Source organism: Spinacia oleracea, chromosome 3 (genome assembly GCF_020520425.1).
Source record: "Spinacia oleracea cultivar Varoflay chromosome 3, BTI_SOV_V1, whole genome shotgun sequence".
Lineage (NCBI taxonomy): Eukaryota > Viridiplantae > Streptophyta > Magnoliopsida > Caryophyllales > Amaranthaceae > Spinacia > Spinacia oleracea.
The window spans coordinates 43,015,314-43,087,402 of record NC_079489.1 but is presented as its reverse complement, the minus strand read 5'-3'; the positions used below and the strand labels follow the sequence as shown (position 1 = coordinate 43,087,402).

At 40.3% G+C, this 72,089-nt stretch overlaps 1 protein-coding gene and 1 non-coding gene across 2 annotated transcripts; both read left to right on the top strand.

Annotated features, from left to right (window-relative positions):
• Positions 1–26,190: 26,190 nt before the first annotated feature.
• Positions 26,191–26,297, top strand: LOC130471078 (small nucleolar RNA R71). Its single transcript, XR_008931762.1, has one exon. It is a non-coding gene; the product is annotated as a small nucleolar RNA R71 (small nucleolar RNA).
• Positions 26,298–52,277: 25,980 nt separating this feature from the next.
• Positions 52,278–59,383, top strand: LOC110787640 (uncharacterized). The gene is made up of 7 exons (XM_021992268.2): positions 52,278–52,528; positions 55,256–56,986; positions 57,120–57,198; positions 57,550–57,959; positions 58,681–58,779; positions 58,881–58,981; positions 59,069–59,383. The coding sequence occupies exons 2-7, from the start codon at positions 55,277–55,279 to the stop codon at positions 59,172–59,174; spliced, it is 2,505 nt and encodes an 834-aa protein (XP_021847960.2). The 5' UTR covers positions 52,278–52,528; positions 55,256–55,276; the 3' UTR covers positions 59,175–59,383.
• Positions 59,384–72,089: the final 12,706 nt, after the last annotated feature.

Here is a 72,089-nt window from a genome sequence, read left to right as displayed (position 1 = left end):
TGTCTCCTCCATCACCGAACCTCAGGTCCGCAAGTTCATATGGCAGAACATCATCACAAGGTTCGGCATACCAAGACTGATGGTCTTCGACCACGGGAAACAGTTCGACAACACCCCGTTGCAAAAGTGGTGCAAACAGTTCGGCATACACCTAGCGTACTCGGCAGTCTGTCACCCACAAAGCAACGGGCAAGCCGAAGCTGCTAACAAACTCATCCTCAATGCACTCAAGAAAAGAGTCGAGGATGACAAAAACAAATGGTTAGAAGAGCTACCCGGAACGCTATGGTCCCTTCGGACCACTAAGAAAGAAGCTACCGGGCAAACACCGTTCCACCTTGTATACGGATCCGAAGCTGTAATTCCTGTGGAAATCGGAACAGAAAGCCTGAGGATCCAGGCATACAACAGGTATGATGGGCTCCAAGGAGAAAGCAACAACCAACTTCTATCCGAAGCTCTCGATCTACTGGACGAAGCTCGGAACGATGCAAGGACACTCAACGCAGCCTATTTGCAGAGGGTCAACAAGCATTACAACCGAAGAGTCAACGCCAGACCCCTAAAAGTCGGTGATCTAGTACTCAGAAACGCCGCCTCGGTTCAGAAAGGACGGATCCATGGCAAACTCTCAGCCACTTGGGAAGGACCATACATCATCCATTCCGAAAAAAGGCCAGGCACGTATATGCTGAAACAGTTAGATGGAACAATTTTGAAGAACCATTGGAATACCGATGTTCTCAAGAAATATTTTGTATGATCTCTGTCTGTAAACCAGGTAAGTTGTTTAATGAGAAGAGGAAAGCCATTGGCACCATGAGTTTCATTAAACTTATCTCTATATTTATTGTCCCTTTATATATACATGCAGCCTCGGATTTGATCAATCCGAGACTAAAAACAGGATTGACTTTGCCCATTCCTTGATAAAATGCAAGAAATGACCAAATCATACACTTCAGGGAATCGTCCAGAATCCTCGGATTCGCGGTACCCTAATAAAATTTGTTCGCAACAAACAGTCGCTCGAATCAAGTTATAAAACTCCGGCTCAGATCCACGGATCGCCGAAGGCATAACTAAAGAGGCAGACTAGCGATCTCTTGCCCAGGTCTCCGAACCACAAGAGATCGGAAGAACAATCCAAACCTCTGAGCAGATCGACGGTTTTGAAGAGTCTGGAAACTAAAGAGTCTCTTAGCAGATCTACGGATTTGAAGAACTCGCAAAACTAAAGAGTCTCTTAGCAGATCTACGGATTTGAAGAACTCGCAAAACTAAAGAGTCTCTTAGCAGATCTACGGATTTGAAGAACTCGCAAAACTAAAGAGTCTCTTAGCAGATCTACGGATTTGAAGAACTCGCAAAACTAAAGAGTCTCTTAGCAGATCTACGGATTTGAAGAACTCACAAAGTCAAAGAGTCTCTTAGCAGATCTACGGATTTGAAGAACTCGCAAAAGTTAAAAAGTCTCTTAACAGATCTACGGATTTAAAGAGCTCGCAAGATCAAAAGGTTTTTAGCAAGTCTACAGAAAGAGGAGCTCGAGAAATCTACGGATTTAAAGACCTAAAATTGCGAAAGAACAAGTTGAAAAGAAGCAGCCAAGTAACAAACATTCATTTTTTATTCAATATTTGGGGAGAGTACAAATACATTGAAAACCTCAAAAATTGAAAACAAAATGAAACAGTTAAAATCGGCAGCCATCAACAGACAATACCGGCCTACCGAAGTACTAAAGAAAACAAAAAGAAATGAGTACAACGCAGCGCCGAGGCAAAAGGGGGAAAGGCAAGCACATGTTCGGAAGTCCTCAACTGGAACCGACCGACTCTGAAGAAGACGACTGCCCGAATCCCTAACTCTTGGGAGTCTCAGGAGCATCCCCCAGAGGAGCATCCTTCGAAGAACCCCCAGCAGTAGTATCACCTTCGGAAGCCGCCTTCTGGGCCCGAGCCTCTGCAAGAGCAGCTTGGCGTTCAGCTTCAGCTTCGTCTCGATCGGCCTGGCACTCCACCAAGTGATCCTGGGCCCTCATCCAGAGCGGAACCTTCTCATTCCAAGGGAAATGAGGCATATGCTTCGCGAACATCCGCCGAGCACCCAGGATGCCATTCCAGTATTGCTCCCTACACTGATCAGCAGTGTAGAGGTCAACTCTCTCTTGCTCCAACTTCCGAATGGCAGCATCCTTCTCTCGGATCTTCAGCTGGAGAACGGGCACCTTGTCAGCTTGATTCTGAACAATCTCCCGGTGCTTGATAAACTGCTGAAGCCTCGCCTCCGCTTCCTGGCTCTGCTTAATGGCCGCCTCAAATTTAGACGTCATCTCCTTGAGAAGACTGTCTTTTTCTTCAAGTTCGCTCGCAAACTTGGCAGCCATTTCTCTCCTCTCCCTGTCGAAGGAAGCTATCTTTTCAGCATCCTCTTCAACCTGGAAAGTGAGCTTCCCAACTTCGGCCCCGATCTGTTCCGCCGCTTCCCTAGCCTCACGACTGTACTGAAGGTACAGTTGCTTGATCTCCACCATCTCGGCCATGAGCTGCCCAGCCATCTGGTCCAAGACAGGGATATCACGAGCATAAGCCTCCTGATACCTCCTCAGTTGCCTCTCCTCAACCGAGCTACACTCGGAAGCGAACGAGGACCAGAAAACAGCCTGGGAAAGAAGAAAAGACGAGAAAAGATGAGGAAAGAAGAAAACAACAAACCAAAAACGGAACTCAAAACAAAATTTCCAACACTTACCTCATTCAGATAATATTGGGCCATCATAGCTGGGTTCCTCTCCTCAGCTCCAGGAACCCTCCACTGCGGGTTGGCCCGAAGAAGATTCTCCCATGCAGCTTCGGGACCCACCAAAGATCCCACGTGAGCCATGGGGTTCTCCCCCAAAACCGGAGCTCTAGCATAGCGAGCCATCGCCTCCCTTACCTCCTCGGGGATCCGTTTCAGCGGAACATCCGAGCAAGGGTCAGCGTGGATCAGTCTATCCAGGGCCGAGGTCGAAGTAGAGCCCAAGGTCGAGTGGCGCCTCTTCCTCGTCAGACCCTGCTTGGTTTGCTCCTCCTCAGCAGAAGGGACCTCCTTCTCAGCTTCGGGAACCTCTATGTGAGCTTCGGTGAGATCCACCATCTCCTTATCTGGACTTTTCTCCCTTTCGAGAGAAACGTCAGCAGATTCTTCCTTCTGCTCGGCCACAATAGGGACATCCGAGCCAGGAACAAGGTCGGCTTCAATTGCCTCCATCACCTTGGTTATATCCTGGATCTCGATCCCTAAAGCAGCAGGCGGCTTCAGCGGAGAGGGGATGGTATCTTCCTCAGCCAACGGTTGGTCCACGGGAGGCGGTTCCGCAACCACCACACTCTTCAACTTCTGCCCTGGCAAGGGCATGAAGTGAAGGAGATTTTTGGGAGGAGGCATGACTTCCGAAACCACTTCCTACAGGGCAAACGCTCAAAGGTCAGTTTCAGAAAAAGAGAGAACGGACCACAAAAAGCTCTAAGTCAGAACAAATACCTTCTCCGAAGACTGAGAAGCTTTCGCCTTCTTCGGATGCGCAGAAGTCCTCAAAAGAGTGCTGCCCTTCCTTTTGCGCTGATCCTAAACAGAGGAAACCAAGGGTCAATAAATGTAAAAGAAGACAAAGGAAGGAATAAAGAAAAATCGCGAAGTACCCGGTTCCTAGATAAAGAGATATCTATCCGAGCCGGAGATGAAACCGAAGGAACGGCACGCGGCACAGCGTCAGTCCCAGGACCCTAAAAAGATGGTCCAGGACCAAGACGTTAGCCGACGGCCAACCAGAAAGAAAGACAAACAAAAGACTTCGAGATATAGAAACACTCACCGGATCCGAGGTTGTCCTCAAATCAGGGAGCACGACTTTCACTGGAACAGCTTCGGGAGAAGAGGCAGAATCCCACGGATCAGCTCGAACTTCAGATATCCGAGCGACACCCGACGGAGACAGCACGTAATCCTTCAAGCGAGGATTACGAGGATTCTCCTTCCCGAACTTATAATCAGGGGCCGAGTCGTGAATGGTCTTCAGATCCAAAGAAATACCCAAGACCACAGGATCAACGCAGCTAAAGCCGTACTCTGCAGAAACAAAGCACAAAACAAAGTCAATAAAACGAGACAAAAAGGAGGAGGACAAACTTACTAAAGCACGGTCCCAGCCGAAAGACACCTACCCCTGTCAAAAATCCTGCTGAGACCGGCAACAGCAAGAATGTCCTCCCGCAAGATATAGTTGAGGTTCGGGAGCCAGTTGGACGGCAATTTGTAGTTGTCCTCCCGAGCCAAAAACCACTGGAGGAGATCCACGTAGTGGTGATGGTTCCGATCCGGAGCAGCCACGCTTCGCATATCAGGATCAGGAGTCACAAACCACTTCGGAGGGCGGTAAAAATGTGGATGCTTCGGATCTGTCGGCACACGAACGAACAACCACTCCGTCTTCCAATTATGATCAGAGCTGAGGTAAGGGTAGGCCGTAATGTAGTTCGGCTCCCCCTTCCTTCGGGATCTTTTGTTGATGATGGTCCACCAACCATACCCATCCCCCTTGGAAGCGTGGTTGAAAGACAGATCGTGCAGATCCCGAAACACGGCAACAGAACATGGAAAGTTAATAAAATCGCACACCCATCTAAATCCGATGATGTGCCTCATAGATTTGGGGGTAAGTTGGGCCAAACTGATGTTGTACGACACCAGGAGCTCGGAAACGAAGGGATCCAAAGGAAAGCGGAGACCGTTCTCCAAATGATGAGTATACACAGAGATGAACCCCCTCGGCGGATGAGTCACCCGAGGACGCTCCTGGTCGGGAAGCTCGCACCAGTACCCCAAGGCGTGCTGGATTCCGTATAACTCTTCGGCCCTCCGATGGTAATGCCCCAGCTTCGCCTCCACCAACCAGTCACCACTGACCGATTTTTCCAAGGGACCATCGATCTTAGTGGTCTCATGCAGAATCGGGGCATACTTGCCCTGCGGATCAGCTTCAGTCCAATGAACTGGAAACTCAGGGTAAGAGCGGCGCACACCCGAAGAGCCAGCTTTCTTACCAGAAGTTGCGCGTTCAGACACGCTAGACCCGCCAACAACATCATCTTTTGAAGCATCCCAACCAGTCGAACGCCTCTCCACTGGCCTCTCCGAAGGCCGACCCCTCGAAGTTTTCGGTAACCTTCCCGAAGGCACGTTCTCCCTCTCACTAGAGGAGCCAACGACGAACTTGCTCTTGCCCCTATTCTTTGCCATGGCCGCGAATTCTCGGTCTAGGGTTGAGATTGAGGGGTAGAAGGAAAAACGAAGAAAAAAGGAGAATTCAGAAACAAATTACCTTTTTCCGAAGCGGAATTCGCCGATAAAACGAACAACACAAGTTCCCGAAGTCTAAAGTTGGCCGAATTTCGTAGATCTGAAGAAACAAATTGCACTGCGATCGCCGGAATTTAGAGAGAGAATGGGTTTGAAAGAAGGAGTAAAAAGTTCGAAAAGAGCAACGCACCCCGTATTTATAGAAAAGAAAAGGGGCGCATCAACTTCCTCAACCCACGATCGCCACGACACAATACAACTCCCAACACTTGTCATCAATGCAAATCATCCCTTTTCAAAAAAGAGAGGGAACTTTCGGACTTCTGACAGCTGGAAACCAACCCATTTAATTCTAAATGGACCGGGTCTGGGGGGCATGTTGTTTGGGCTCCCAATTGACTCTCAATTGGGCCACTAAGTCCAAAGCCCAATGGCTCTAAACAACAACATCGAACCTACCAGTGGCTATTCAGCCATCCATTAAGGCCCAAGGCCCAATAGCAATAAATGACCTATGGGCATTTATTATGCAAACACTATAAATAGGCCGCCAAGGCTCACACCTCAAGGTACGTCCAATTTACCGCCTTAAGACTACTCTTCTAGAGAACTTCTCTCTAGAATCCGAGCATCATTCTTACTTAGGCATCGGAGGGGCTTTCCTCGGAAACACCCCCGAGGCTAGTGACTTTGCTCTTGTGCAGGTGAATTCGGACTCCACTCATTCAAACAAGCAAGATCTTCAACACATACAAAAGGGCCTTCATTCGAAGCCCATTGTTTCCATCTTTACAACACCGGAACACCACGTGACTACGCTATTTTTTATATGTTTGTGAAAATTCATATGTGGAAAACATTTAGGGACAGTGGGAGTGTAGACCTATATATGAATTTTGGAGGGAGTTCATATGTTCATTCATTGCATATGCACATTATGTTGCACAAATTTATTTTTACACTATTCACACAGGCTCTTTTGACTTTATTTTGTGATTTATACTTATGAAAAAAACATAGTCATGTTATTATATCCATCTCAACAAATATTTTTTAAATAGCAAATGTTCATATTTTTTGTCTAATCATAATTGGATATATTAGGGCATGTTCTGTATCATTTTCGGTTTTGTTTTGAGTTTTTACAAAAGTGAAAATTGATTTCAGGTTTGGTTTATATTTTTTAAATCTGTTATAAAACACAATTTTATATGGAAAATTGCCAAATAACACTTTTTATAGCTCAATTTTGCGAGAAAGAACCTTATATAAATTTTTGGGTGAAGTCAGACCATAAACTAATTTTTTTTGCGAAAGACTACCAAAAACCATTTTTCGGGATCGACATTTTTTTTTCTTTTTTTTCCGGCTATTGACCATCATCTGCCATGCACATTGTAGACGCCTAGATTTGGTCTCCGGCTAGAAGCGATAAGTTCGATGATGAAACAAAACGACCACTTGTCAAACGCATTCCTAAACAATGAGTGTTCTAAGACTGACTGACTCATTTACCCAAACCCTAAGTTTCTATTTATAGTAACTGCTATTTATAGTAGTTGCCTTCTAAGTGCCTGCTAAGAATAGTAAGCCGTCCGAGATAGATTTGCGTCAACGAAATTTTAATTGCATTCCAATTAAAATTCTAGGACTTATAGGATTTTTAGTTGCATTCCAATTAAAATCCTAAGAAAGGATTGAAAAGCATTAAGGAATTCTGATCGCATTCTGATTAAATTCCTAGAATCCTAAAAATATAGAAAAAGGATTAAATAGAGTTTTAATTGAATAAAATTATAAAACAATGATTAAAAGAGTTTAATACGGCATAAAAACCGAATTAAAATCAGAAATGCCGAGGAAAACGCATGAAAATTGATTTGTGCGCAAGAAGTGTCTTGCGCACAGGGCCCAACGCAGCTAATCACTCGCGCCAAAGCTCATGTGCAACAATATTCTCACGGAACAATCCTAATTTGATTCAAACTCAACTGCTGAACGAATCTGGCGCTGACACTTGAGCGTGAGACATTTCTCACGCCCAGGTTCCATGCGCGAAAGATCTTTTTACGCCTAATTGCTTTTCAGCGCATATCAAATTCTAAAAACTCTCATCTCAAAATACGCTTATTTCCTATAAATAGGGCCTCAAAACGGCCGAGTAAAGGGAACCAATTCATGATCTCATGCTACGCACAAGCTCTAAGCCTAAGCTAAAGGTCCTTGTACCTCCTTATAATCACTCTATACGTCAGTAGTTCCGCCGTCTTAACTCTTCTTAAGCGGAACTCTATTCGTATAAGCGCCCGAATTAAGCTTGGATCCCGCCCAAGAGTCAAGTCAAGTCAAGAAACGTTCGTTGAATAAAAGGAAAGCGAGTAAAGCTAAGTGGTTAGTTCTTGAGAACCGCAATATAGCCAAAACTATATTGTAACGTGCCTAGATCTGTTTAATAAGATAATCTTCGGACAATACGGATTATTGTGAGGTACCTTAATGTAGTCTAAACGCATGTCATGTCTTCGTTACATTGGACTAGTAAGGACCGCTTCATGGGCTAATATTGGGCACTCCCCGTATTACTAAATGTCCCCCGAACCCTCAATCTCTACTCCGCTGGATGTATGTTGAGCGATCTCCACACCCGGGATCACAAGGGAACCTAAGGCCGTTGTGGTCAAATACGTGTGCCTGGGATCTCACAAGCTTTTACGCACGTATCACAATAACCATGTTTTGTTAGTTTTGTAAAAGTAAATGGCGACTCCATAAACTAGTAAAAAGAGACTAATTGCGTGCAGTTAGTCCGATTTTACTTAATATTGCTTGCCATACATCCACGAGGGAAGGAGTAAGGAAAGATCTGAAACCCGTCTTTTTCGACCCCCCCCCCCCCCCACAGTGGCGACTATGCTGGGGAATTTATTGAAATACGCAAGTAGTAAGGGGACCTATAGCCCAAGGGAAACCTGATTTTTCGGACTACAAGCTCTTATTGTCCAGAATGTCAGAGAGTAATAGTTCAGCTCATGCATTTGTATGAGAACCGCCCATGACTGCATATTATAGGCTTTTCAATGCCTCTAAGGTATCTGTAGGGGAATACAGTTAAATACATACAACATGTGCGGAACAATCCTCAAAGCCAGGAAACATGTATAAAGCACAGATTAAGCAAACTTACATTCGAAGCATGTTTTCCCGAGTTTATGATTCATGAACACGAACAAAGAACTCCAATTGTCGTTCCTCTACTTGGTTCACCGACACCTTCAAATCCGTCTTGATATTCGTAGCTTAGACAATGCTCAAGAGTGTTTTTGTTTTTGGGAAGAACAGTTTAGAGCAGAGGAAAAAACTGAACGTACGTAATTTCAGAATTAGGTTAGGGTTGGAAAAACTAAGTTTGAGTGTGGAATATAACCCTTAGGTTATATTGTGTAATCGGCCAAGGCATAAGGCCTTAACTAGCCACACTTTCCCACAGTCACCGAAGCCCAAACAGCAGCCGAGCATCGCAGCCGTGGGCTTGGGCCTCGCTGCTTTGCTCGCTGCATCGCTGCACTCTGTGCGTGCACACGCAGAGTCCTTGCGGGCTGGCTGCTTGCTGCACGCGAGCTGCTGGCTCGTTGGGCCTTGCGCGCATGCGCGCTTGGCTCGACGGGCCGGTAGCTTCGTTGCGGCTCGTATTCGCGACCAACTCCTTACGGCTATTATTTATCGTATCTTAGACAACGAATCACCGTTGTACGATACGATTATTCGTTTCGCCCAGCTTACGAATATTCGCGATACGATATACGATTCCGATCCAACGTCATATCGTATATTTATATTTTTCCGAACTAATTCCCGAAAATCTATTAAATGAATTTCCGGTTCATTTAATCCGGTGATCTGTTACATGCCATTGGTGTGACCTTATAGGTTCAGTCAAGAGTAAGCTGTGAGCCTAATATAGATTAGAACTCACTGATCGAAAGCATTACTCCAGCTAGCTGTTCCGATCACTTGATCTCACTGAATTAATTGTTCGTAATTAAACTGAACCTTGGTATTAGACTAATGCACCTTGGTTGAAGGACACATTTCCTTCAGTCTCCCACTTTTCATTCAGACAAGTGTGCATTCACATTCCTTTTGTCGCTTAGTGTTACTTGCTGAACATAAGGTAAGATCCAAGCCATCCTTATTAGGTCCAGAAGTGTTTCTCGGATTACTGAGTTCAAATGTTAAACTTTTATAGAGGGTTAAGCCTTAACCATTCTGAGCACGGCCATGCATTTTCACAATATCTAAATCTCCGAGAGGCCTTGTTACATAACAACACCATATCCTATCAAAGATAGGAGGACAATCCATTCTTGCAATCTATGACCACTCACTTTGATTCATAGTACGCCCAATAACTGCTTTTATAGCCTCCTTTTACGGTGCGACGTTTTGCGAGCATTAGAGCGAACTAATTCTCAACGAGCAATCATAATTACTCATGTTCTGAGGAATGGTTCAAATCACCATTAATGAGAACTGCTTATGACATGACTTTAATCTCTTAAAGTGTTCTCATGGTCAATCCGATACAAGAACCAATAAGTATCTATGCAAAAGATTCTGACATCCAGTCAATCTAGTTCAAGAAACCGAACTACAAATCTACTTGCAATCTAATCTTCATTAGTCATTGGTCTTCCACCTTTCAATGACCTGGATTAGGGATCCTTTGTGATTTCGATATTCAATTTCACTTATGGGTGTTTCTTTGTCAAAGAATCCATCTTGACATCCCATTTGAATGTTTTGAATCACTTGGACTTTTCATTTAATACTAAACAAAATTAAATGAATATGAAATAAATAATTTCATAAGTATAATATGGTTAAACCAATTGTTTTAAACAAAGATCTAACAGATGTTCTAAAACAAAACTTAGAAAATCAAAGCCATTATCCAACATGCTTGATTCCCATGGCTGCTACATGTGTGTTGTGCTTCACTTGTGGCAACGGTTTAGTCAATGGATCCACGACGTTGTCGTCAGTTCCAACCTTGCAAATCTCGATTTCTTCCTTTCAACGATTTCTCGAAGTATGTGAAATCGTCGTAGTACGTGCTTGGACTTCTGGTGGCTCCTAGGCTCCTTTCCTGGGCAATGGCTCCGCTATTGTCGCAATACAAAGCCATTGGTCCTTTAATGGAGGGGACAACCCCAAGTTCTTTGATGAACTTCCGAATCCAAACAGATTCCTTTGCTGCTTCTGAGGCAGAAATGTACAAGGCTTCAGTTGTAGAATCCGCAATAGTGCTTTTCTTATCACTTTTCCAGCTTACTGCTCCGCCATTGAGGCAGAACACAAAACCAGATTATGATCCGAAATCATCTCTGTCGGTTTGAAAGCTTGCTTCCGTATAGCCTCTAACAATTAACTCATCTACACCACCATAGAACAGAAACTGAACCTTAGTCCTTTTCAGGTACTTTAGGATATTCTTGGCAGCAGTCCAATGCGCCTCACCTGGTTCTGACTGGTACCTGCTCGTTGCACTGAGTGCGAACGAAACATCTGGCCTTGTACAAATCATAGCATACATGATGGACCCAATAGCCGAAGCGTATGGAATTCCACTCATGTTTCTATGCTCATCAGATGTCTTGGGACACTGAGTCTTGCTTAGATATGTGCCATGTGTCATGGGTAGATGGCCTCTCTTGGCTTCCATCATATTGAACCTAGCTAGCACTTTGTTAATGTAAGTGCTCTGGCTTATTCCAATCATCCTCTTAGATTTATCCCTATAGATCTTGATGCCTAATATGTATTGTGCCTCTCCTAAGTCCTTCATCGAGAAACACTTTCCAAGCCAAGTCTTTACAGACTCCATCATAGGAATGTCGTTTCCAATAAGTAGTATGTCATCTACATACAAGACTAGGAATGAAATTTTACTCCCACTGACCTTCTTGTATACACAAGATTCGTCATGATTCTTGATGAAGCCAAACTTATTAACTGCTTCATCAAATCGTTTATTCCAGCTCCTTGATGCCTGCTTTAATCCATAAATGGATTTCTTAAGCTTGCATACCTTTCCTTGATTCTTTTGATCGACAAAACCCTCCGGCCGTGTCATAAACACAGTCTCTTCAAGAACACCATTCAAGAAGGAAGTTTTGACATCCATTTGCCATATTTCATAGTCATGAAACGCGGCAATCGCAAGGATTATCCGAATAGACTTAAGCATAGCGACTGGAGAAAAGGTTTCATCGTAGTCAACGCCGTGAACTTGCCTGTAACCTTTTGCTACCAATCTAGCCTTGTATATGTATACAATTCCATGTTTGTCTTTCTTCAATTTGAAGACCCATTTGCATCCGATAGGTGTAAACCTATCCGGCAAATCTACCAAATCCCAGACTTGATTTTCAGACATGGAGTCTATTTTGGATTTCATGGCCTCTAACCATTTAGTGGAGCTTGGGCTCGTAATAGCTTGCTTGTAAGTCATAGGTTCATCACTATCTAATATGAGAACATCTAAGTTTTCAATCAAAAGGACGCCTGTCCATTTGTCCGGCTAAACCTTAGTTCTATGTGACCTACGAGGGGCAACACCGTCTTGAGGAACTACTCACACTGGCTCTTCTAAAGGCCTTGGAGGTTCTTCACCTTGAACTGCTTCTAAAGAGTTCTTGGTTCGTTGTTCGTCTCGAATCTCTTCGAGGTCTATTATTCTCCCACTTGTCAATTTGGAAATATGACTTCTTTCCAAAAAGACACCGTCACGAGCAACGAATACTTTGTTCTCTGACTTGTTGTAGAAGTAATACCCCTTTGTTCTTTTGGATACCCAATGAAGAAAAATTTGTCAGATTTTGGTTCGATCTTGTCCGAAATTAATCGCTGGACATATGCTTCGCAACCCCAAATCTTTAGAAAAGACAACTTTGGAAGTTTCCCAGCCCATAATTCGTATGGAGTCTTTTCAACAGCTTTTGACGGGGCACGATTCAGTGTGAGTACTGCTGTTTGCAACGCATGTCCCCAAAATTTTAAAGGAAGTTCGGCTTGACCCATCATTGACCTGACCATATCGAGTAAGGTCCGGTTTCTCCGTTCCGATACTCCATTCCATTTAGGTGTCCCCGGAGCAGTCAATTCAGAAAGAATACCGCATTCTTTTAGATGGTCATCAAACTCGTGGCTAAGATATTCACCTCCTCGATCTGATCTTAGAGCTTTGATTTTCTTGCCATGTTGATTCTCTACTTCATTTTGAAATTCTCGGAATTTCTCAAACGATTCAAACTTGTGTTTCATTAAGTAAATATAGACATATCTACTGAAATCGTTCGTAAACGTTATGAAATATCTGAAATCACCTCTAGCTTTCTTACTCATAGGCCCACATACGTCCGTATGTATTAGCCCTAGTAGTTCGCTTGCTCTTTCTCCCACCTTTGAGAAATGTCGCTTTGTCATTTTGCCAAGTAAACAAGATCGATTCGCATTGATCAATCTTCTCTAAGTCGAATGATTCTAGAATTACCTTTCTTTGAAGTCTTTCCATGCGTTTTGTGTTTAAATGGCCTCATCGACAATGCCACAGATATGTGAGATCGGAATCACCAGTTTTAGCCTTTTTGGTATTTATGTTATAAATGTGTTTGCTCGTATCTAGCACATATAGACCATTTTCTTATCGTGCTGAACCATAAAACATTCCATTCAAAGAAAAAGAACAACTATTGTCTTTAAATTGAAAATTAAAACCTTTAGAATCCAAACTTGAAACGGCAATAATGTTTCTGGTGATACTAGGAACATAGTAACAATTTTCTAGTTCCAAAACAAAACCACTAGGCAAAGAAATAAAATAAGATCCTACGGCTAATGCAGCAATCCGTGTTCCATTCCCCACGCGTAGATCCATCTCGCCTTTATCAAGCTTTCTACTTCTCCTTAGTCCCTGCGAATTGGAACATAAGTGTGAGCCACAACCAGTATCTAATACCCAAGAAGTATAATTAGCAAGATTACAATGTATAACATACATACCTGAAGGAGAAGCGACGTTTCCGTCCTTCTTCTCTTCCTTTAGTTTAGGGAAATTTCGTTTTTAATGACCAATTTCATTACAATTGAAGCATTGCGATGTAGATGGAGAACAATCCCTCTTCATTTTCCTCTTGGAGGGCGCCACTTGCCCTCCTGGAGTAGATGGAGATGCACCCTTGCTTTGGATCTTCCCCGGAACCTTTTTCTTGATCTTCTTACTCTTTACTTTTAGTGACGCTTGCTTATCACTTACAAAGTCCAATTCATATTGATCAAGGAAATAGATTAGCTCACTAACAGTGTTTTCCCTTTTCTTGGAGAAATAGAGTAGCTTGAATTTCTTATAACCAGGGTGAAGAGAATTCAAAAGTATTCCCGCAGCTACAGAATCTGGGAATGGCTCACCAAGTAGCTCAAGGCGGTTGGGAAGCCCAACCATTTTCTTTGTATGAGCCTTAATTGGTGTTCCATCTGTCATTTTAAGATCAATGACCCTTTCCCTTGCCTTTTTCTATTGCTTATAGGGCAGGGTTAGTTACTCCTGATAGTTTTTAAGTACTCCTATCATTTTTTATGATGTCAATAAAATGTCAAACTGTGAATATTGCATCCCTGCTGCTGCACCAAATATAGTGTGTGCTAGGAAGGATGATCAAACATTGCCTTCAGTCCCTATTACTCCTATTGAGGAAGAAGATCCACCAGATTCCTCGTCTGATTCTATTCCTTTTTCCAGTCCTATAACAAAAGGCTATTAGCTTAAATGGCAGAGCAATGTAAATTATGTACATGGTGTGGGCTCAAATCCCGCATAACTTATACATATATGCTTGCAAGTTGTGAACTAGGTTAATTATGAGGTTACACATAAGTGAAAAGTTAGGAATATCAACATATAAGTTAGCCCTGATGTAGTAAAATTTAAGAAAAAAAATTTATACCAGGATACCTAACTTTTACTACATGAAACTTAACTTAATGCAAAAAGCCTAACTTTAATTTTTCACTCAATAAGAGTAACTTTAACTTCCGAGGTTACGCTTATGTGAAGAGTTAGGAATATCAACATAAAATCTAGCTCTGGTTTAGTAAAAGACTAAAAGTAAAGAAAAGTTTTATATTAATTAGTTTACTTAACTTTTACTGCATGAAGCCTAACTTTTAAAGCAAAAAGGCTAACTTTAACTTTTTTACCCAAAAAGACTTACTTTAAGTTACGAGGTTTCACTTAAATAAAAAGTTAGGAATATCAACATTAAAGTTAAGAATTTCAATGTAAAAGTTATCTCTGGTGTAGTAAAAGTTCTGGAAATCTTATAGCAGTTTACCTAACTTTTACTACATGAAGCTGACTTTTAATGCAAAAAACTAACTTTTACTGTTTTTACTCAAAAAGGCTAACTATAACTTATGGGGTTTCACTTAAGTGAAAAATTAGGTATATCAATATATTCCGTAAAAGTAAAGAATATCAATGTAAAAGTTGCTCTGGTGTAGTAAAAGTTAAAAAAAGTCTTATATCAGTTTACCTAACTTTTACTACATAAACGCTGACTTTTAATGAAAAAAGCTAACTTTTTATTTTCTTGTTTTTTACTCAAAAAAGCTAACTTTAACTTCTTGAGTTTCACTTAAGAAAAAAATTAGGAATATCAATATACTTAGTGAAAGTTAAGAATATCAATGTAAAAGTTAGCTTTGGTGTAGTAAAAGTTAAGGAAAAGTCTCATGGCATTTTATCTAAATTTTACTATTTGAAGGCTAACTTTAACTTCTGAAGTTTCATAATAAAACTAGTAGCCTATGTAGGATTTGAACCTACATCTCTGTGCAAGTTGCATGGTGCTCGACCAGTTGAGCTAATATATAGGCTTACAAGAAAACATATTTTTAGTTGGACACACATGATTGACAATTCAAAGCACCAAGCAATGATAACAATCAATCTACCTAGTTGTTGTTGCTGTTTGTTTGAATTTGGCATCTACTTCAGTTAGTTGTTAAATTTTCTTAAGATATAACCGAATCATATTTTTGGTAACCGAATGAAGTCAGACTTTAGTGAAAATGTGTGAAGATTGTGGCGGTTCTTGTATATGCTCAGAGTGCAAAGGAGAGGGATTTGTTGTAACACCCTAATAATTCCTTGCTTTTATAAAACCATTTTCCAACTTAAAATAAAGGAATTACTAAAGTATTACCGCCATCGTGATAACGGTTAAGGCTATTACCAGAATTACGCAGCGGAATTTAATGTCAACTAACTTTTCAAAAACACAATTAATAAATTATTGAGGCCTCCTACAAGTTGGAACCATAACAGCCCAAAAACCAAAGTAATAAAATTCAACGAAACCCAAACATAATTAAAGTATAGTTAAAAATAGTTTTAAAGTACGAAAGCATGCAACTCTCTCAATCATCCCAAGCCACATGATTTCGATCGTACTTCGATCTACCAACCTGCTATATTATTCTACTCCCCAACAATGCAAGTGCAAATGATGGATCATCATAGGGTCATTAAGGCGAAGGGCATGACCAAAAGACACAAAGCACGTAGTCAGCAAATTCTGAGTACTTACAAGGCTAGAGTGAAATAAAACTATTGACATGCATCACTCGCTATAGTACTAATCAACATGCAAAAGCCATTCAATAATCAACACGTAAATCATGAATACAAGACTCGACTCTTGACTCGACTCCTGACTCACAATTTAATTAGAATAAGCTTCAAACGGGCCAAAAGAATATTCCATAAAGGAAGGGTGTTGGGAGCCCACCAAACACCATAATAAATCATAAATAACAGACCATACCGAGTGTCGGGCCATACCGACAGAATTCCAGCGCATAAATTAAATGAAACAACGTCTTGTAACATTAGTAGGAGATTAAGCTTTCCGGAAAGTCTCCCCCCATCGTTCATACTCAAGGTATATACGTTCCAAGAGTTTTGAAGCTTGTTCTGGTTGCACTTTACGATTATTAATATTTTATTATGGTGAACTCGAGACTCGAACACACACGTACATACATACAATTAATAAACGACAACCAAAACAATTCATTTTAATTCATTTAGGACTTGTGATCAATAAATCAAGACGTATTGAAATGACTACCAAGTTCCTTCTCACAAAGTGAGATTCCACATCATGCCTATTAACGTGAGGGTTGTGCCCTTGCACGACGAATCCTAATTCATTTCATATAAAATATTCCCAACTGAACCCTACATGTGTGGTGGCTTACGTAAGCGAACCCTTCACATGTGGTAAAGTAAATAGTACAACGTGGTACGAATAATTGGCTCAAAAGTATGCTAGACATCCCGTACAATAGCATAACAATAAATAATTCATCCCTTGCATGTGAAACAAACCATACATGCATAAATATTGAACACCATGATTGACAATGAAATCCATACTCGCAATAGTCCCAACATGCTTGTTCAATCAACGAATCAATAATTCCAATAATAAATATCCACATGATCGTTCACCAAACCAAATATGAATTCACCAAGTTCACATAATATAATTCACATCAATAACAATAATGTAATGTCCCTAGCTTGACAATTAATGTGGCCGCCCTAGACTTGTACGTACCTTGAATACCTAAGCTTAGGGGCCACTTTGCAAAACGAGCACTTACTTAGAAATCACCTCCTATCATCAAAATAATGAAACTTTAATTATTTCCATGTTCGTTAAAATTCCAGAAACTTTATAAAATATTAAACCTTGTTCAAACTTTAGAATTCAATCGTTCTTTAATAAAATAATCGTCTCAATTTGCAAAACTAATCCCTAGTATGAAAACATACTTTTTCCGCCCTTAAAATCAATAAAAACCAACACTTTAAGCCTTTATATAAATCTGAAAATATAATTGATTATCATAATTAAATTCATAACCTAATTATGCTAATCAATTGACCCATTAAGTCTAGGTTAAAACCCTATCTTGAATTTCTTAATAAAACCAATTTAACATCATAAAAATCAAACCTTTATTAAATAAACCAATCTGAAAATTCATGCTTGAATAATTAAAATACGCCTCATGAATCAAAACATATAAATCCTCAAAGTACAGTGTTCACAACCAATTCCCAGCATTTTAATTATTCAAAACAATAATAATAATATAATTTAAAATACGGAATTGAAATAAAATAGGTAAGGAAGAAGAGAATTATACCAATCCGGCCTATAGCACGGAACAATCACGAAAATTGTGATTGGGCGAAAGAATTGAACGAACGGAACAAAAACACACACACACACTCGACGTGTGTGCGCGCGGTAGAGGGGAGACGAGCAAGGCACAACAACGCTGGGCGCGCGAGACGAGTGGCGAGGGCACAGCAGCGCTGGGCGTTGTGCAGGAGGGAGAGACAAGTGAGCGAGGGACGTGCGCGCTGGGCACGTGGTGTGCGCGTTGGGCGCGGGGTGTGCGCGCTGGGCGAGAGGGGCAGCAGCGCACAGCAAGGCGAGGGCACGAGGGCACGCGAGTGCTCGTACTGTGTAGGCTGCGAGCCGGACAAGAGAGAGAGGAGAGGAAGAGTGTGGGGGAAGCAAGAGAGGAAAGGCTTAGTGAAAAATAAGGGGTTCATTAATGAGGATAGTCCTATTTATAGGCTCTCATATCCCTAGTGGGCTAGGCTTGAAAATTTGACATTGGGCTTAACATTTAAATGATTGGGCTAGCCTTAGGCTTAGAATTAAATCCTTTTGATTGGACTCGATTAATAAAACGAGTTGGACTTTTCATTTAAAACCCAAACCTTTAAAATTACTTGCGACCCATTAAATTTCCCGACTCGAAAATTAAATTCGTTTCGTAATTAATTAAAATAATAAATATTCTAATTAATTAAAATACATTTAAATAATATTTAAATGCGAAATAAATTCTAAAAATCGTTAAATGCTTTATAAATATAATAAAATATATTTATAAATATTATAAAAATACGAGATATTACAGTCTACCCTCCTTAAAAGAAGTTTCGTCCCGAAACTTGGGTTCGAAAATCAAAATTCAAACTCAAAACTTGAGACTTTATGAGACTTTAATGCGTTCACTTGCAAAAAATTTAAGTTGCTGTACACTTTACATGATTAAACGGGACAATAATAAGTGCAAATTCAATAGAAAGCACTAAATTGAGCATAAATTAGGGAAAACAAGGTAAAAAACGCGAAATTCTACCGCACTCTACCCCCCTTAAAAGACACGAGTTACGACTCCGTAACTCAACTAACCTCGGGAAAAAGCTCTGGATATTTCTTTCTCATTTCGTCCTCCGCTTCCCAAGTTGCTTCCTCAGATTCTTGATTAGACCACAACACTTTGACAATTTTCACATCCTTAGTACGTGTACTACGCACCTTACTATCCAGGATTTTGACAGGTCTTTCCTCGAAAGTTAAACTTTGGTCTAATTCTATGGTCTCCGGTTGCAACACATGCGACTTATCCGGAACATATTTCCTTAACTGAGATATGTGGAACACATTATGCACTCTATGCAAGTCCATAGGCAAGGCTAGTCTATAGGCTACCTTTCCAATTCGTTCTGAGATTTCATATGGGCCTATGTACTTAGGGCTTAACTTCCCTTTGTTTCCAAATCTCATGACACCTTTCATTGGTAACACTTTGAGTAACACCTTATCACATATGTTGAACTCTTCATCCCTACATTTCAAGTCTGCATAACTCTTTTGGCGATCCCGCGCCGCTTGAATTATCGATTGGATGGTTCGGATTTGGTTCATGGTTCCTCTATCATTTGAGGTCCCAATACTACGGTTTCACTAATGTCATTCCAACAAAGTGGACTTCTACACTTTCGTCCATATAGGGCCTCAAACGGTGCCATTCCTATACTAGCATGATAGCTATTGTTGTATGAAAACTCAATCAAATCCTGGCTATCTTCCCAACTTCCTTGGAAATCGATGACTTATGCTCGAAGCATGTCATCAAGGGTTTGGATGGTTCTCTCATTTTGTCCATCTGTGGCTGGGTGGAAGGCTGTACTAATTTTCAATGTTGTACCAAAGCTCTTCTGCACACTTTTCCAAAAATTCGAAAGAAACCTTGAATCCCTATCTGATATGATATCCTTAGGAACTCCATGTAACCTCACAACATTCTTAATTTAAGCTTTAGCAAGTTGTTCCATTTTCCAGGTTTCCTTCATTGGTATGAACACTGCTGACTTGGTCAACCTATCTACCACAACCCAAATTGTATCATTTCCGGTTTTCGACTTGGCAAACAAGTGACAAAGTCCATAGAAATACAGTCCCATTTCCAGCTTGGAATCTCTAAAGGCTGGACCTTTCCTTGAGGTCTCCTGTGTTCTATCTTAACTTTCTGACAAGTCAGGCATCTAGCCACAAATTCAGCCACTTCGTTCTTCATTCTTGGCCACCAATAGATCTTTTTCAAATCCTTATACAACTTGTCACCACCTGGGTGTACAGAATATGGCGTATTGTGCCCTTCTCTCATCAATTTCTCCTTCAATTCTCCACACTTTTGAGGCATACACCACCTGCCTTTGTACCTCAAACTTCCATCATCATGGATTCTAAAATCTAATTCCTTCCCTTGCGAAATCTTTTCCTTGATTCGCTCCAACTTTACATCACCAGCCCGATTCTCCCTAATCTCATCAAATATTGACGACTGGATGGTTAAGGCATTCATCATTCCCTCGAGACTTTCACCACTCACTATTTCAAGGTTCAAACGATGCATGTCCTTACACAGCTCGTTAGCAACTACTAACGCATTAACACCATGACTTGATTTCCTACTCAAGGCATCCGCAACTACATTGGCTTTTCCTTCATGGTATTGAATATCCAAATCATAGTCCTTGATTAACTCCAACCACCTTTGTTGGCGCATATTCAGATCCTTCTGTGTGAAAATGTACTTTAAACTCTTATGATCCTTGAATATCCTACATTTCACACCATACAGATACTGTCTCCATATCTTCAATGCAAGCACTATGGCAGCTAGCTCTAAATCATGGGTAGGGTAATTGGATTCATATGGCTTCAACTGCCTCGACGCATACGCAATAACCTTTCCGTTCTGCATTAGTACACACCCTAAACCATTCTTAGAGGCATCACTATACACATCATAGGTACCACTCTCATCTGGCAAGGTTAACACCAGCGCGGTTGTCAATCGCGTCTTCAAGGCTTGGAACGCCTCCTCACACTGGTCATTCCATTCAAACTTTGCTTCCGTCTTCATCAAGGTTGTCATTGGCTTGGCTATCCTAGAGAAGTCTTGCACAAAGCATCTATAGTAGCCAGCTAATCCCAGAAAACTTCGAATGTCAGTCACACTCTTGGGTGTAGGCCATTCACTAACAGCTTTGGTATTAGCAGGGTCCACTGCCACTCCTTCTTTAGACACAAAATGTCCCAAAAATGCAACCCTTTCCAAACAAAATTCACACTTTGAGAACTTGGCATACAACTGGTATCTCTCAGGGTACTCAACACAGATCTCAAGTGTTCAGCGTGATCCTCTTCACTCTTCGAATAGACTAGGATGTCATCTATGAAAACCACTACAAACTTGTCCAAATAGGCATGTAACACACGGTTCATCAAGTCCATAAATATTGCAGGTGCATTGGTTAACCCAAAAGGCATAACGGTGAACTCATAATGTCCGTATCTAGTCCTGAATGCGGTCTTTGGTATATCGTGATCAGCGATTCTCAATTGATGATAACCTGAGCGCAAATCGGTCTTTGAAAAGATTCCTGCTGCTTTCAGTTGGTCAAATAAATAACAAAGCAATTAGCATAATGGAAAACATGATTAAAGCAACAAAATAAATTAAGGTAGGAAATAATACCGAATTGAAGAACAAATAAAATAATAAAGCTTAGATCTTTACTTGAAATTAAAAACTAAGTATTTGAATAATTGGAGAGAAAACTAGAAATAAACTAAGTATTGAAAACTAGAATAATAGATGTCACTAAAAATATAAGGGGCTAGTATTTATAGTTTGCCCAAAATAGAGCCCAAAATCGGAAATAAAAACTCGCGAAATACGCTTGAGGTTGGCGTCGCCCGATCAGGCGATGTGCTCGATAGTCGGCCCGATCGGGCGGTTGCAAAATGCCCGGAACAGCGCCCAGAATGACCGCCCGATCCGGATCGGGCGAAGCCCGCCCAATCGGGCGCGTGTTGAAACTGCACGATCCTCTATCTTCAAAACGTCATATCTCCTTCGTTATTCGTCGAAATTAGGCGAGTGACCACTTGTTGGAAAGATATTGACGTCTAGAATCCAACCCAATTGGAAGTACTTCATTTAGAGTTGTAGAACTTGAGTTATGCTTAAAATAGTGGACTATAGTCATTTTTCTACTTCCTTCGTTATTCGCTTTGCTTCAAAACTCTTCAAACTTAATGTTTGTGCTCTCGAAAGTACATAATATCTTGTATTGATTCAAATGAGTAGAAAATGCACAAAAATATTCTAATTCCTACAATAATGAACCTGAAACTACAAACACACTACAAGGAGCACATTAGTACTAAAAATCGCTCCGAAGAGCTCATTTGAGATCAAAAAGTACTAAGGGACGGGGGTAAAAACTCTATATAAAACACACATATAAAACTCCCCCAAGCTAGATCTTTGCTTGTCCCTAAACAAAGAAATCATCGATGAATACAAGAATCAACTTCACCCCAAACATATTTCAAAACAATGGATACAATTCAAGGCAAAATTCAACGAGCATGCATCAATGTCAACCAATCAAATCTATCCAACCACGAATCCTCCCTTACAATCGTCACGCAAAGCGAACCACAAGTGCACAATGGAATTCAAGACTAGTGCTCACACACTCGTCACTCATTTATGTGGCGGGTAAAAGATGTACCCGTTCGCTCTCCTCCCAACATATATGTGAACAATGCCCTCCCCACTCACAACACTCGTGTGTCTTAAAAGAACATGCACTCAACCAAATAGTCGACTCGAAATGTGTCATGTCATAACTTGCATTGATAAACAGCTACTTTCATATTAGTACGACTCTATGCACAAAGGTCGGAAGGTCTTCAAAGCTTGTAATGTTAGGCTTAGGTAAGGGTGCGGTAAATTTGGGTATAATGTGAGCTTTAAAGCCTTGGCTTTGGGGAGCATAAATCCTAAAAACAACCGTGATAAATCAACATAATGACCATAATCTCCCACTCAACACATGACAAAACAACAAATAGCCAACACCATACTTTCTTGCCTTTTTTCACAATTGTAACCAATCACTCATAAGGATATGAATTTGCAGAACTTGATTGAAACAACACTTTGAACTTTTTATGAGAGTAATAGATTTTTCTCTTTCTTTCCTTTTTCAATCTCTCTTCTTTTTTTCTTTCTTTTTTAGCAACCTTCACATTTGTTTTGTTCTTTCATCTCTTTTCATTTTCAACTCATTTTCAACAACAAACATGATAAGAGGAACTCTATTTTCAATACCCACTTTGTGCTCAAAATGTAGCACACTACAACTCCCTCACCTCACTACTATTAGCTCCCCCAAGCTAGGCTTGGGACTAGTAACCAATGGGATTTTTCATGGGCTTGTAATATGGCTAGTCACCGAATAAAAGGGCACAAGCAACAACATGGGTAGAAAAGGAGGGGACAAATGTATCTAATTTCATCTGAAGGCTACCTAAATAGAAAAATGCCTTCGTCCTCCACAATGTGCATGTATATGAGTCATAAAACACTACTAATAGTTGCAAATTAATACTCAAAATCAATGACACACCAGGAAGCTATCACACATCCTAACCAAATCAACTAGTCAAGCACCAAGTCCATAAATAGTTAGTCGGAGTTGACTCATGTTAAGGCATCAAAGCAATCGAATATCAAATCATGGCTAACACATCTACATTGCCCATCATCAAATACCAAGAATCAAAACAATTTTCGTTCAAGGGGCACAGGGAAGCATGATATTGTATTCATCGGAACGTATTTTTGTATTTTTTTTTCTTTTTTCAAAGCAATAAACTACTCTAGAAAACATTAAACACACCAAAATAAACACACAAAAATAAGTAAATGCAAAAATAAAAGGAAAAACAGATCGCCCGATCGGGCGAATTTCGAACCTTTTCGTTGAATCTGTGCGCGCCCGATCTAGCGCTCCTCGCCCGATCCGGATCGGGCGAAATGCAATGCCCTTTTTATTGACTTTTCTCAGCCCAGAACCCTTCCTTGACTATTCCACGACGTCATCATCAACCGCCCGATCGGGCGGATTTTTGCCCGATTGGGCATTTCACTCGCCTTTTGTGTCGATCGGGCCACTTTCGCCCGGTCGGGCGATTTCCCAAATTTTTCTTTGTATCGACACGCGCCCGATCGGGCGCTCTTCGCCCGATCCGGGTCGGGCGAAATGCAAGCTGCTCCGTTTGGCTTTGATTCAACTTTTTCGAGCTTGGGGCCTTAGACCTGCATAACATTAAACACCAAAACCGTAAAATACACTCATCTCGCCTCTCCAATACCAAGGACTACACTGAATCACACACTTGATCAAAAATTATACTAAAACACACAAAACGAAAGCATAAAGTACACTAAGGAAAGAAATAAATGGATAGTTAAGTACTCATCCCCTATTAAATTGGTGTAATGTCCCCATTACACAATCTCAGTTTATGCACATACAACGAAAGGAAGGGGATGAGAGCCACGACAACTCATCGAATGGGGGCACCAAAGATGGTGCCATCTGGTGTCAAATCAATTGCCTTGGATGAGCTATGTGGCGCGGGGGGTGACAGACCACGACCCCGATCATGAATGCGATGCCCACCGTTCACCGAACTTTCGGCCTTTCGGGTCTCAGCATCATCAAATCGTGCTTCCCTTCGAACCCATGCCGAAGAGTTCATACTCCGATTACCTCCACCTGCAAAACAATTTGAAACATGCTCTTTTTCCTAAGGATTGTTGGAGTTAGTATGAGTCAATTTAGTATTAAAATAATCATTAGAAACATTGACTCCAAAACATGACTCCTCTACCATAGGGCTCTTAGCAACATGGGTTAAATTGAAAGTGACCTTGTCATCCCCCACATTTAAGGTCAGCTTGCCATTCTTGACATCTATGATTGCCCCCGCAGTGTGTAGGAAAGGTCGACCTAAAATAATAGGGATCTGCCTGTCCTCTTCCATGTCCAACACAACAAAATCAACAGGGATAAAAAATTTACCTACTCTAACAGGCACATCTTCTAGAACACCTAGGGGGTATTTTACAGATCGATCGGCCATTTGCAGAGTTATGTTGGTAACTTTTAAATCACCCATGTTCAATTTAGTACAGACAGACAAGGGCATGACACTAACACTGGCACCTAAATCACATAAGGCTTTGTCAATAAAAAGGTTGCCAATATTACACGGGATAGAGAAACTCCCGGGGTCCTTCAACTTGGGTGGAGACTTATTTTGTAGTAAGACACTGCACTCTTCAGTAAATGCAACAGTCTCCACCTCACTAAATTCTCTCTTCCTAGTCAAGATGTCTTTCATGTATTTAGCATATGCAGGTACTTGAGTAATTAATTTAGTGAAAGGGACCGTTACCTGCAGATTCTTTACCACTTCTAAGAACTTACCAAACTGCTTGTCTAGCTTGTTCTTTAGCTGACGATGGGGGAAGGGAAGTTTGATAGGTGGAACTTGTATCTCAACTTTTTTCTCAACCCTTGTGTCAGCTTCATTCTCTTTGACCACCTTCTCACTTTCTCTTGGCACAACACCACTTACAGATACTTCAACCCCTTCCTCTATAGTCATAGGTGGCCCATCATACTCATATCCATTCCGCAAAGTGACAACATTTACAGACTCTCTGGTCACAGGCTGTGAAGGGAGTTGACCCTTGGGTCTCTCTGCGAGAGTAGTAGCCATTTGTGCCAACTGTTTATCCATGATCTTGTTATGAGCAGTGAGGGCATCAATTTTGGCATCCTTTTCGCTCAGAGACTTCTGCAATTCTAACATCATATTCCGCATCTCAACAAGCATGGGATCAGGCTGTGTGGGTTGAGGTTGTGGAGGAAAGCCAGGTGGTCCACTAGGCTGCGGGTTGTAGTTACTTCGCGGTTGGTAGGGCTGCTGTGGTGGTGGTTGGTAAGGTTGTTGTGGTGGTGGAGGGTGTTGAATCTGGTGGGGGTTCTAAACATTAGTACTCCTATATGATAATAGGGGGTTCTTTTTATACCCCTCATTGTATGAGTTGGAGTACGGATTGTTCTGCTTGTAGGCCTGGAATGCATTGCATTGTTCAATAGAGCTCCTACATTCCGGTGCATAATGACCTTGCATCCCACAACTATTACAGACATTGGCCAACTGAGCACTCATTGCGGCGACACTAGCTTGTTGGGTGGCTTGGGAAGATGCGTTTTGCATATTATCCAGCTTGTGATGTAGGGCAGTTAGCTGAGCAGTAAGCTGTTCAATAGAGTTCATCTCATGCTTAACACCACGATCGGCAAAACCTCTAGGATTCCCATATTGGGCACTATCGATGGCTATCTCCTCAATCACCTCTAAAGCTCTAGGCACCTCCAGTTGCATAAATCTCCCACTGGAAGCTGAATCCAAAAGACACCTAGACTCATTACCCAGACCATTATAGAACTGCTGAACCAGGAACCAGTCCTCCAAACCATGGTGTGGGCACTCTCTTTGCAAGTCCTTGAATCTTTCCCAAACCTCGAAAAAACTCTCATCTGCTTGTTGAGAGATACCTAATATCTGTCCCCTTAGACGAGCTGTCTTCTCAGGTGGGAAATATTTAACATAGAATGCAAGGGCCAAAGAATTCCAATCGGTGATTTTCATAGTTGCGCGGTTGAGACTATTAATCCATAGCTTTGCCTTCCCACTCAATGAAAATGGAAAGAGTATCTCTATAGTCTGCTCCGGTGTTAAATTCTTCTGCTTAATGGTGGCACAATACTGAATGAAAGACTGAATATGGAGATTAGGATCTTCACCCTTTTCCCCACCGAATTGGCGTCTCTCGATCATGTTTATCAGCTGGGGTTCGATCTTGAAATTCTCGACCGCAATGGAAGGCATGATTGCCTTGGGGAGCATAGACAGACTTGGTTTAGAGTAGTCTGTAAGCCTTGGCACAAGTGGGGGTGGCGGTGGTGGTGCTTGGTCACCCATCTCTGAATCTGTATGGAATAGATTGCTAATCAGATAGTCGGATTCAGAGTCAGAATAGTCTCTCAACTGTTTAACGAATCTACGCCGTCTACGAAAGGTCCGTTCAGGTTCAGGATCGAACGAAGTCAGATCGCTGGTATGGACAGTCCTGGGCATAAACAAGCAAAAACTAGAAAACAGTCGTGAGATCCGGTCTCCAGGAACGGGAGTCCCTTGAGAAGTAACAAACAATAATCTAGAAAAACAATTAATAACAGAAAATAAAACCGTTTCCCCGGCAACGGCGCCAAAATTTGACAGGCTAAATCGCACTCCTATCAAAGATAAACCTAACGTTCACCAACTAAAAATATAGCAAGGGAAGCAGGGATCGTATCCACAGGGAAACAGGCGTTCTTTCTACTATTAAATTACTAATCTAGACTACTGGTAACAAGAGTTTGGATTGGTTTGTATATTAAACTAAAGCAAATAATCAAATCGAAAAATAACAATATTAAAAGAATCTAGGGAAGCGGTTCACCATAAATGCAGACCGGGATTGGACAACGAACAATGACAATCAATTAACAATCATAACTAGGAAAACATGCATCTCTCGAATCTTATGAATTCCTTAGGATAGAACAACTAGTGGGCTCTCGCTACGTACTAGAAATAATTCCTATCACTAGTAGAAAAAACCCTTATTGCAGCGGGCTTTTAGACCCCTGTTGCAGCGTACATCGTATGCTGCAACTGGGGGGCCTGCAACAAGTCTGAACTTGTTGCAGCGTACATTGTTCGCTGCGAAAAGTGTTTTTTTGCAGCGTACATATATTTGTACGCTGTAACAAGTGTGAAAAATTTGCCAAAATCATGACTAATTTGTACGCTGCGAAAAACCCATCCTGTTGCAGCGAACATCTATTTGTACGCTGCAAAAGGTCATAATTTTTGCCAAATTTTACAGCCTTGTTGCAGCGTACATATACATATGTACGCTGCAACAAATCACTTTTGGCGGAAAAAATTTAATTTTATTTAGGGATAGCTAGAGTGTCTTGCACCAAATATAGAAACCTGTAACAACAATAATAATATCTCAAATTGTATAACAAATATAAAAACAATAACTGGTGTTCTGTATATATCATAAAACCAAAATACACGTACTACATTTAAATATATGTACGTCCCAATTTCAACATACGCATACATTTTAATATAAAAGATTGTTCTATAACATCTAAACCAACTCGATCAAGCGCGCTCAGGCCAATAATAAGGCGCATTCCTCGGAGTATAGACCATTGCTCACGAACCACATCAATTTCCTCATTAGCATAAGGCGCATTCCTCGGAGTATAGACCTTTACAAAAACAAAAATTTGTAGGGAGCATTAGATTAAATGCAAATGAAATGTCACATTTTAACATTCAAGCAACTAAGAAAGAAATATCCCTAAAACTCTTGTAAATAGGATAAAACACGATGTAAAATATAGAGTTCCTAGTATCTTGTCTTGTAAAGTTTCTGCTTCTGACAGAAAGAAACTGGTTGTTAACTGTCTCCTTGGGTTGTTTACTTTTAAGAAGGATATAATACTCACTTACAACCAAGAAAAAAAAAAGAAAGAAAAATAATGCTACATCTATCTTTGAAACGAATGAACCGATTATGGGGTTAGCTATGCAAGTCACTAAACTGGTTTCTCAGGAAAAGAAAGCTCCAATTCACAATTAGTGAAGGACTTCCAAAAGTCCCTGCTATACAAAATTTTCAATGAAAATTTGAAAATTTTTAGTACCAAGTTCAAGTAAATGTGAACATGTTCCTGCTGGTGTAAAAGTAAATATAGATTCCTGATCATGTTTTTGTTCCCTCATTATAAAACTCACAATAATTCAGCTGAATTCAATTACTTCCATCTCAACAATTTTAATTCAATCATCAAAACTACTAGATTCAACCATATAAATTTAATTGGTTATTGTTTAGTTTGAGCAGAAATGTAGAATTGTGTAAGAGAGAAAGATGAAAAGAACTTTAGAGTGGTGGTACAATTTGCCTTTTGGTGAAGTTACAGGCATGATATAAACTGCTCTCATCTCAAATGATATTTATAAGAATACAAGTGACTCCACAATTACAGATTCCTCAACAGATGAATTATTAGGCCAAACTAAAATTTTAAAGACCTGTCTTCAAATATTGAGAAGTTATCAGATCTTATCTGATGAATTTGTGAGCAGTAGCCAGGTCACACAGGAAATCTATTACAAGCAGGGTTGAGGGGAAGAAAGAGAGAGAAGAGGGGTATTAGCTCGTCGACTGAGTCCAGACTCTATTCTGAAATAACAGTGTTGTTTTCTCCCGTGCTCTTATTTGTTTCTATAGGTCATATTTAGGTTGTTCATGGGTGTTGTATATAACGGCAGTACACTTTGACTCCTGTTTAAAGGGTTTTAATAGCTTTAAACTGGTTTATCTCAGGATAATGGCCTGATAAATGGGACCAGCTTTGAGGAGAGCTAACATGACCCTAGGTTTTATTGGCTTTAAACTCATTTAGGCGTTGTCTATTAACTGGTTTTTTCCAGGAGAAGGCTGCTTTGTTAGCAGGTTAGAACTTAGAAATTACGCGGGAAACTGGACTAAAAATGTTTCAGGAAAGAAGACAAACCTCGTATAACTTCTTACTTCTTCCTTTAGATTCAGTTGGGAACTGTCTCAGCATTACAAACAATCTGGAGTCGTTCATAGAAAACATGACAAGTAAATACAGATACGAAGTATACTGGTATACCAAATTTGCATTGTTGTTCGGTTATAGACGATCAAACTACTCAAACATTCAAAAACTGACCTTCGTCCGTAAAACAAGAAACTGATCGCAGCAACAAATGAGACAGCTGACAGAATATAAAGAAGTTTAGACAGTCTGAAAATAGTGGTCCCATAACAAAAAAAAATCATCATCAATAACAGAAACGAACCTGCAATAAAGATACGTCCTACGGTTTCCAATGCTTCATTGTTATACAACCAGAGAAAAATCCAGATACAAACCTAAAGCATAAAATATAACTATCATGGGTTCAAACCCTTTGAAAATAAACTGGTAACAAATCACTAACATGAAAGATAAAGTAAACATGAGATGTAATAAACCTGTATGAAGTAAATTTCAGCGTTTAGCAATATGTAAACAAGCCTCAGCTTATCAGTTGGTAGATATCTAGCCTGAAAAAGTAGGCACTTGTTAGGCGGAAAAGGAGCTAAGATGAAATGAATGTTGTCATTTTCAAATGTAAGCAAGGCAACATCAGATTACACTCTACCTGATGATCGATCTCTGCCCAAAAGAGGACAAGGAGAGTATATGTGGAGAAAAACAGAAGTCCAGGAAGATCCAGTAACACCAATGTTAGAACCTGTCAGAAGCAGAATATCAATGCTATTTTAATTTTCAGAACTTGCTGCGGTTTGCATCTAAAGCATAAACCTTCAAATGAAACAATAACATAAACAACTAGTTACAATTTCCACCCTATTTCCCTAAATAATCATGGGAAACTAAGAGTTATCAATGGCAGTAAGTGTACAACAGTACAAGGATACGAGTAACAGTCTTTTTCTGACATTACTAGGCATACCTGCGATCCAGCATGATGGTGACAGTGATATATCAGACCACAGAGCGAAATACCGATAATAAAAAGTGATTGTTAGCTGGTTTTTTCCAGGAGAAGGCTGCTTTGTTAGCAGGTTAGAACATTTTTGTCTCCAATGACTTATTTGGCTCTTACTAGAACTAAGGGCAGTAGAAAACTAAAATAAGAAAGACTAAAATGACTGATGCAAAGCACAAGAACAGTTAAATACAAGTTGTGCCAAATACTAAACTAAAACAATCAATAGCAATTACAGGTAACTTAAAGACAATGAAGTACCACATTGTATTACCTAAACACTAGTACTGATAAAAGTAAATTCTTGAAGGAATCAATGGACGTTAACACACTATGTAAACCAAACAATATCCACAGGCCTTGGTCTCTGCCTTATGGAGTTTAGAAAAGTAGGTTTGTCAGAGATATAAAGGAATTATAGAATGAGGACAATCTATCTGGAAACAAATTGATCATTGTTTTGCATTTTGCTTTTATTCTTCTTCTTCAAGATTTATGTTTCTTTTATTTTGCATTTAATGAAAATTGAAAAGTACTTCTTTTGTCACAGGTTAAAGCCAAGAAGCCATCTTGGAAAATTGGATCACCTTTTTCCATCAAAGCCTCAAATGGTTTACCAAAGGTTCAAATAACTGATAATATGGATCTGATTGACGAGGATACTCTATTAACTGAGGACCTGAAGAAACCACTGAGGAGGATACTCTTGGTAAAAGCTTGGAAAATTAAGGTTTTTCTTTTCCTTTTTTCTGGAAATTATCTCTCCAACATATATGCATCTTGATCCAAATTATCGCTGCAGGTGGGGACTGTGAAGTTGGAAGCACAAGGAAAGCCTGCAAGAGCTGTACTAAGGGCCGAGGAAGAGCAGAAAGTTGAAAATTTTGGGGTTAACAATGTAACAGCTGGATACTCCTCGGTCTGCGTGTGGCAGCGCATGTGTTATAATGTTTACAAATTGTGATATTTGAAGACAGGTGTGCGTTTTTCGTTGTGTGTTTAGATTTACTTGATGTATATTGCCTGTTTGCTTATTATTTGTTGTCAACGTGCTTGAATCCCTCCTGCCAGGCTTCTAAAATTACAGTGTGGACTAAGAGATGCTTTTAGGCGTAGCACATACCCATACAAAGGTCTTCCTGCATTCAAAAGGTACACCTCTCTTCCCAATCTTATGCCTTATGCAACTATTGTCTGCCTAAAAAATCACTTATTTTTCTATTCATGCATCAAAACCTTTCTACCCTTTAAATCAATCGTTTCCTTCTTTAGTTTCCCTTGCAATTTTGAAGAAAAAGAAATAATATTTTAACTGCTTAGACAAAGGAAATTGTTAGTAGAATAAAATTAAATCTCCTAAGCTTTGTCAAGAATGTACGTGCTTTAATATTTGTTATCATAATAAGGTTTCTCTAGTCTTTTTACTTGACCACTTCTTGTAATTCTAAAACAAGCTTTTCAACAAGAAACCAAGCTTTTCTGGTGGAATCGTTCTTGTTCATTTTCCTTGTTAGTTTTGCACTAAGTTTTCTGTGGGTAAGATTACCTCTAAAGCATGTCCAGATAATCACAGGACTCTTTGGCTGTTACAGTGTTACCTATCGTTAACAATAACTCAGACTGAAACTAAAAACAATGATCCATTTCGAAGTAAAAGGGCAAAAGGCTAGCAACAACGATCGATTCGTTTACCCTGTTGATTTATGCGATGAATATTAGATGATCCAGACCCACGAAATACTAGCAACATAACCCAGAAAGGCATTTTCCTAACAAATTAAACCCAAAACCATCATCATTCTTCAATCTATCATGTTATCAAATTCTCAAATCCAGAACAATCTAACTTATACTTCTTAATTAAAAAAAACAGCAAGATTTAATAAAAACAAACTGCAAACAACTGATTGAAACAAATCTTTGAGTATAGGGAAATTACCAACAAGCTAAGTGAATCCGGATGATGCGAATTTCCAAAACTGCTAAGTATTAAAGATAAATCAATCCACAAGAAAACAATTAAACCTATTAAGTTGCTTATATTACTTGCCTCTCCGTTTCGTCTCAACTCTCAAGTAATCTCGGCTTGCTCCGTCGACCACCACTGTGGGCTGTCGTCAGTCACTCACGCCGCTGCTGTGGAGTAGTTCTGAGTGGTGCTCTGCCACCGAAACGAAAAGCCCTAACTGCCAAATCCCCAAATTCTAATTCACAAACCCTAATTTTTTGAGAAGCAGAGGAGAGAGAAAAACGCAGAGGGAAGAAGAAGGCCAGCAAGGAAGATCGAAGAAGAAGAAGGGGCAAGGTCTGCGGTGTTTCCGGTAGAGCTGAGGGAAGATCGAAGAAGAAGGGCTAGGTGTACGGTGCGAAGGAGAGGAAGGTCGAGAGAAGAAGAAGGGACTACTGAGTGGGATATGAATTTCAAAATTGGTCACGAGGTTTGAGATAGAAATGTTTGGTCAAAGTTAAAGTTGCAGCGAAAAAAATTTACAAATATGTTATTGCAGGGGGCTTTTATCATGTACGCTGCAAAATAAAAGACCTATTGCAGGGGGCTTTTACTATGTACGCTGCAAAAAGCTCTTTTGCAGGGGGCAATTAATTTGTACGCTGCAATAACCCTTTAAAGGGTTTGACCCGCGTTGACCGACTGGTTGTTGAAGCGTATTAATACTTGTACGCTGCAACAAGGGGGCTGCAACAGGGGTTTTTTCTACTAGTGTATCTAATAGCCACATACCAAAAACATCAGATTTATACCTCCCGGCGCATAATCCAAGGTTAATCAAACTCAAATCAAAATAGTCCGGCCGAACAGAATTGACGAGCAATAATAATAAGCTATAGAAATTATAATCAATCAATCAATAATCAAGTCCACATATAATCCCAATCATGCATTCATGGATCCCCTAAACCCTAGAAATTAAACTACTCACTCATGATAATAAATAACAAAGCAATTAGCATAATGGAAAACATGATTAAAGCAACAAAATAAATTAAGGTAGGAAATAATACCGAATTGAAGAACAAATAAAATAAAAAAGCTTGGATCTTTACTTGAAATTAAAAACTAAGTATTTGAATAATTGGAGAGAAAACTAGAAATAAACTAAGTATTGAAAACTAGAATAATAGATGTCACTAAAAATATAAGGGGCTAGTATTTATAGTTTGCCAAAAATAGAGCCCAAAATCGGAAATAAAAACTCGCGAAATACGCTGGAGGTTGGCGTCGCCCGATCGGGCGATGTGCTCGATAGTCGGCCCGATCGGGCGAAATTCCGCCCGATCGGGCGGTTGCAAAATGCCTAGAACAGCGCCCAGAATGACCGCCCGATCCGGATCGGGCGAAGCCCGCCCGATCGGGCGCATGTTGAAACTGCACGATCCTCTATCTTCAAAACGTCATATCTCCCTCGTTATTCGTCAGAATTAGGCGAGTGACCACTTGTTGGAAAGCTATTGACGTCTAGAATCCAACCCAATTGGAATTACTTCATTTGGAGTTGTAGAACTTGAGTTATGTTTACTATAGTCATTTTTCTACTTCCTTCGTTATTCGCTTTGCTTCAAAACTTTTCAAACTTAATGTTTGTGCTCTCGAAAGTACATAATATCTTGTATTGATTCAAATGAGTAGGAAATGCACAAAAATATGCTAATTCCTACAATGATGAACCTGAAACTACAAACACACTACAAGGAGCACATTAGTACTAAAAATCGCTCCGAAGAGCTCATTTGAGATCAAAAGGTACTAAGGGACGGGGGTAAAAACTCTATATAAAACACACATATCAGTAGTCCAGAGCCTCATACTTCCATCCTTCTTCTTCACAAACAAGACTGGTGCTCCCCAAGGCGATGCACTTGGCCTAATGTAACCTTTCTCTAATAGATCCTCCAATTGGCCTTTCAACTCACTCATTTCTGCTGGAGCAATTCGATATGGTGCTTTCGAGATAGGCGCGGTTCCAGGCACTAAGTCTATGGTGAAGTCAATAGGTCGATTGGGAGGCATCCCCGGGATCTCTTCTGGAAACACATCGAGGAATTCATTCACTACCGCAATGTCCTCAGGTTGATCTTGGGTCACATGCTCTAGGTTTCTCACATTGCATAAGAAGACTGGGTTCCCTTTACTAACTAGCTTCACGAGTTCCATTGCCGTGATGATCCCTATGTTCTTAGGTTTACCAAAACGACGATACGACACTACATTGCCTAAGCTAGACCTCAAGTGAACCTTCTGCTTCTCACAATCTATTTTGGCTTTGAACATGGCCAACCAATCCATCCCTAGAATTACATCTATCTCTCCTAATTCAAACTCGATTAGGTTAGATAAGAATACGGTCTTGGCTATGGTCAAAGGCACATCTCTATGGATTTTGGTACACTTCACTATGCTACCAGTAGGTATGACTATAGGTACTTCAATTGTTTCAGGCTCTTTCAAACCTAATTTCCCCAAAGAGTCTATTGAGATAAAAGAATATGTTGCACCTGAATCAAATGGTACTTTAACTAAAACGGAGTTAATAGAGAAAGTACCCGCTATGACGTCAGAGGAAGTCTCCGCTTCTTGCCTAGATATCATATTCAGCTTCCCTTGGGTAACTCCTTTGTTATAGCCACCTCCATTGGTGTTTCCATTGTTGTTTCGGTTCCCATTTTGCTGCTGGTTTCCTCCAGGCTTTCCATGGTTCTGGTGATTGCCATTGCTATCACTATTGTTACCACCTTGGTAATTCCTTTGGTTTCCACCTCCATTTCCTCCATTTCGGTTCTGTTGATTCCGATTATTGATCTGGTGGTTACCTTGGTTAGGCTTTCCATTCTTAGAATAGCATTCGTACTCCCTATGGCCTAACTTTTGACAGAATCTACAGGTCACTAAGTTTCCGTCACAATCCTTTCTAGGGTGATTCATGTTACAGCGCCTACAGTCGTAGGTCCTTACTCCATTCCTTCCAGACTGATTTCCACCACCTTGGTTGTTGCTATTTTCACCATTGTTAGCTCTAAAATGGAAATTCCCATTCCCTTTGTGCTTCTTAATATTTCCTTGGTTCTGTTGGTTACTCCCTTGATTCGAGTTCCCAACATCCTTTCTTTTCTCAGTACTTCCATTCTTCCTTTGTTGTAACCCATACAGGTGAGCAGCTTTTCCGTACAGGGTGTCTAATGAGGTAAAGGTCTCTCCAGAAAGCAACTAGTTGCAAGTCCATGGTCAATCCATTCTCAAACCTTTGAGCTCTGAGCTCTTCCGTTGCCACCACTTCAGGTGCAAACCTAGACAGCTCTATAAACTTAGAATAGTACTCAGTTACAGACAGACCCTCCATTTTGTGTTCGATGAACTCCTGTACCTTTTGCTTCTTCAAGGAAGGTGGGTAAAACTTATTCCTCAATGCGGTTTTAAACGCTTCCCACCCAAAGTTAGGTGTGGCTCTAAGGGTATTCTCACATCGTTGCCACCATAAGTCAGCTTCACCTCTAAGGTAGTACACAACACTGTTTACCCTAAGGTTTTCGGGGCAATTCACAGCTACGATAAGCTTATCAAATTCTCTCAACCAGTTTTCAAGCACACTTGGTTCAATCTCTCCGCTATACAGTGGAGGCTTGCTTTGAGCTATTTTCTTAAACATTTCCCCAGCCGGATCATGCACTGGGTTGGCTCTAGTTTGAGCTAGGTCTCGAACTACCTCAGCTAGTTGTCTAACCACTTCAAAAATCTCTTGGTTAGCCATATCCCTTCTCCTGAATAGAATAAAAGACTAACTTTAATATTGGTTGGACACGACATTACTAAGGCACTAGTTCGACAACGAACCTACTCACAACAAGAACACAAACAACACGTGCCCTAGGGGAGTTGGCGCCAACTTTGGGCCTTCTCTCCCACCTATACGATGCATGAAATTTTAGATGGTTGCTAATTTGACCACCTTGCACATAAAATTTCACTGAAGAAATAACAATTAATCCCTTTGCGATACCCACGAAACTTAGAATTGAAAATTGAACTTAAGAGATAACGAAAAGGAAATTTAATGCTTTTATTAATACTTCAATGATAAAGTCTTACATCCATCAATGATATAACTTTTATTTCTCCAAACTATAAAAGAACTAATAACCATAAGTAGTAGCTTTGCCACTTTATTATTCAACGAAATAAATAACTAAGGATTACATTTCTCTAAAGACTAATGTCATCACGACGATCATTTCTTTCTTTGTATTGCTCTGGAGTAAAGTCTTGATCATTAGGATCATCCAAGTCTTCTTCCGGATCAAAGTCTTTATCCATAGCCTCATCATCCTGTCGTGGCTCACTATCAACCACATTGTTCTTTTCAAGCTCATCCTCAGATCCACTAGATATCTCAATTGTTGGTTCAGGAACTACAAGATTAGGATTTTCAATCTCCACTACATCATCATCATCCTCCTCAACATCATTAGCTTGCTCATCATGAATCATTCCATCTTCACCATCACTTTCTACTCCTCCATAGCCCGTACCTAGACCCGCAGAGTACTTCCCATCCTCGTAGCTATTCTTCGCAACCTCTAAGATAGTAGTGATAACCTCAGTATCATACTTCCACCTACCATCTCCAGTCCCATATTTGTACCAATTAGGGGTACCATCATTATAGTGCATGTCACTGAACTTGTTCTTAAGGTCTATGTAAGGGTTCTTATGGGGCAAACAATGAATAACCATACTAGCCATCATATCCTTTTGCCTAAGGTGAGGCATATCCTTGGTTGAAGCAAAGTAGTAGCAAGCAAACACAATCTTCTGATCATACATATGAGGAGTCTCGTTATCCAGTTTCTCTAGGCATCCTAGACTTGAGAACTTAGAAGGTAGCATCTTAATTCCTGAAAAATTCACAACTAAAAAGTCTTACTAACGCGTTCCCATAGGAATTCCAACCCAAAAATGATACAATAAATAGTTCGTGGAGCCATACAATTTCAATGCACAAGTATATGCTCAACATAAATTATGATGCAAATAATCTACAAGGCAAGATAAAACATGGTCAAAACACATACATGACAATAATTAGATCACATAATCGCATAAAATGCATACTTAAACTAATATGCCCTTCTTAATCTACCCATTCCCCACTTGAAAGTAATATTAATTTTCGAAATTAATTAAGAAATAACTCTTAACTTAGTTGAAATTATTAAAATTAAAATCGAAAATTAATAAGAATTATCAATTTAAATAAATAAATTAATTTCGGATATTAATTAAATAAAAGAAAGTCCGATTTTTTTTTTAAATCCGAAAAATTTGAATAAATAATTAGATAAATAAATAAATAAATTCGGATATTTAAGAATCCGAAAATAAAATTAAAATATTTCGAATTAAATTAAAATTTTGAATAAATTAATATTTCGGAAAAAAATTAAATTAAATAATAATCCAAACTTTTCAACTTATTTCAAATGACCCAAAATAATTGATATTCGACCTTTAAAATATTGAGTACTCAAAATAATACGTTTTGACTTTAGGAAAATAATATTTTAAAAATCCTAAAGTTCCACATTAGTCTCCGATTACCACTTCGTAGTATTGCTTACTACAAAGAAGGAATGAAACTAAGCTCTAGTATACCACTTTGTAGTATTACTTACTACAAAGTAGCCTTAAGCTCTGCTACCACTTTGTAACACCCTAATAATTCCTTGCTTTTATAAAACCATTTTCCAACTTAAAATAAAGGAATTACTAAAGTATTACAGCCATCGTGATAACGGTTAAGGCTATTACCAGAATTACGCAGCGGAATTTAATGTCAACTAACTTTTTAAAAACATAAATAATAAATTATCGAGGCCTCCTACAAGTTGGAACCATAACGGCCCAAAAACCAAAGTAATAAAATTCAACGAAACCCAAACATAATTAAAGTATAGTTAAAAATAGTTTTAAAGTACGAAAGCATGCAACTCTCTCAATCATCCCAAACCACATGATTTCGATCGTACTTTGATCTACCAACCTACTATATTATTCTACTCCCCAACAATGCAAGTGCAAATGATGGATCATCATAGGGTCATTAAGGCGAAGGGTATGACCAAAAGACACAAAGCACGTAGTCAGCAAATTCTGAGTACTTACAAGGCAGAGTGAAATAAAACTATTTAACATGCATCACTCGCTAAAGTACTAATCAACATGCAAAAGCCATTCAATAATCAACACATAAATCATGAATACAAGACTCGACTCTTGACTCGACTCCTGACTCACAATTTAATTAGAATAAGCTTCAAACGGGCCAAAAGAATATTCCATAAAGGAAGGGTGTTGGGAGCCCACCAAACACCATAATAAATCATAAATAACGGACCATACCGAGTGTCGGGCCATACCGACGGAATTCCAGCGCATAAATTAAATGAAACAACGTCTTGTATCATTAGTAGGAGATTAAGCTTTCCGGCAAGTCTCCCCCCATTGTTCATACTCAAGGTATATACGTTCCAAGAGTTTTGAAGCTTGTTCTGGTTGCACTTTACGTTTATTAATATTTTATTAATGGTGAACTCGAGACTCGAACACACACGTACATACATACAATTAATAAACGACAACCAAAACAATTCATTTTAATTCCTTTAGGACTTGTGATCAATAAATGAAGACGTATTGAAATTACTACCAAGTTCCTTCACACAAAGTGAGATTCCACATCATGCCTATTAACATGAGGGTTGTGCCCTTGAACGAAGAATCCTAATTCATTTCATATAAATATTCCAAACTGAACCCTATATGTGCGGTGGCTTACGTGAGCGAACCCTTCACATGTGGTAAAATAAATAGTGCAACGTGGTACGAATAATTGGCTCAAAAGTATGCTAGACATCCCGTATAATAGCATAACAATAAATAATTCATCTCTTGCATGTGAAACAAACCATACATGCATAAATATTGAACAACATGATTGACAATGAAATCCAATACTCACAATAGTCCCAACATGCTTGTTCAATCAACGAATCAATAATTTTCCAATAATAAATATCCACATGATCGTTCACCAAACCAAATATGAATTCACCAAGTTCACATAATATAATTCACATCAATAACAATCATGTAATGTCCCTTGACAATTAATGTGGCCGCCCTAGACTTGTAGGTACCTTGAATACCTAAGCGTAGGGGCCACTTGCAAAATGAGCACTTACTTAGAAATCACCTCCTACCATCAAAATAATGAAACTTTAATTATTTCCATGTTCATTAAATTTCCAGAAACTTTATAAAATATTAAACCTTGTTTAAACTTTAGAATTCAATCGTTCTTTAATAAAATAATCGTCTCAATTTGCAAAACTAATCCCTAGTATGAAAACATACTTTTTCCGCCCTTAAAATCAATAAAAACCAACACTTTAAGCCTTTAGATAAATCTGAAAATATAATTGATTATCATAATTAAATTCATCACCTAATTATGCTAATCAATTGACCCATTAATTCTTGGTTAAAACCCTAGCTTGAATTTCTCAATAAAACCAATTTAACATCATAAAAATCAAACATTTATTAAATAAACCAATCTGAAAATTCATGCTTTAATAATTAAAATACGCCTCATGAATCAAAACATATAAATCCTCAAAGTACGGTGTTCACAACCGATTCCCAGCATTTTAATTATTTAGAACAATAATAATAATATAATTTAAAATACGGAATTGAAATAGAATAGGTAAGGAAGAAGAGAATTATACCAATCCGGCCTATAGCACGGAACAATCACGAAAATTGTGATTGGGCGAAAGAATTGAACGAACGGAACAAAAACACACACACACTCGGTGTGTGTGCGCGCGGTAGAGGGGAGACGAGCAAGGCACAGCAGCGCTGGGCGCGCGGGACGAGTGGCGAGGGCACAACTGCGCTTGGCGCTGTGCAGGAGGGAGAGATGAGAGAGCGAGGGACGTGCGCGCTGGGCACGTGGTGTGCGCGCTGGGCGAGAGGGGCAGCAGCGCACAGCAAGGCGAGGGCACGAAGGCACGAGGGCACGCGAGTGCTCGTGCTGTGCGGGTTGCGAGCCGGACAAGAGAGAGAGGAGAGAAAGAGTGTGGGGCAAGCAAGAGAGGAAAGGCTTAGTGAAAAATAAGGGGTTCATTAATGAGGAGAGTCCTATTTATAGGCTCTCATATCCCTAGTGGGCTAGGCTTGGCAATTTGACATTGGGCTTAGCATTTAAATAATTGGGCTAGCCTTAGGCTTAGAATTAAATCCTTTTGGTTGGGCTCGATTAATAAAACGAGTTGGACTTTTCATTTAAAACCCAAATCTTTAAAATTACTTGCGACGCATTAAATTTTCCGACTCAAAAATTAAATTCGTTTCGTAATTAATTAAAATAATAAATATTCTTATTAATTAAAATACATTTAAATAATATTTAAATGCGAAATAAATTCTAAAAATAGTAAAATGCTTTATAAATATAATAAAATATATTTATAATTATTATAAAAATACGAGGTATTACATTTGTACTTCAGAAACTATCAGAAGAAAGGGCTGCCATGGCTAGGATGATTTCTAAGGATGCAGCTACTCGCTATACATCTGGGTAACGATCTCCTTGTAAATATTAAGTACAAAACGATCAATGACAACCAGAAATTGCAAAACTACTAGCAAAGAAGTATGAAAATCTTTACATTATCTAGCAGCAGTGCCTAAACCCTCGGACTACAGGTTGTTTCTTTAATCGCCAGGGGAGTAAATTAGAACCCAGGTAAATGGAAAAACTTCTAAGTAAAGGTAGAAGCAACTATCAATACAACAACCCTAGTTGGCAACATCATATGCCACCAGCACAATTAGGCTTCTTATCATAGTGAAGATGGATACAGCTGCCTTTCCTATAAAATGCTTGACAACAACAACATAAAAAGTACAAAGAACATGCAAAAATTGTAAGCACATAGATGGCATATGCAATACTAGTTTAATCATAGAACTTATAGTCCCATGTTCAGTGTCATAAGCAAGAAACTAGCCATAAACCAAGGACATATATGTAATCCATCTTCTGGGTTGATAGTCAGCAAGAACACATGGGAGTTAGAAGGCAAGAGATGTACTGACCTGCTTGACTAGTTTTTTTGTTTACATTATGAAAGCAAAATTCCTTGACAAGAAGCTGTCACTGACAACTTCAGTACTGTGACTTCATAGAACATTATCCCAAATTCATGTTTCAAGTTAATTAGAGTAGAGACCATCATAATCAAGTCTACTTATAAGTGAAAGCTCGATTTGTCATGTTAATAACTCTAGAGACGAGCAAGTACCAGGATTAGGCTTATAATATTGGTTGGATTTTCATAATAAACTGGAACTGTCAAATATTGTGTAATCTCGTATCATTCTCATTAATAACACACGTATATATAGTACAACTCAGTTACCTAAACCCTAGGTACACATTAGGTAACTTACCATAGTTAGGACTCTACAGAATATTCACAGAATAATATCTAATATCTTAACATATCTTAACATCCCCCCTCAAGGTGGAGCATGTAGATCTCGAATGCCCATCTTGTTCAAAAAAAACTCAAATTGCGCCTTCCCCAACGCTTTGGTGAAGATATCTGCTAACTGAACCTTCGTCGACACGTACGACGGACTGATGATCCCTTCCTTGATTGCATCTCGAATGAAATGACAATCTGACTCGATGTGTTTTGTCCTTTCATAGAACACCGGATTCTGTGCAATATGTAACGCAGACTGACTGTCGCAATACATCCTCATGCCTTGGTCGTGTGTCACCCCCAAGTCGCGTAGTAGTTGTTTCAACCACTTCAACTCACACGTCAGAGCTGTCATCGATCGATATTCTGCCTCAGCAGACGACCGAGAAACAGTATGCTGTTTCTTGGTCTTCCAAGAAACTGGCGACATACCAAGTGACACAAACCATCCAGTCACCGACCGACGCGTCATTGGACACCCTGCCCAATCCGAGTCGCACCACCCCTCCAACTGCAACGCACTGTCCGACCGAAGTAGTATACCTTGACCCGGACACTTCTTCAAATATCTCACTACTCGCAAAGCTGCTTCCCAATGTGCCTCCTTTGGTGCTTGCATAAATTGAGATAGGACATGTACAGAGTAGGCAACGTCTGGTCGCGTGACAGCCAAATAAACCAGACGTCCGATCAGACGCCTATACTGCTCACCGTCCGACAGGTCTGGCCCGTCTGCCAATGCCAACCTATGATTCTGTTCCATGGGAAAGTCCACAGGCTTTGCTCCCAACAATCCGGCCTCGGAGATGATGTCGAGGGCATATTTTCTCTGACATACATAGAACCCTTGACTACTTCGTGCCACCTCTAACCCAAGGAAGTACTTCAGAGCCCCGAGGTCTTTCATTTTAAAACACTCCTTCAAGTATGCCTTAAAACTCTCAAGCGCAAACTTGTTATTGCCTGCGATAATCATGTCGTCCACATAAATGAGCACACTCAGCTGCAACGTACCTTTAGACAGAGTAAAGAGAGAATAATCGGACAGCGACTGTCGAAATCCATAGTGCGTCAATGCCGTCGACAACTTCTGGAACCAACATCTAGGTGCTTGTTTCAACCCATACAACGACTTTCTCATTCGACACACTTTGTCAAAGTGATTCTTCTGGAATCCATGAGGAATCTTCATATAGATCTCTTCCTCCAAGTCACCGTGCAAGAACGCATTGTGGACGTCCATCTGATGCACGTCCCACTGTTTGACAGCTGCGACAGCTAGGAAAGTTCGAATTGTCGCCATCTTCGCGACGGGAGCAAATGTCTCATTATAATCCAACCCTTCCTCCTGATGATTCCCTAAACATACCAATCGAGCCTTCAGTCTCAACAAATTCCCATCCTCATCACGCTTCTCAGTATACACCCATTTACTCCCCAGTGCTTTCTTCCCTTCCGGTAAATTTTCCAACGTCCATGTCCCCTGTTCCTCCAACGCGTCGATTTCAGCCGCCATTGCCTGACGCCACCCCTCATGCTGCATCGCTTGTTTAAAACTCTTAGGAACTTGCCCTTCTTGCAATGCTGCTATATAATGCCTGTGCTTTGACGAAAAACGCTCATAATTAACAAAATATGTGATAGGATAAGGAGTACTTGAGAGTGATGACGCCGTAGGTGTTTTGTCGGAAGTACTATATTTTTCCCGTATTGTATGTATCACACAGTCTTTCAGCTTTGTCGACGGAAACTTCGCACGCTTCCCCCTTCCTAACTCCGTATCCTCCACACACTGCCTTGTCTCACTCTCGTCACTACCCGTCGTCTCCTCTACACCTGTCTGTGAGGAGACGACGTCTGAATCCACTCGACTAGGAGTTTCATGTTGTTGTTCCTCCCTCCCAGGCGACGACACTCCCCTGTCGTCGCCACTGGTCAATGACACCCCCTCATCAGCTCCCGGATGCGACAATACTCCCTCAGTATCACCTGTAGGCGGCGACACCCCAGCAGTATCACCTGCACGCGACGACACGGTCTCAGGACCCGTAGTCCCACTCTCATCCAAACTCCAATGGTCAAGCCCCCCATGACCATCATGCACCAGTGGCAACACATCCGATTCATCTACAAAAGGAAACGTCCCTTCATGAAACTTGACATCCCGTGAGACGAAGAACTCATGTGTCTCTAGATCATAAAGTTGCCATCCCTTCCTGCCAAACGGATAACCCAAAAACACACATCGGCGACTCCGAGACTCAAACTTATCCCCTTTACACCGGAGATTATATGCATAACACAGACACCCAAACACGCGGATAGGCACATACGATGGTGGTTTACCAAACAACATCTCATAAGGTGTTTTATTGTCAAGGATCGGGGTAGGTGTACGGTTTATCAAGTAACAGGCGGCCAAAATACATTCCCCCCAAAATTTTATTGGAAGATTTCCTTGAAAACGTAACGCCCTCCCAACATTCAAAATATGTTGGTGTTTTCTCTCGACTCTCCCATTTTGTTGAGGCGTCCCAACACACGACGACTCAAACAGAATCCCATGTTGACGAAAATAATTTTGTAAGCAATTGAATTCAGTACCATTATCACTGCGTACTACTCGAAGGGATCTATTAAACTGACACTTAATCATGGCAACAAAATTAAGAAATGTCGATGCAACTTCCATTTTATTACTCAGTAAATAAATCCACACACCTCTAGAATAATCGTCAACAATGGTAAAAAAATACTTTGCCCCACAAGACGAGGGAGTCTTGTAGGGTCCCCATAAATCAAGATGAACCAATTCAAATGTGCGACTAGCACGACTAACACTAACTGGAAAACTCTCCCTACATTGTCTCGCCCGCGGACATACATCACAAATTGTTTTATTCTTCCCAATCTTATGACTCACTTGAGGAAGTAACTGCAACACTTTTTCCGACGGATGCCCCATCCGTTGATGCCACAAGTCGACCACACACTCCACTGCTAGCACACGAACCTTTGGAGCCCCACGGAAAAAATATAGTCCTTCCTGTCGATCACCTACGCCAATCACCATCCTCGTCGAGCGGTCCTGAAGAACACACATTTTGTTAGTAAATTGAGCAGCACAATGTAATTCGTCACTTAATTGAGTTACAGAAATTAAATTGCAGTTCAATTTAGGCACAAATAGAACATTATCAAGCACGAAACCATCCTCCAAGACCACCGAACCATATTGGTTTGAATTTGCAGGTTGACCGTCCGGCAACACAACCTGTTGATTTCTTGATGTCTTGATATTTCTCAGGATTGAAATATCACCCGTCACATGACGTGATGCCCCACTGTCAACAATCCATCGTAAATCAAGATTACCTTGCAACTTGTTTGAAGGTCGTGACAAGATGTCAACTATTTGCTGGACTTGCTCCTTCGTCACCCCAACAAGCTCATGATTGGTTGTCGTCACTGCACCCTGCGATCCGTCTCCACTCGTCACAGTGGTTGTCGCCCCTCCTGTGGCATTGCTCATGGCATTGGCACGAGCGACACCACTGGTCGACGACGCTGCCCCACGAGCTACTCTGCCTCCTCTAATCGACGTCCTGCCTCCTCGACCAGGCCCTCGTCCACCTCGTTTCTTCTCATCCCACCATTTAGGAAATCCAATCAGCTGATAACAAGTTTCTTCCTCATGACCCTCACGATTGCAATGACCACAAAATCTGCCACTGACATCTCCCGACCTCGACCGAGCCTTAGTCTCGACCTTGAACGCCATGACACTCTCCGGACCTCTCGCAGCCTTGGCGCGCATGGTCTCGGTATTCATAACCGTCTGGTACGCCTCGTCGAGTCCTGGCAACGGCGATCGTGCTAACAGGTGTGCACGAATGGCTTCATAGTGATCATCCAGGCCAATTAGGAAATAGTGCAGACGATCTTCATCGTGAATGTCCCCCACCTGCTTCGTTATATTACACGTACAACCCGCACATACACACCTGGGAACTCGTGCATACTGTACGTACTCCTTCCATACCTTCGACAAGCGGCCATAGTACTCCATGACGCCCTCAGACGTGCCCTGCTTGCAACCACTCAGAGCCATCTTAATATGGCAGACCCTGGTGCCCGACACGACGCAGTACCGCGTCCTCAAATGACTCCACAACACGTGAGCAATATCAAAGTCCTCCAGATTCGAACGCAAACTCTCGTCAATGGTGTTTGTGATCCAAGACACCACCATCGAATTGACCGCAATCCAATGTTTCATCTTCGTCTCGTCCATAATGGGTTCCTTCACAGAACCGTCAAGAAATCCAAATTTGAATTTTGAAATCATCGAGCGACGAACGGCTTTGGCCCATTCATCGTAGTTCGATGCTCCTCTTAGTTTCACAGGGGTGATAACAATACCGGGGCCGTCGCCTGACCCGAGATAGTAGTCTAGGTCGACGGCGGCGGCGATGACCTTTGGTGGTGCCTCCTCATCGGAACTCATGGTGATACTTAAGGAATTGTTAACTCCTGATCTCAATACTCAACAAGCGAAGAAAGTCGCTGTTCTCAATACTCGGCTACACTCTCTCAAATTTCTTGCGGAAAAAAAAATCTAGGGTTTTTAACCTAGGCTCATGATACCATGTCAAATATTGTGTAATCTCGTATCATTCTCATTAATAACACACGTATATATAGTACAACTCAGTTACCTAAACCCTAGGTACACATTAGGTAACTTACCATAGTTAGGACTCTACAGAATATTCACAGAATAATATCTAATATCTTAACATATCTTAACCCTAGATTTTTTTTTCCGCAAGAAATTTGAGAGAGTGTAGCCGAGTATTGAGAACAGCGACTTTCTTCGCTTGTTGAGTATTGAGATCAGGAGTTAACAATTCCTTAAGTATCACCATGAGTTCCGATGAGGAGGCACCACCAAAGGTCATCGCCGCCGCCGTCGACCTAGACTACTATCTCGGGTCAGGCGACGGCCCCGGTATTGTTATCACCCCTGTGAAACTAAGAGGAGCATCGAACTACGATGAATGGGCCAAAGCCGTTCGTCGCTCGATGATTTCAAAATTCAAATTTGGATTTCTTGACGGTTCTGTGAAGGAACCCATTATGGACGAGACGAAGATGAAACATTGGATTGCGGTCAATTCGATGGTGGTGTCTTGGATCACAAACACCATTGACGAGAGTTTGCGTTCGAATCTGGAGGACTTTGATATTGCTCACGAGTTGTGGAGTCATTTGAGGACGCGGTACTGCATCGTGTCGGGCACCAGGGTCTGCCATATTAAGATGGCTCTGAGTGGTTGCAAGCAGGGCACGTCTGAGGGCGTCATGGAGTACTATGGCCGCTTGTCGAAGGTATGGAAGGAGTACGTACAGTATGCACGAGTTCCCAGGTGTGTATGTGCGGGTTGTACGTGTAATATAGCGAAGCAGGTGGGGGACATTCACAATGAAGATCGTCTGAACTATTTCCTAATTGGCCTGGATGATCACTATGAAGCCATTCGTGCACAACTGTTAGCACGATCGCCGTTGCCAGGACTCGACGAGGCGTACCAGACGGTTATGAATACCGAGACCATGCGCGCCAAGGCTGCGAGAGGTCCGGAGAGTGTCATGGCGTTCAAGGTCGAGACTAAGGCTCGGTCGAGGTCGGGAGATGTCAGTGGCAGATTTTGTGGTCATTGCAATCGTGAGGGTCATGAGGAAGAAACTTGTTATCAGCTGATTGGATTTCCTGAATGGTGGGATGAGAAGAAACGAGGTGGACGAGGGCCTGGTCGAGGAGGCAGGACGTCGATTAGAGGAGGCAGAGTAGCTCGTGGGGCAGCGTCGTCGACCAGTGGTGTCGCTCGTGCCAATGCCGTGAGCAATGCCACAGGAGGGGCGACAACCACTGTGACGAGTGGAGACGGATCGCAGGGTGCAGTGACGACAACCAATCATGAGCTTGTTGGGGTGACGAAGGAGCAAGTCCAGCAAATAGTTGACATCTTGTCACGACCTTCAAACAAGTTGCAAGGTAATCTTGATTTACGATGGATTGTTGACAGTGGGGCATCACGTCATGTGACGGGTGATATTTCAATCCTGAGAAATATCAAGACATCAAGAAATCAACAGGTTGTGTTGCCGGACGGTCAACCTGCAAATTCAAACCAATATGGTTCGGTGGTCTTGGAGGATGGTTTCGTGCTTGATAATGTTCTATTTGTGCCTAAATTGAACTGCAATTTAATTTCTGTAACTCAATTAAGTGACGAATTACATTGTGCTGCTCAATTTACTAACAAAATGTGTGTTCTTCAGGACCGCTCGACGAGGATGGTGATTGGCGTAGGTGATCGACAGGAAGGACTATATTTTTTCCGTGGGGCTCCAAAGGTTCGTGTGCTAGCAGTGGAGTGTGTGGTCGACTTGTGGCATCAACGGATGGGGCATCCGTCGGAAAAAGTGTTGCAGTTACTTCCTCAAGTGAGTCATAAGATTGGGAAGAATAAAACAATTTGTGATGTATGTCCGCGGGCGAGACAATGTAGGGAGAGTTTTCCAGTTAGTGTTAGTCGTGCTAGTCGCACATTTGAATTGGTTCATCTTGATTTATGGGGACCCTACAAGACTCCCTCGTCTTGTGGGGCAAAGTATTTTTTTACCATTGTTGACGATTATTCTAGAGGTGTGTGGATTTATTTACTGAGTAATAAAATGGAAGTTGCATCGACATTTCTTAATTTTGTTGCCATGATTAAGTGTCAGTTTAATAGATCCCTTCGAGTAGTACGCAGTGATAATGGTACTGAATTCAATTGCTTACAAAATTATTTTCGTCAACATGGGATTCTGTTTGAGTCGTCGTGTGTTGGGACGCCTCAACAAAATGGGAGAGTCGAGAGAAAACACCAACATATTTTGAATGTTGGGAGGGCGTTACGTTTTCAAGGAAATCTTCCAATAAAATTTTGGGGGGAATGTATTTTGGCCGCCTGTTACTTGATAAACCGTACACCTACCCCGATCCTTGACAATAAAACACCTTATGAGATGTTGTTTGGTAAACCACCATCGTATGTGCCTATCCGCGTGTTTGGGTGTCTGTGTTATGCATATAATCTCCGGTGTAAAGGGGATAAGTTTGAGTCTCGGAGTCGCCGATGTGTGTTTTTGGGTTATCCGTTTGGCAGGAAGGGATGGCAACTTTATGATCTAGAGACACATGAGTTCTTCGTCTCACGGGATGTCAAGTTTCATGAAGGGACGTTTCCTTTTGTAGATGAATCGGATGTGTTGCCACTGGTGCATGATGGTCATGGGGGGCTTGACCATTGGAGTTTGGATGAGAGTGGGACTACGGGTCCTGAGACCGTGTCGTCGCGTGCAGGTGATACTGCTGGGGTGTCGCCGCCTACAGGTGATACTGAGGGAGTATTGTCGCATCCGGGAGCTGATGAGGGGGTGTCATTGACCAGTGGCGACGACAGGGGAGTGTCGTCGCCTGGGAGGGAGGAACAACAACATGAAACTCCTAGTCGAGTGGATTCAGACGTCGTCTCCTCACAGACAGGTGTAGAGGAGACGACGGGTAGTGACGAGAGTGAGACAAGGCAGTGTGTGGAGGATACGGAGTTAGGAAGGGGGAAGCGTGCGAAGTTTCCGTCGACAAAGCTGAAAGACTGTGTGATACATACAATACGGGAAAAATATAGTACTTCCGACAAAACACCTACGGCGTCATCACTCTCAGGTACTCCTTATCCTATCACATATTTTGTTAATTATGAGCGTTTTTCGTCAAAGCACAGGCATTATATAGCAGCATTGGAAGAAGGGCAAGTTCCTAAGAGTTTTAAACAAGCGATGCAGCTTGAGGGGTGGCGTCAGGCAATGGCTGCTGAAATCGACGCGTTGGAGGAACAGGGGACATGGACGTTGGAAAATTTACCGGAAGGGAAGAAAGCACTGGGGAGTAAATGGGTGTATACTGAGAAGCGTGATGAGGATGGGAATTTGTTGAGACTGAAGGCTCGATTGGTATGTTTAGGGAATCATCAGGAGGAAGGGTTGGATTATAATGAGACATTTGCTCCCGTCGCGAAGATGGCGACAATTCGAACTTTCCTAGCTGTCGCAGCTGTCAAACAGTGGGACGTGCATCAGATGGACGTCCACAATGCGTTCTTGCACGGTGACTTGGAGGAAGAGATCTATATGAAGATTCCTCCTGGATTCCAGAAGAATCACTTTGACAAAGTGTGTCGAATGAGAAAGTCGTTGTATGGGTTGAAACAAGCACCTAGATGTTGGTTCCAGAAGTTGTCGACGGCATTGACGCACTATGGATTTCGACAGTCGCTGTCCGATTATTCTCTCTTTACTCTGTCTAAAGGTACGTTGCAGCTGAGTGTGCTCATTTATGTGGACGACATGATTATCGCAGGCAATAACAAGTTTGCGCTTGAGAGTTTTAAGGCATACTTGAAGGAGTGTTTTAAAATGAAAGACCTCGGGGCTCTGAAGTACTTCCTTGGGTTAGAGGTGGCACGAAGTAGTCAAGGGTTCTATGTATGTCAGAGAAAATATGCCCTCGATATCATCTCCGAGGCCGGATTGTTGGGAGCAAAGCCTGTGGACTTTCCCATGGAACAGAATCATAGGTTGGCATTGGCAGACGGGCCAGACCTGTCGGACGGTGAGCAGTATAGGCGTCTGATCGGACGTCTGGTTTATTTGGCTGTCACGCGACCAGACGTTGCCTACTCTGTACATGTCCTATCTCAATTTATGCAAGCACCAAAGGAGGCACATTGGGAAGCAGCTTTGCGAGTAGTGAGATATTTGAAGAAGTGTCCGGGTCAAGGTATACTACTTCGGTCGGACAGTGCGTTGCAGTTGGAGGGGTGGTGCGACTCGGATTGGGCAGGGTGTCCAATGACGCGTCGGTCGGTGACTGGATGGTTTGTGTCACTTGGTATGTCGCCAGTTTCTTGGAAGACCAAGAAACAGCATACTGTTTCTCGGTCGTCTGCTGAGGCAGAATATCGATCGATGGCAGCTCTGACGTGTGAGTTGAAGTGGTTGAAACAACTACTACGCGACTTGGGGGTGACACACGACCAAGGCATGAGGATGTATTGCGACAGTCAGTCTGCGTTACATATTGCACAGAATCCGGTGTTCCATGAAAGGACAAAACACATCGAGTCAGATTGTCATTTCATTCGAGATGCAATCAAGGAAGGGATCATCAGTCCGTCGTACGTGTCGACGAAGGTTCAGTTAGCAGATATCTTCACCAAAGCGTTGGGGAAGGCGCAATTTGAGTTTTTTTTGAACAAGATGGGCATTCGAGATCTACATGCTCCACCTACACATTAGGTAACTTACCATAGTTAGGACTCTACAGAATATTCACAGAATAATATCTAATATCTTAACATATCTTAACAGGAACCCTGCTATGTCCTTTATCCAATATCAATTTCATCAAATTCCTGTCATATTACAGTACAATATTGATAATCAACTGTTTGGACCCTGTCATCATCATTTCCATTGGATTCAAAGATATTTTGTGTCAAGTTTAGAATCAATATCAATGGCAAAAATTTCTGCTATTGGGGTCATAGCATTCCTTGCTGTTTTTTCATAGATAAAATAACTCTCATTTTCATTATCAATATAGCTGAAATTATAAGCATAATTCAACCTCATCTCAGGAACTAGATTGAAAATCCTCTCTTGTTCGTTCCACGCCCTAAATGTCCAATACTTCTGTGATTTATTCTACTAGAGCAGAATCAAGGCAACAACTACTTAGAAAATCAATCAAAAAAAAATCAGCCAAGCATACGATTAGATCAACTAATTTTTCACTATCAATCTATCAAAACAACAACTCAATCCAAAGATTTTGAATATATATACCTAAATTCATCAATTTATCAAAAAAGAACTAAAATTCAAAGAGGCGGAGTACATACCTCTGCGAATGATCCTCTGCCAATTGGAGTGAAATTCAAGCTCGGAATTCAAGGTCGATCGCAAAATTGGATCTTATGTGTTTTTTCACCCTTTCTCTCTCCTCTGGTTTTTGCGTTTTATCTCTTTCTCTCTCCTCTGGTTATTTGGCTGAAATGGCTTGAAAGAATGGAACACCAAGAAAATGAGAAATTGCTTGAAAGATTGATCTGGCGTTAAATTTTTACACGTGTGACATTTGCGTGTACGTCTGTTGCGCACAAGACCAATTATTATAGAATAGAGAAAATAACATCACGGTGATAACGAGGCCCGCGCCCATTCCCTTTGAACTCCCGCCAAAACCCAAATGCCCCAGATCTGCCCCACTTAAATTTCATTACCAACAGTCCAACACTACCGCCTCTTCTTCTCCTACCTCAATCAAACCCCATCCTTCCCGCCTCTCTCTCTCTCTCTCTCTCTCTCTCTCTCTCTCTCTCTCTCTCTCTCCTTGTTTAGCTCTCTCGAAACAGTGCGCTCAGATTATCGGCTACGCTGAAGCGATTTGCAGGTCAAGTTCTTCACAGGTACATCTACTAGCTTTTCTTTGTCTTCGATTCTATCATTTCTTTACTTACTGATCTGTTAAATTAGGGTTTATCAGTCAATTTGATTATCTGGCACAAACTATTTGAAGCTGATGTTTTTAGGGTTTCTGAAATTCTGGAATGCGAATTCACTTCGATTTATGGTATTTCTTTACTCTTTAGCTACTGATCCATTAATTTAGGTGTTTTCACCCGTCTATTGGATTTCTTTTATCCGATTTAGCGTACACAAATCATTTAAAAGCTTCTACTTTAGTGTATCGAATTCGTGGAAACCAATATTTTACTTTCAGTATAATTTGAAACTGCTACAGGCTTCTGGTTTTGAAAGGTCAAATCTTTCGCAATTAAATAAAAAAAATTCCCTCTACGCTCTTAATTACTACTGGTACATCAGTATTTGAAAAAAGTTGTAAATGGCGATTACGGTTAGGCTCATTGCAATTACAGTTTTAGTGTATGGTTGGTTGTATTTAGTTTGCTTTGATTTATTACGTTGTAATTGTTCTTCGTTAATGAACTCCTTGTCAAAAAATAATATTACTATTAGTAGGTTTTCAGGATCATGGATTGTAGGAGAGAGGTAATTATACATCAGACACAGAGTTTTGTGCATACTTATAATTGCATTTTAGGGAGCTGAATTTGGGCGTGGAATAATGATGTGGGTTTTATAAATTTATCTTTTTGATTGAAAATATCAACTGCCTGGTTTTGTGTTTTGGTATACAGTTTTAGGGAACATGGGATATATTGAGGTATGTGAATTAACAAAATTCTGTTAAAAGGGGAGTGGGATACGCGATAGTTACCTTGTTAAGAATTCGGGGGCTAGTATGGTTTTTTTTAATGTCCGAACATCTTATTCAGAAGTTTAGAGACGGCATACAAGAGTAGCTTATTGCGGAAAATGGAAAAGCGAATTGCTTTTAGTTGTAGAGTTATAGTGTGTTCCGATTCCTTAGCTAGAAACAACTACTGTTTCAAAGTGGAATCTTGTTGTCATTGGAACTTTTCTTGTAATTTGAATTGAGGTTAAAATCTAATATTTTAGTTTTGATGTTGAGAAATTATCTTTTGAAAATATGAGCTAATTCTTGGGGGTTGAAACAAAATTTGGCCGCAAGATAATTCTTTGATGCTGAGAAAATGACGTTGGCAGTGATCGGAAGAAAATTTATGATGTCGTCTTTATATTGCATAGACCAATCAAATTGAAGTGATCACCTGCTTGCAGTAGATTGATTGCTAACTGCTATATGTATGGGAACTGGCTCATATTAGCAATTCGTTAAGGGAACTCTAAAAATGAATAGGAAGAAAGCTCTCCATCAATGAGAAATGTTTAAAAGTGAGAGAGATGTTCATACCTAGGAGTAGTGTATAAAAAAGCGCAAAGCGCACTAAGGAGATATGAGTCCTAGAGCTTAAGCGCAAAGCGCAATCGCTTCATCGAAGTGATGCGCACTTTTTAAGAATTAAAGATTTTTTACTATTATGCATATACATTTTACTTAAATAACCACAAAAATATATAAACATCGGATTTGCTTCCAAAAATATATTACTCTTTGTTTTAACAAAAAAAAAAGCATATAACATAGTGTTTATCTAGAAGTGAGGGCCGGTTGATGTGCCTGTTGTCTTCTTCTTTTTCCTTTTCTTTTGGACTCTTGGCCTACTTTCTATTGTTAAGGATTAATAGGGAGTGGTCCACAACACAATAACAACATATAAAAAAAGCTTTCAATATAAAATAATAAAAAATAAAAGAATTTCAATAAAGCGCGTCTTTTGCGCTTCACGCGCTTCATGCCCTTAAGCGCGCTTAATCACAAGCGCTTCGCTCAGACCTAATTAAGCGCTTTTCCCTAGAACTTCGCGCAGCTTTTTGAAACACTGACTAGGAGAAGACAAAAACACCTAATGGAGGTTAATTATGACTCTGTGAGTGTGTGTGTGAACATATCTTATAACCCTTGAATAAAGATGTCCTCAGATTATAAGGGCAGACCATTTTTGTACGAGGGTTCCTAAGCTTGTCGGTCCAAATATTACAGTATTGGAGGGTTTGTGCAAACTTCGGTCTGCAAGGGTTTTGCAACTTTTGTCCCTTAAAAAGTACTCCCTCCGTCCCAAAATTATAGTCTTGTTTGTGAAATTAAGTGTGTAGGAAATTGAAATATAGTACATTGATGATGAAAAAGTAGAATATAGTACATGTAAAAAAGAATAAAGTACATGTGGAAGGGAAAATAGTACATGTTAAAAGGAATAAAGTACATTTTCTTTTTGTTTTGTGGTCCCAAATGAGTGTAACATGGGAAATTTTTGTGTTCAAATAAGGAAATAGGACTATAATTATGGGACGCCCGATTTTGAAAACAGGACTATAATTTTGGGACGGAGGGAGTATCCACTAGTGTGTATAATCACTTTTTATAGTGGAATATTCAACTATGGGTCTGCACTGGGGTTTTGCACGTAAAACATTGTGTTATGTAATTAATTGGTTGTCTTTATTTGTCTCTCTGTTTTTAAGTATGGTTTTATTTTTTCCTCAATATATTATTTTCTGATTATAACTTCTTTGATGAATGACAATTACTCAAAACGGTTATATGCTGTACTTTATTGAGGTTATTGTTGGTATTGGATAAGATTCTCATCTTTCATTTCTGTTTCCTCTTTATGTCATTGTGTTAGGATCATAATCTACAACAGCTGATGGAGCTACGAGGCTGTTCTCAGTTACACTTTATTACAGTTATTAGAGGTGAAAAAGTCGTCAAACTTCCAAATCTTGCTGGAGGAAATCCAAGGCTCAAGTTCAAGAACACGGAAGAAATTTATTCTTCGTGTGACTCAAAATGTCATGATTCACTTGCAAAATCTCCTCCAAAAGTCGACAGGTCACTGGCTATGCCTTGTGGTTTTGTTGAAGTAAAGACTGAGGTTAAGATTGAGTCTATAGAAGAAGATAATGGGCTTGATTTCAGTGCAATGACTTTGAGGCAGATTAAAGACATCTGCATATCCCTCAAAAGAAAAGCTTCAAGATCTGTTGAACTAGATGATGACCAACAATACGAACAGGATGTTTTTGGCTTGGAGGAAACTCTTAGTAGTTGGAAACGCAAGGTGCTCTTGAAAAGGAAAACCAAGAAAGGCATCAATAAGTGCAACATTGTGTCCTCTACAACTAACATTTTAGATGGTATATTAAAGGGCACATCTGTCTCTCCAGATTTACTTGATCTCAGCAGCAAAATCTTTAAGCCCTTGAATATTAAAGTCGAAGATGCTCAACATGATTACGCAGAACTGCAAAACGAAAGCCTGACTCCTAGTGATGCCCCTGGGAATTTAACAAGTGATGCTGTCAGATCTGTCGAACACTGCTATCCAGATCAGGATCTCAATACAACTTCAGGATATCCTCAAAGTGGTTATCTAAATCCAATTTCCCATGAGCATTTAGTGCAGCCGGTAGCTTTAGCAAATTCAACATGTTGTATCAGTCAAGAGTCATATGAACATCTGTATTGCGCTGAACTTCAAAATCCACTGATATTTGGAAATTCAGATGCTGAAGAGATTGTAAAGTTAGATGGTGTCGTAGTTATAGGTGACCATCCTTTGGTATCTTGTTGTTCAGAAGCTGCTGGAGAGGAAGACAGGACTGATTTTATGACATGTGATGAGCCTACAGATATAGGCATACTTGAAGGTGATACCTCTATTCAAAATCATTATCGCCATTATTCGTGTCCACTACAATCTCCACCTGATGAAAACCCTTCAAAGGTGCATGTTTCTGTCTTGGCTCCTAATAGTGGCTATCAAACTGCTGAAGTCACCAATTCTGGTGAACCAATAGAGTCAATTGATGACGACAAAGATATTGAAAATGTTGTGAGAAGCGCTTCCACAAATTATAGTTCAATGGTAAAATCTGATACTAAATTACCTTCGGTTCGTGGTATGAATTCCCTGGATAACTCTATAGCTGGAGTTGAGGATCAAGGATTGTTGGTACTTGATGCTATTACTGAAGAGGTTATGGCATCTCCCATGAGTCCTAAGAGTTACTGTCACAATACTGAGTTTATCACTTATGGTGAAGCTAGTAGATCTTTAGATGACATTCCGGATCCTGAAGCAAAAGCTATACGAAGAGATTTTAAGAAATTTACTGCATCAGTGCAAAATAAAACATGTTTTCCTTTGGTCAATACCATAGAATCCTTGCATAAGGTTACATCTGCCGTTGAAGACAAACAATCCTCGATCCTTAATGATGCTATAACCCCTCTAACCTGTTCTCCGGAGCCTTGCAATGCTATTGACCAACGGATTGGATCAGCAGCAAGTGAACGGCGCAATGAATTCAAGTTGGATCAGCAAACTCCTGAAAGGCTGTTGTCAGGCAGAAAGGTGACGGAATCCCCAAGCCAACATGGGCATTATTGATATTTACTTTCTTTCTTAATGTTTGTGCCCAACCCAAATGGTGCAAGTAAAAAAAAACGGAGGAAGTATTTGACTAAAGATATCTGTTTATTTGCAGACTATTTCTCCAAATTCCAAGGAAAGACTACGCAAAGCTATGGATTGTGCTGAATCAAGAGATGATACTCAGACTCTATGTAAGTTGATAAAGCACGTGGCAATTTTATAAATTAGCGCAAATATGACTGATTATACTTCTCTCAATCAAATTTCTTTCTGTTATTATATCTTAAATGATAAAATAATTCTATAAATGACTATGTATTCTGAAAATCAAAAGGTTTTCTAGGATTTAGAGCTTTTCATTTATGGTTGGACCGAATTTCCATGTCGTTGATCACAACCAAATCCTTTTTTGGCTTAAAGCTCAGGTGGCCAGGTTGAATGATTAAACTGATTTGTTTTAAGCATTGTTTTATGCACCATAGTAAATAAACTATAATAAATAGTATTTTGCAGCTTCAGGGGATCTAATAGTTTCCCCATAGTTTGCAGGGAGAAGCTATCCGTTGAAAATAATTATGTGGATACTTCATCTTCAAGGTCGGATTTTAAAAAAACTCGAATTGTCCTTACATCAAAAATACCAGAGGCTTTATGTAAGACTGAGATCAGAACCAAGAATTTGCGAACACTGAAGAAAGGAAAGTATGAGAGAAAATTTTCTGTTGTAAAAGGCACTGTTAATGGCCCTCGAGCTTCTCCTTTGTCAGTACGTGCTTCCAGTGTATGCAGTTCTTCTCAAAGTTCCTCCCAAAATGCCATTGCATTCTCGCAGCAGCAGATGATTGATACTGAACGCCTTGCAATGAAGCTTCTGACAGAATTGCAGTCGATGAAAGAAATGTTCGTAGATACATTAACGTGCTCAGCATCAAGATCTTATAACACTGACAAGGTAAATGGTCGATTACGAATTCTTTCTCTAAGAGATATGTTTACTTAATCTACACTCAGTAGCAAGTCTGAATGGCTTGCTTGAATTTTTTTATGGAAGTATGCTCACTATATGTATCATTAGTCATGTGCTTCACTATAAGATTTTGTTGGAAATCCATAGTGGGATACCCCGCAAAGTACAAGGGCCGGTTAACATAGATGTGAGAACACAAGGAATTAGTTCTATTCATGCATGAGCTGAAAAAAAGATGGCCTTGTTTGGCAATTAGAGGTTAGATGTTTGCATTAGCCGTTGATTGTGTTAATTGTTTGTGAAAAGTGTCCGGTAACTATTAGCTAATTGCTACTTTATTTGGTAAAATGTATTTGAAGAAATTAGAATAACCTATTGGTGGGGGAATTTTGTAGAATCCTTTGTAAAAGATATATTGACCAACTTTAGGAATAAGATCTATTCCAAAAAGCTCTTACAACCTGCTTTTTCGAAGAAGTTAGCCTTATGGTCTTAGAGGTGTGTATTAGCCAAGCCTCTCTTTTCCCCTCAAACCTCTTTCAACCAAACACCCCAATGTTATTATGTTGTCCTTTACCTATTAGTAGTAATTTTTTATATGCATCATCAACATGCATTGTCCATGTATTTAACGAGTTTGTGCCTGATGCCAAAAGCATGAAATCCATAATGCCAAATCTCATATACATACATTTGATTGTTTCAGGCCAGAGTAGCAGTAGAGAATGTGAAAAAGGTTGAGGAATCAACAAAGAAATTTTTGTCCATGATGTCAAGGGACTGTACTCGTTTCTGCAAAATTATGGTTAGTATTTCTTCTCAAGTTTCAAGTGGACTGCTTTGCATTTCAATTTGGTTGGAAATGCGTCATTGTTATAAGACTTAATCAGATGTGTCAACCAACAGGAATTAACTGAAGCAAATGGTGCTTCTCCTGTAAAGTGCAATGACGAGCACATCCCTGACTCGGAGATATGCCGGAACAATAACGTCTCAGAGACTAAACAGTAAATTCCTACTTTTGTATCATTATGATTATCATTATGTATCTATTTTCTATCGTTTTAGTCATTCTTATTTAATGAATTTTCCAGGTTAGAACACAAACTTTCTCCTCCTAAAAGTACAATGCAGAAGGACAAGAAAATCATGTTTGCTGATGAAGCTGGAGAAAGCTTATGTCAAGTCAGTGCGTTGTAGGCTATTATTTGTAATTGCAATTGTAACTGTGAAAGTGTTAATATCATGTGAAGTATTGTCATTGCAATTGTATTTGACATTGTAAATGTAATGTTGGAGGACTCAGCACATGTTGTCTTGATTTACCCCGAAGCGGAGTTTTATTTCAAAAGTCCTGCGAACATTAAGTGTACAATAAATTTATTGTAAATGGGTGTAATTTTTGTGTATCGCTATTCGACGTTCCCGTTCTCAAAAACCGCCCGCGTATTTTATGTGGAAGGGAGGTTGTGCCCTTATTAAACTCTACCCCACTTTCTTCATTTTTCACCTCAAGTTTTCACTCTCCCCCTTCTTTCGGCAACCAATACTATTCTCCGATGACAAAATCCAGCAGCCCTGACCTCACCATCTCCACCACCACCCGTACCTTTCATCTCCACCACCACCACCTTTCATCTTCAAACACCATCACCGCCCCTTCACCATCATTATCGTCCCTTCACCTACACCGCACCACCATCATCACCGTCGTTGGTGCAAGTATGAATTTTTTTTAATATATATTTGGATGCTTGCTGCCTCCCAGAATTGGTGGTCGGGGCTCATGGTATGCCGCCCAGGAAAGGCGGCCACCACCATGGCGCAACCACAGATCTAGGGCGGTTGTGCCATGGTGGTGGCCGCCTTTCCTGGGCGGCACACCATGGGCCTGGGCCGCCAATTCCGGGCGGCAGCCGGTTTTTTTTTTAAAAAAAACCATTTCCTTTTGAATACACGTTTTTGAACCGGGTACTTAAACAAATTAAAAAAAAATTAATATTTCGTTTACAATTAAAGTATTTAAAAAAGTTTTCCCAAATTTTTTTTTCAAATTATTACTTATTTTCGTAATTACAAAAAAAATTAGAATGGTTAACAAATATCAGAGATTCAATTAAAATTAATTTTTATAAACATTTTCATAAATAATTTGAAAATTAAAAATTCTAAATACATTACGAAATTATGTAATGTAAAATAATTTTTTAATTATTGCAAAATGGTGGGTTTTTTTCAATTAAATCAAACGTTTTTTAAAAAAAAATTAGGAGTGCCGCCCAAAGATGGCGTCTAGTACCATCGTACGGCCGCTTCGAATTAGCGGTGGCGACCATGGCTCAGCCGCGCAAGATCTGCGGCCGAGTCATGGTTGCAGCCGCTAATTCGGAGCGGCTGTACCATGGTATGATCCGCCATTTTTTGGCGACAACAGGGTTTCAAGAGAAAAAAATTAATTCAACCGTACCTGACGCATCAGCGCAGGCGGTGGATTTAGCGGAGGTGGCATGGTGCCTCTCTTCCACGGGATCTTCGAGTCGCTTTCCCTCCTCTGCCGGCGACCTTGGTCTTCTCTGCTTGCTTTCCTACTTCTCTGCTTGCTCTGACGACGACCGTGGAACAACAATGGTGGAATTCAATTCGCGGTGGTGGGAAGTTTTGGGGAATGAAGCAGCAGTGAAGCAGGTGGTGGGAACGAAGCAGCTGGTGATGGTGGAAATGAGCAGCGACTGGTGGTGGTGGAATGAGCAGGTGGTCGTGAATTGGCTCAAAGGGGAAAGGGGGAAAGGGGAGGGGTGAATGGAGATGGATATTCAAGGAGCGAAGTTCAATGTTAAGCGTGTAGTACAACTAAAACTCTTTACTTTTGTATTTAATTCGATTCCAGGTTTTGTTCATAAAAGGAATAACGGTCTCAGGTTCCAAATGTGCAAAAACTTTCAAGAGCATTTTGACACAATTTTCAAAATATGAGGAAAAATGGATTTTTATTCATGAATTTCTCTTCGAATGGTACATAAGATGGCTTCGAAGCCTTAATTCAAAAGCTAATTCTATGAAAAAGTCAAAATCAAGTGAAGCAAAGTCATTTCAAGCATTTTCACTTCCTAATCACATTTCTTAACACATTCTTTCAAACACTTTCCCAAACACATACAAATTCAAACCTCCTAATGTAACACCCTAATAATTCCTTGCTTTTATAAAACCATTTTCCAACTTAAAATAAAGGAATTACTAAAGTATTACCGCCACCGTGATAACGGCTAAGGCTATTACCAGAATTACGCAGCGGAAATAAATGTCAACGAACTTTTAAAAACATAATAAATTTAATATTGAGGCCTCCTACAATTTGGAACCATAATGGCCCAAAACCCAAAATATAAATAATTCAAACATTTCAAACATAATTAAAATATTAAATAAAATAGTTTCAAAGAACGAAAACATGCAACTCTCTCAATCATCCCAAGCCACATGATTTCGATCGTACTTTGATCTACCAACCTGCTATATTATTCTACTCCCCAACAATGCAAGTGCAAATGATGGATCATCATAGGGTTATTAAGGCAAAGGCCATGACCAGAAACACACAAAGCACGTAGTCAGCAAAAGCTGAGTACTTACAAGCATAGAGTAATGAAACTAAAGCATGCATCACTCACTAACTACTAATCAACATGCAAAAGCCATATAATAATAAATCAAACAATCATGAGATACAAGACTCGACTCTTGACTCACAATTTAATTAGAATAAGCTTCGAACGGGCCAAAAGAATAATCCACAAAGGGAAGAAAGGTGATGGGAGCCAACCATACACCAAATATATAATAATAAAATCGGGCCATACCGAGTGTCGGGCCATACCGACGGAATTCCTGCGCATAATATAAATGAAACAACGTCTTGTATCATTAGTAGAGTACGAGCTTTCCGGCAAGATTCCCCCCATTGTTCATACTCAAGGTATATACGTTCCAAGAGTTTTGAAGCTTGTTCTGGTTGCACTTTACGTTTATTAATATTTTAATAAAGGCGAACTCAAGACTCGACAACATGCATACATACAATTAATAAACAACAACCAAAACAATCTTATTTTAATGCTTTAAGACTTGTGATCAACCAAGCAAGACACTTGTGATATTACTACCATGTTCCTCCTCACCAAAGTGAGACTCCACATCATGCATATTAACATGAGGGTTGTGCCCTTGCACGACAAATCCTGATTCATTTCATACATAATATTCCCAACTGAACCCTACATGTGCGTTGGCTTACGTGAGCTAACCCTTCACATGTGGTAAAATAAATAGTACAACGAGGTACAAATAAATGGCTCAAAGTATGCTAGACACCCCGTACAATAGCATACAAATAATTAATCCATCCCTTGCATGTGAATTGAACCATACATGCATAAATATTGAACAACATGATTGACAATGAAATCCATACTCATAATAATTTCAACATGCTTGTTCAACCATTAATTCAATAAATCCAACATCACAAAACACATGCTCGTTCACCAAAATAAACATGATTCCACATAATGTAATTCACATCATCAACAATCATGTAATGTCATTGACAAAAAGGTGTGGTCGCCCTAGACTTGTACGTACCTTGAATACCTAAGCGTAGGGGCCACTTTGCAATAACGAGCACTCAACTAGAAATCACCTCCTATCATCAAAATAATGAAACTTAAATTATTTCCATGTTCATTAAATTTCCAGCAACTTTATAAAAATTAAAACTTCCTTTAGACTTTAGAATTCAATCGTTTTTCAATAATAAAGTCGTCTCAATTTGCAAAATCAATCCCTAGTACAAAAACATACTTTTTCCGCCTTTAAAATCAATAAAAATCAACACTTTAAACCTTTATTCAAATCTGAAAATATAATTGATTATCATAATTAAAATCATCACCTAATTATGCTAATCAATTGACTCATTAGGTCTAGGTTAAAACCCTAACTTGAAAATCCCAATAACACTAGTTTAAAATCATAAAAATCGATGCTTTATTAAATAAACAAATCTGAAAATTCATTCTTTAATAATTAAAACAAACCTAATGAATCACAACACACAAATCCTCAAACCACGATATTCATAACCGGTTCCCATCATTTTAATTACTTAAAACAATATTAATATAATAATTTAAAATACGGAATTTAAATAGAATAGGTAAGGAAGAAGAGAATTATACCAATCCGGCCTATAGCACGGAACAATCACGAATTAGGGTGATTGGGCGAAAAAGGAATTGAATTACGAACACGAACAACACACACACACACACACACACACACGTCGTGTGTGCGCGCGCGCGAGCGAGAGGGGCGACGAGCAGAGCTGCGCGCAGGGGCTGGCGTGAGGGCGCGAGGGCTGCAGGGGCGCGCGCTGTGCGCGAGGAGAGAGCGAGAGAAGGCGAGTGTGGGCGCTGGCGCGCGAGGGCGAGAGAGGGAGTGTGGGTGTGGCTGGCGCAAGAAACGCACACAGCAGCAACAACAACAGCACAGCAGCAACGCAAGGGCGTGCTGGCTGGGCTCGAGCAAGAGGGAGGGGTGAGCAACAAGGGCGAGCAGCACACGAGGCACGACCGTGCTCGTGCTCGTGCTGTGCGTGCGGGCGGACCGAACCAAAGAGGAGAGAGAGAGAGAGAGAGAGAGAGAGAGAGAGAGAGAGAGAGAGAGAGAGAGAGAGAGAGAGAGAGAGGAATGTTGGGCAAGAAATCAAAAAGGGGCTTTATGAAATTTTAGGGGTTTATTTAATGATGGGGGAGTCTATTTATAGGCTCCCTAGTCCCTTGATGGGCTAGGCTTAGGATATTTGAGTTGGGCTTAGGAATTAAATGAATTGGGCTAGCTTAGGATTTAAATTAAACTGTTTGGATTGGGCTTGATTAATAAAACGAACTGGACTTTTTATTTAAAAACCCGAAGCTTTTAAAAATCATTTGCAACTCATTTAATTTCCCGACTCAAGAATTAAATTCGTTTCGTAATTAATTAAAATAATAAATATTCTAATTAATTAAAATACATTTAATACATTTAAATATTATTTAAATGTTAATAAATCGTAAAATGCTTTATAAATATAATAAAATATATTTATAAATATTATAAAAATACGAGGTATTACACCTAAGAGGAACCTTCTCCGGGCTTGATGATCATACTCTTGGGCCTTGACGCCTTGAGTATTTTCCGCTTGTCCTTTCTTGTAATAATCAACATCCATCTCTTTCTTGCCCAAGAGATGGGAAAGAGGCATTACAAACTTCTCTATTCGATTTGAGATGGAACAGCTCTTGGGTCCTAATCGGTCGTGAATCGAGTGACCCTTGCCTCCACCCTTTTCTTCAAAACTAGGTGGTGCATGATGTCTAGTTTTAGATTCTTTGGCCTTTAAGGACTCAAAAAGGAGAGAATGTCTCTTGTCTTGGCCTTTCATCCAAATGACATAACCGACGATGTGTACAACGGGCTCCGACCATATTTGCATATTCAAAGAAGGTTGGCCACCCAATACCTTCCCCAAAGCTTGAGCCTTTCATGGTCCAAAAGAGTAGGCTTCACGCTCTCCTAGAGAAATCCGCTATCTCTTGTCTCAACCCACATTGCATCAGCACTCGCACCGGATAGTAGAAGATCAAAACGGAGAGATTATGCACCCTCAACACCGAGGAGATGTACCTCATAGAGACAATTCCCCACCAAGGTATCAGCCATTTGATGGAGAATTAAACCTCATGAAGGAACTCTTCCCATTCATGCAAAGAGAGCCTATCAAACATCTTGGGAAACATGGTGAAGTCTTTCTTGTTATAGCTTTTCATAGTTTTCGGCGGTGCCGCCAAAGCAAGCCTCTCCATGAGCTAAATCTTGGAAAAAAAGAAAAAGAAAAAAGTAAGTTCAAAAAAGAAAATTCAAAATCAAATTCAAGGGCAAAGTTGAAAACTTACTTGAAGAAGCACCAGACTTCCTGAAAGCATGGAAGAAGGATTGGTGTTGATCATGTCAAGACTCATCAAAGTCTCACCGAGCATTAGTGACATCAGACCAAGCGTGGATTGCACCACCACCTCTATCACATAATCATGACTGACATCAAGCCCTTGGTTCACGAAGAGGAACCAGGCAAAAAAGCAAGAGTGCAAAGCTCTTTGGCAATGCACCTTCGAAACACTCTCCTTGGAAAAATGTGCAACAAGGGAAGGAAGAGTAACACCTCTCCCATATACACGCGAGCTCAAAATCGGGGGCTTCAACTCCATGAATTCTTCAAAATCATGGAAGAAGTGCTCCTAGAGGCTTGGCATGCATAGCAATTTCAAAGTCGGACACCCGATTATCGCACCAAACTCCTCCGGAAGAGGGAAAATTTCATTAATCTTGAACTTGAAGACATGGGTGCCCGAATCCCACATTCTTATGGCAGCATAGAGGAAGTAAATATCGAGCTTGATGAACCTTAGGGAAGCCAAGACCCCTAGGTTCAAAGCATCCAACGCTCTCTTTTCCAACTTGCTCAAGGAACTAAGCTACTCATTCATAGTGTTTTCAAAAGCTTGTGACATTATAAGAAGTGTAGGAGATAAAATTTTGAATTTCAAATGAAAAGGTGTAACGAATTGAGCTCCAAGGCACACTATTTATACATAAATCGGATCATTTACGACCAACCACCCGAGTAGGCCCAGGGCCAGACGCATGGCTGGCGCAGACGCCAGACGCAACCCCTGCTCTAGCCGTCGAAGATCTTAAAACCCTTTAAATCTCCTTAAGGCACGCCCAAGTGTGAGGGGGTCGAAAAGTGATGCAATTTCTAGATGCACAACCTTTCTTTTGTCAAGAATGGGATACATATTGTATTTGACACTTAAATATTCCCTCATATGTTGTGTCGATTAAGGAAGGTAGATTATCTAGGTAATGGAGCTGCCAGACAGTTTTAGCCTAAGTATCGGAAAAAACTAACAAAACCTTTTTTTATGATACAAGACTACCGTAGATACTTCATCTGCCGAGGCTCGAGTATTTGATCACAATAGCAATTGGTTTCCTTGTGATCTTGAATGGAATCGCTTCAACATACATCGGTGGAGTAGAGCTTCGGTTCGGAGGTAAAGTTACTAATACGGAGAGTGCTTAGTGTTAGCCTTCGGTGGTCTTTACTAGCCTCAAATTTCGTAGCACGCATTAAATTACGGACATGCATTAGACTACATTACTAATCTGAGTTGATTTTAATGCACATATAATTAACTAAACAATACGTAGAAACATTATTTATATTGACATAAGGTACCTAGCAAGATTCAAATTGTCTAGAGATTATTTAATTAGGCGTGATAATAAATCAGATTATACGAGTAGCTTTATAAGGTTGATTAAAGTAGTAAACTGAATATGCACGTTACAATATAATATAATGGATATTATATTGTTGTTCTCAGGAACTTACTACTTACCTTTGCTATATCTCCTTTGAGCTTGGAGCTTCGTAGTGGCTGACTGAAAGATCCCGAGTCTTGACTTGATTTCTTCAGAGTAACCTTACTATTAGCCTAATGTCCCAAATATTTCTCCAGTATTAGCTAGAGATTCAACTATGGGTAGGTGAAGGGGGATATTTTTGATACCAAGATCCCTAATTACCGTTTCTTAATATTTTCCGGACTTGGAATTGTTAGGTTATGAACAATATAATTCATGCGGAAAAACGATAAAGCCAGAATCCAAATTAATTTCCACCATAATCAATTAGCATAATTTAGTTGACATATTATGTGATGCATGCCTTCCCTAGCTTCTCCCGAACCGAACAAGAACAAGTATAGAGCTCCAAATGCCGCCCCTCCATAGATAGTCCACAACATGTTCGGATTCGCCTTAGGTTCAACCAACTAGGATATAATCTAAGGTTTTTATGCACTCGAGAACTTACAATAAGTGATAGGCAATAACACTAAATCTATTGAACTTAAGTTGTGATAATTGATAAAAATTTATGATCGTGGATCATCTATTTATAGGGGAATAGATAGTCGTATCCTACTAGGATTAGATTTCTCAAAATCCTTTAGGATTAGGATTCTAGTTAATCTAAAATACTTAGTCTTTAGGAAAATCCAAACACTTAAGTATTAGGATGGTCATAGAACTCTAAGTTATGTAGGATAAGGAAAAATATAACTTGAGCCCCAAGTTACTTACCAATCAAGTAAACTTGGAATCCAAGTTATTGGCTTGTGCATGCGGGCTGGGCTTTGGCTCGCAAGGAAAGCCTTGCCTCCCACGCCATGCTGCGGGCTGGCAGCCTTGCTTCCAATGCTTGACTTGCAGCCTATGCGCTGGGCGCTGGGCTTCGTGCTCGGTGCTAGCGCTAGGCCTTGTGCTTAACGCTTGCTCGTCTATCGATGGGCTGGTTCGCTTGATGTCCTGTCGCTCGTCGTGATTCCGATTCGTTTTCCGACTCGAACAATATTTACGTTTCTGATAATATTTCCGATTCCGAAAATATTTCCCGATTATGACAATATTTATGTGAGGGGGTCGAAAAAACACGACGGGGCGCCTCTAGAAAGAGTGTACGGCCCACACGACTTTTCCCCTCTGGATGTGGCAAGCATATTAATCATACAAGCATCATACTAACATGTATCTCAAAGTACAAGAAAATCAAAACTACATGCAATCCTAGAGTTATTTCATAAAGCAAAAACATGAAATACTTACATGGACAAGGCAAGAACAAGACCAAGGGAAGAGCTTAATCGACCTTTGAGAGAGAAAAGCAAAGAATTCAAGAGAGTGTGCCTCAAAATGGCACGGCAAGGGGAGCTTTTATAGCTCAACCCCGCGCCAGACGCCGAGGCCCGCGTTGGGCGCTGCCTGCTGCATGCGCAAAATCTGCCGTGCGCGGTCTCCCGTGCTGATTGCACGTCCTTTACTGCTACGGTCTTCCACACCAAGCATCAAGTGTCGCATCGAGGCATCTTTCGAAAATACGGGTATACACCCGTGTCTCCAAGTACAAACAGATGAATATTTCAAGAATACAAAGTCCAAAAAATACAATGACTCAGGCGTTCGACTCCCAACGGACCCAAGCTCCAGGAAAGTCAGCCGAAATTTCAAAATCTTAAGGGCCAGTAAAGAGCTCTTATCTCCAGCAAAGCGCATCCCCAACGGATCAACTCCGGGTATTCAAAATTCAAAAATTCAAGATTCAAAAATTCAGAATTCAAGATTCAAGATTTTCGATGCCAAGCTCCGTCCCAATTCAAAGACGGAAGTGCAGTACAAATACGGACCTGAGTCGTCACAGCCGAACGGAGGTAGACTCTATCCTTTTTTTTTTCTAACGCCTGTTTTGTGCAGGTACCGGCGTACAAAAAGTGGTATTGATTGCAGAACATCTTGATCATTCTCCGTCCCTTTCGAAATACTTTGACTTGCGCTTTCCTAACCGAACGCTTAGTCAAAGTGGGGGCTTCTGTAGCAACCTAATTTGTGTCTCCCCTCTGGGATGATGACGATACCATTATCCTTACTAGGCGGTTGGAGTAACTAAAGGAAATAATGCCCTTGGTCCAAGTATGCATTCAATGTTAAAGTCTAATAAATGCGGTTCAGTATTAATTAACAAGTTAATAATTCAGTGAGATCAAGTGAGCTGAATGCCTAGCTAGAGGCCGCTTCAGTTCAAGTGGAATTAATGATATTAATCCACAGCTTACTCTTGACTGAACCCGTAGGGTCACACAAATAGTACGTAAACGGATCAAGTATTTAATGGCATTAAATACTCCATCTATGGATATTCGGAATCGACGGATCTTGGTTTCAGTGGGAGCTGAGATCGTCACAAGCAAGTGAATACTCCGGAAACGATGATGTAACACCCCGAAAATTCTCTCTTTTCTAAAATAACCTTTTAATATAAAACGTAGAGAATTATCAAGGCATTATCGCCCGTGTGAAAACGTAACGGCTTATTCAGAATTTTGCAGCGGAAAACATAAAACTAACTTTTAGGTTCATAAATAATCGATTACATATTAATTCCTAAAACCAATTAACGGAAATAAGGAGATATGAATAGTACGACAAATTTCAAATCCAAATTAACAAACCAAATCATTTAACAAAACAAATCTAACTACAAGCTCTCTAATCCCGATCCCCATGATGCATCATCTTCAAACCTGTAGATGGGCAACGCTTATTGATCCTTAGAGACTGCTCACCAAAGATGGGTCATCACAGGATCAATAAGGCATAGCCATGATCAACACACACAAACAAAGCACGTAATCAGCAAAGCTGAGTACTACATACTAAAAGCAATAATGATCCTAACATGATACTATCAAACGAACCATTCTATCATGATACTAATAAACATAAATAAGGGCAGACAAAACATGATAATTTGACGACCATACTTAACTAGACTAGGCTAGACTGGACTAGACTTTTATAACAATAATATTATTTTAATTGAAATAGGCAATGGACCGAGTTTTCTAGCTAGAGGCTTCACAAAGGAAGACGAGGTACGGGCGCGACTCCGTAACCTCAGTGACCTGCGATATCGAGGAACGTTTGAATAAAAATAGGACACGGTGATCAATCCGGTCCGAATTAAAGGCCATGGGCTACCACCATGAACCCCAACTCCTGTTTGTCCGTCACTTTAGACGTGCACAGTCTAAAGCTATTGCTACTCAGTTTCACTTTACATGATTTACAAATTGAAACCCTGTTATGACTCAACAATCACATAAGGCATACAATCCACATTTATTCACAACTGTTTTTATCTTGGAATTAAGTAAGTGATCACAAAGGTGTCAATCAAGACTCATTCCAATTAATTCAACCTTTCCTTTAATACTGATCAACCCCTCTATATGGGTATAAGGTTTCAACTTACTAAACAAGGTCCTCGGCCCTCATAAAGTAGTGAAAAGCTAAAAGGGAACAATAATCGATTGATCTGAATCAATATATATAAAGTAATCTAGTGTTCCCAATCAAACATGTTTGCATCAATCATCTACTAACATGTTATAATCCTCATAACGAAATATATATGTTCAACATGTCCATCCAACAATATTAAACATGAAACTCCAACATAATCAAGTCCATCAACAAATTTCAACTTGGTTTCAACAGATAACACACGTTCCAAGCACACAGGTATGTACGTACCTTGTGTAAACAAACTGCAAGACCACTTTAATAATTCAAAAGTCGCCTACAGAGAATTCTCCGCCTAAAAACAACCAACAAGGATTCTCAATCAACTTCGAATCGTTCACAGCTATAATAACATATACTAACTACATACTAAACATATTTAGAACTTTTCTCCAATAACAAAACTTGAATATTTGATTTCCTAGTATAACAAGTATTGAATTAGTGATTGAAATTCGTTGAAAACTCTTCGCAAACATCATACTTTAAATTTTCAGTAATATAAACTCGTTTAAAAACTTCACAACACCAAATTAACATGCTTAGAATCTTAAAAATCATAACTTTTATAATTCATAATCATCCCACCATGATTTAAAATCATTAAAACCTTAAAAATTCATACTTTAATAATTAAAACCATTATTTCAATCAAATTGTATAATCTGAAAATTAAATTATTAATTATGCAAAACTTAAAATCTAAAATTCATCATTATTTTGTAAAAACTATAATTTAATTCAAGTAAAACAAGAATTATATTAATAAAACATTAATTAGTTTTAAGGGTTTAAGAATTAACCAAGAGAGAGAGAATGAGGAGTGCTGGCCGGCGGCAAGGCGACAGCAGGCCGATCAGTGACCGGTGGCGGTGGTCAGCAGGCGGCGCGTCTGCAGCGACGTGTAAGGGGAAGCAAGGCACGAAGGAAAATGAAGAAGAACGAGAGAAAGAGAACCGGCTTGGCGGCTGGCAGCAGAGACGACGACGGTTGGGGGAAGCGTCGCCGGTGGAGTGGCGGGTGGAAGTGCTCGGTGGAGGCTGACTGCAAGTGGTGGTGTTGGTTCGAGTACATAAAGCAGCGGGTGAGGGGGAGATGAAGAATAACGAAAAAGAAAAAGAAAACGAAAAGGGAAGAGAAGGAATGAGACTACCGTGCACAGGAGGACCGACGACCAGGGACGACGGTGGTCCGACGTTGGCTGGCTGCTGAGAGCTGCAGCAACGGTGGCTGGAGCAAGAAAGAGCAAGATTTGGGTTTCCTGGTTCACGTGAGGGAGAAAGGGTGAGGAGGGTTTATGAGTTTTGCTTTTCACGTGAATGTTGAAACAAGGGTAGGGAAATTATGGGCTTATTTGTTTTGGGTTTACCAAGTTGGGCTAGAATTAGGAATATTAGTGTTTGAATCCAAAAGTATTGTTTTCTAAATTCATGTGTTTTCGTAATTCAAATTCTTTTCAACATCAAATTCTAAAATTATTTTAGATTGCATAAATCGTTAAAATATTTCAAATGTAATAAAATAAATATACGTTAATTATATATTTATTTCTAAAATTCGTAAATTCTATTTAAAATATAATTAACTATACGTTAAAATATATTAATAAAATTTATAAATTTACGGGGGATGACAGATGATATTGCCGGAAACGGAAATATGGATCGCATCGGAAATATAAATATTATCCAAGTCGTAGATGTTGCCGGAAACGGAAACATGGTACGTATCGGAAAATATTATCGGAAATGGAAATATTGCCGGAATCGGAAATATTGCCGGAAACGGAAATATTGTCAGAATCGGAAATATTATCGGAATCGGAAAATAATTCCGGAAACGGAAATATTAAATATTTGTTCGAAACGGAAATTAATTCCGGAATTGGAAATATTAAATATTGTTCGTATCGGAAATGAATTCCGGAACCGGGAATTTAATCGGAAGCGTATCGTACGAATAAGCATCGGACGAGGCCTGCCGGACGAAGGCCCAGCACGAAGCCGGGCCATCGCCCAGCAAGCCAAACGCACGCCACACGCCCAGCCAAGGAAGCGCCCAGGCCCAGCGCAAGGCAGGCCCAGCGCG

Excerpts from the sequence above, each read along its gene's own strand:
- LOC110787640 (XM_021992268.2), top strand. The coding sequence starts at position 55,277 with ATGGAGCTACGAGGCTGTTCTCAGTTACACTTTATTACAGTTATTAGA. Across the intron at positions 56,987-57,119 it reads GGCTGTTGTCAGGCAGAAAG|ACTATTTCTCCAAATTCCAA; the intron begins GTGACGGAATCC and ends GTTTATTTGCAG. Across the intron at positions 57,960-58,680 it reads GATCTTATAACACTGACAAG|GCCAGAGTAGCAGTAGAGAA; the intron begins GTAAATGGTCGA and ends TGATTGTTTCAG.